At 33.4% G+C, this 72,089-nt stretch overlaps 1 protein-coding gene across 3 annotated transcripts; it reads left to right on the forward strand.

Moving 5' to 3' along the window:
- Positions 1 to 32,259: 32,259 nt before the first annotated feature.
- On the forward strand, positions 32,260 to 40,355 carry LOC141720672 (calmodulin-binding receptor-like cytoplasmic kinase 3). 3 transcript variants are annotated; one of them, XM_074523216.1, is made up of 7 exons: positions 32,260 to 32,408; positions 32,721 to 32,806; positions 34,015 to 34,271; positions 35,280 to 35,445; positions 35,564 to 35,653; positions 38,094 to 38,392; positions 39,779 to 40,355. In XM_074523216.1, the coding sequence occupies exons 1-7, from the start codon at positions 32,260 to 32,262 to the stop codon at positions 39,986 to 39,988; spliced, it is 1,257 nt and encodes a 418-aa protein (XP_074379317.1). In that variant the 3' UTR covers positions 39,989 to 40,355. The 3 variants fall into 3 exon arrangements, with proteins under 3 accessions (XP_074379317.1, XP_074379318.1, XP_074379319.1); XM_074523217.1 differs by having other exon boundaries at positions 32,266 to 32,459; XM_074523218.1 differs by having other exon boundaries at positions 32,266 to 32,435.
- Positions 40,356 to 72,089: the final 31,734 nt, after the last annotated feature.

Below are 72,089 nucleotides of genomic sequence, written 5' to 3' on the forward strand. Positions count from 1 at the left end.
ATAATCAATTCCCTCCTGTTGAGAATATCCTTTTGCAACCAGCCTTGCCTTATTCCTTGTAATTATGCCATCACTGTCAGTTTTGTTTCTGAATACCCACTTTGTACCAACAACAGATCTATTCTTTGGTCTTGGCACAAGGGTCCAGACTTTGTTTCTTTCAAATTCATTTAACTCTTCTTGCATTGCTTGCACCCAATCAGCATCTTGAAGAGCTTCTTCCACTTTCTTTGGCTCAGTCTGAGAGAGAAAAGAATTGTAAAGACATTCGTTTGAAGTACCTGTTCTAGTTCTGACACCTGCATCAGGATTTCCAATTATCAAATCTGGTGTATGTGATTTAGTCCACTTCCTTGTAGATGGAAGGTTTTCTCTAGAACTGGATGCTCCCCCATGATCAATGTTGTCTTCATTTTCATTTTCTGATGCTCCCCCTGAAATTATGCTCTCTGAGTTGGATTCTTCAGAATTTAGATTTTCAGAACTATCAGAACTTGGTTTATCAGAACTTGATGGATCAGAACTTGAAGAGCCAGATGTATGTTCTGATGCTTCTTGAGATGTGGTAAGATCTTGAGTATGCTCCCCCTGCATAGGTGCATCTTCCTTTGGCGTAGTCACCACAGTTTCAATAACATCAGAGTTTAATCCATCAGAGTTTACAGTATCAGAACTTAGACTGTCAGGATTTTCAGTATCAGAATTTGAGTCTTCATTTTCAAATCTCAGCTGATCATGATCAATAAAATCTTCAAGTCCAGTAATCTTCTTGTCATCAAAAGAGACATTGATAGATTCCATGACCACTTTTGTTCTCAGATTATAGACTCTGAAGGCTTTTGTGGAAAGTAGATATCCAACAAAGATTCCTTCATCATCTTTTAGATCAAATTTGGATAGCTGTTCAGGATGAGTCTTGAGAACAAAACACTTGCATCCAAATACATGAAAATACTTCAGATTTGGCTTCTTTTTCTTCACCATCTCATATGGTGTCTTTCCTTGCTTGTTAATGAGTGTTGCATTTTGAGTAAAACAAGCAGTCTGCACAGCTTCAGCCCAGAAATAGGTTGGAAGCTTTGCTTCTTCAAGCATTGTACGTGCAGCTTCAATGAGAGTTCTATTCTTTCTTTCAACAACTCCATTTTGCTGTGGAGTTCCAGGAGCAGAGAATTCCTGCTTAATTCCATGGTTTTTGCAGAACTCTTCCATTATCAAATTCTTGAACTCAGTGCCATTATCACTCCTTATGGTTTTTACAGAGTCTTTGACCAATTTATCCAGTTGTTTGACATGATCAATCAAGATAGATGCAGTTTCACTTTTTGTATGCAAGAAATACACCCATGTGTATCTAGTGAACTCATCTACTATGACCAAGGCATATTTCTTTTTTATAATAGACATGACATTCACTGGACCAAATAGATCAACATGTAGTACATGATAAGGCTCAAAAATTGATGATTCAGTCTTGCTCTTGAATGAAGATTTTCTTTGTTTGGCCTTCTGACAAGAATCACAAAAGCCATCTCCATAAGAAACACTTGGGCCAGCTTTCTCCACAAAGTCTGATAGCAGGGCTTTATTTCCAGTCATATGTCCTGAACATCCACTGTCCAGAACTAGGATATTTTTCCTGTTGCCCTGTAATCACAAAGACCACTAATGATTAGTTTTAAGGATCCAGACTTGCTTGGATCCTTTGGCCTTATCAAGTTTGTTAACATTTGCAGCGGATTTAGCATCAGAATTTATGTTAACATTTTTCTTATCAGAATTTACACTATCAGACTTTGTATCAGAATTTACACTAGAAGGAACAATGGAAACTTTCTTTAAAGAAGGTTTTATTTGATAATAATCATAGTACAAACTATGATATTCCTTACAAGTATAAATGAAATGCCATAAACTACCACAATGAAAACAAGGATTTTGTGGCTTATATCTAACAGACTGACTCTTAACTCCTGACTTTGAAGGTAAGGAGTTTATGTTCTTATTCTTCCTGCAAAAAGAAGCCAGATGGTTAGAACTTCCACAATTATGACACGTTTTCCTAAGAGCTTCAGGAACAGGCTTATACTCATTGCTTTTATTCACACCTTCCTTTCCATTCCTATTTTTCCTAGGTGATTTTACCTTGTTTGCATTCTTAACATCTTTCAGCTTATGCTTAAGCTACTTCTTAGTCATTAAGCCTATGTTTACTTCAGCTGTCTTTTCCTGTTTTAGTTTGTCAGAAGTTAATCCCTCTTTAACTTCTGATTTCTCATTATCAGATTTTATAGTTACAAACTTAACAGGTTTTAACTTTGGCTTTTGCTTAACAACAGGCTTAATTTCTACAGTTCCTTTATCATTCTTATCCTCTCCATAACCTAAGCCCTCTTTCCAATTTTCACTACTTAGCAAATTTTGAGTTGTTCTGCCAGAGTTAGTCCAAGTCCTGATAATCTCTCTTTCCTTTTCTAACTCAGTTTTTAGAGATTCATTCATTTTTAGCACTTCATCCCTAACATAAAAAGCATCATCTCTATCCTTCTGAGTTTGATGGAACATAACTAACTCTTTTTCTAAGAAATCATTTCTTTTCTTAAAAACAAGATTTTCAGAAGTTAATCTTTCACATGTTAAAGTTTGATCTCTATAACTAACAAACATGGTTTTAAGATATCTTCTCAACTCATTAATATCATCAGTATGAAAAGCATAAGTAGTCTGAGGTACCTTTATTGCAGTAGCTTCAGAACTGCTCTCGGCACTTTCTTTATCAGCATTTGCCATCAAAGCATAGTTCTCCTCACTTTCAGAGTCTGAGGTGTCTGTCCAGCTTTTCTTCTTTGTGATAAGAGCCTTGCCTTTGTCACCCTTCACTTTCTTGCAATCAGAAGATATATGGCCTTTCTCATTACAGTTATAGTATTTGACATTGGTATAATCTCCTCTATCAGACTTTCCTCCTCTTCCCTCAGATCTTCTGAAATTCTTCTTATCAGAACTTGTGCCTTTCCTGGAAAACTTCTTTCCCTTCCTGAACTTCCTGTATGCAATCTTTGTGATCCCCTTCAGCATAAGAGCACACAGCTTCATCATCTCCTCATCAGCATCAGTCTCAGGCAAGCTTTCAGAATCTGAGTCATCATCACTTTCAGAACTTGATGATTCAGTATCAGACTTTGTGAAAAGAGCTTTACCCTTGTGTTCCCTTGAGGTAGCTGCCTTGGGGGATTCTTCTTCAGTTTTAAGAGCAACTGTCCTTGACTTTCCTTCTTTCCTCTTGCTTCTTTGTTCCATCTCAAGTTCATGAGTGTTGAGCATTCCATAAATTTCATCAAGAGTTGTTTCATCAAGACTGTAGTTGTCTCTTATTGTTGTTGCCTTCAAATCCCAACATTCAGGAAGAGCTAACAGGAATTTAAGGTTTGAATCCTCAAGATCATACTCCTTATTAACCAGTGACAGATCATTCAAGAGTTTGACAAATCTATCATATAAATCAGTAAATGACTCATTAGCCTTTGAGTCAAAGTGTTCATACTCTTGAGTGAGTATTGTCTTCCTGTTCTTCTTAATTGTATCAGTTCCCTGACACCTTATTTCCAGAGCATCCCATATCTCCTTTGCAGTCTTGCAGTTAATTACCCTGTTTGACATTACATTATCAATGGCACTATGCAGTAAGTGTCGTACCTTAGCTTCCTTAGCAATTGATGCGATATCTTTAGCAGTATAATCACTCTTCTCCTTTGGTACAGTCTTTGCTGCTTCACCTGCAACTGCAACAGCAAGCTTGGTTGGTTTGTGAGGTCCTTCCTTGATTCTATCAAGATATTCTGGATCTGTAGCTTCCAGAAACATGGTCATCCTCACCTTCCATATGGCATATTCAGATGGTCTTAGTATAGGAACTCTGATGGTCTCATACCAACTTTGAATTTGTGTCTTTGGAGGTTCTTCAGTTTTGGTAGGCTTAGTTGGAGTTTCTGTGTCAGACATGATTGTGTTTGGATCTTAAACTGTATGTGTGTTAACAGATAGGCTCTGATACCACTTGTTAGGTCACACACACTGTAGAGGGCGTGAATATAGTGTAAAGTACAATTAAATTGATCTCTAATAACTCAAATAACAGAAAACAAACTTTATTAAAACAATAAACTCTGTTACAGTATGGAACTGTTACCTCTCAGTGATGAACAAATAACACGAGAGCTGATAGGGTTATATGAATAATCTTCTCAAATATGATAACACTTATAGTGTAAACCCTATGTCTGTGTTTATATACTACACAGTTACAAGATAATCGCTAATTGATATGGAATATAATTCTGCTTCCTAAAATATATCAATCAGATATCTTTTCTTCCAAGTATTCTATTCTTCATAGAATTCCTTCTTCATGCATATCTCTTCTTATGTTTATCTCGATCTTCTTTCCTTTAATCAACTACTATCCTTATCTGAACGTCCTTCAGCACTTAAGTTCTGATATCCATCTTCTGATGATTATCTCCTGATAATATAAGTACTGATATCCTTAAGTCCTGACCTCCAGTAACTACTGATTTATCCTGTTTTAAGTAAGATCTGAAAACTAAACATAAATCATATTAGCCATGATATTATCAAATATATCTAACATTTCAAGTAATCCCTATATTATCTATATTGTAACGCCCCCAAATCTGGGTCAGAGGATTTGGTCGTCACTATGAAATCTCAATAAAAAATAACTTGTTTAACTAATAAATAAATGCCAGCCATTGAAATATATCATCTGTGACCCCAAACTATACTAAAGATCTTTTAAGGTTACAGTTCTAGAAACAAGAAATCCAAATTCCACAAATAAATTTTTCACTTTCTTTTAAAACTCTTTTTAACAAATTCCAACTCAATACTAAACCCGCTAGTATAACTTCGAAAAGAAGTATACTAGGCCCAAATACAATACACAACTATAGTATAATATAATATAAATAACTTTACACAATATAACTTACACTAATTCGCAAATCCTGGACGAACCACTAAAGATGTTAGAAGGGATTAAAACTTTACTTCGTAATATTTTATATGCACGAATAATGTTAGCCAAGATCCAATAATAAAAATAATTGGCTAACTCATGAACTTGGGTCAAATATAATCTCCCCTTTGGAGATATAGTACTTTTGTTTATAGATCTTCTTTTTGAGATGATTTATGTGAAGATCAAGTACTTATTCGAATTCCGAGTTCGAATCTTAGTTCTCTTGAGAACTTTGTTTGTAAGAGATCTTGTATTAGAGCTTAAGATGAAGTAGAGAAATTAAGTACAAAGCTCAAATAAAAAGAACTCAAATAAGAAGCTAAAAGTTATTACATTTGAAAAATGGTCGGAAAAGTTCGCCGAAAAAATTCGCCGGAGGTTCGGCCGGATTTTGGCTCTTTGATCATACTTGGGCAGCCCTTCGGGAGGCCAAAAAGTGGTAGTGGATGAGCTCACTTGGTGGGATAAAGCTTGGTTGGGTGAAGCTAAGCTTGGGTTTCAAAAACCTTGTATATATGTAAATATATAGAAGAGAGAGTGGGTTTTTGAGAAGAAGTGTGTGTATAGAATTTGAAAGAGATGAAGAGAAGCACTTCTTAAAAAAAATCCCAGCAACTTTGTGGCTCTTTAGCTTCAAGAAAATGGGTTGGGTAGGGGGTTTATTTATAGGAGAAGTTGGGTGGATTGAATGGTTGAGATTTGAGAAGGAATGAATGGTGGATGGAGTGTATCACATGGATTGATGACATGGCAAGTAGGTTGTGTTTCTTTGCAAGTGGGAAGGAAGAACAAGCTAGTATTAATTCAAATCTCAGTTGATATATATATATATATATATATTAAATATATATTTTCCTTTTCTTTTAATCATTATTTAATCACTTTAATTAAGGATTAAACACCATTAATTATGACCACCTTAAAAACTCCTAAATAAATACCATAAAAATTATAATAAATACTTAAATAATATAAAATGATGTCCTGAAAGTTTTGGTCAACTTTATTCAATGGTAACTAGGTCAAACTTGGTCAACTGTGGGACCAACTGCCTCGATTTTTGTGCCCGGACAAAAATTCTCTGAATGCTACGAAATTTTTACCATACTTAAAAATACCATTTAAATGATCCATACCAAATTTCAAGTCATTCTAGAATGTGGAAGTATTTAATCTAAAATAAAACTGTTATGTCAGTCTTTCTTCCGAATAAAAATATCATTGGTCATGAAATAAAGGAGATGGATCTTTTGACCAAAGTTTTGACTTGTATAAATACTTAAAATATATTTCCTAATATATAAAATATATTTGGAGGATAGGAAATGTGTTTGAGTATTTTTGAATAATTTTCTCCAAGAAATGTTGATTTTACGAAACGGGAGAAAATTACTGTAAGTATTCATAAATGAGTTGCAGAACTGGATATTAATATTCCAATCTTAAATATTAATAATATTTGAATAAAAACTCTTTTAATATATGTAGAGATATATTTTGGAGTGAAGAGTTAAATATTTTTGATATAGCACGAGACCTCTAAACAATATTTCTACAATATTCCTTATTCGAGCTTGTTGCTATATTCCTGTTGCAACACAGATCTAAGAAATATCATATCTTAATGTTTATTCTTTGATCATATTACCTTAGAGATATATTCCATAAAGATAAAGTTTTGATATTTTGCAAATATGGAATATCTCTTTTATCTGTTTAAAAATACCTGATTTTGCTAGTTTGACTTTTTGACTCTGATTTGGATCAATTAAATTCATGTCCTAATGGAGAGGATCTACGCGTTCTTAATTTTATATTTAATCGTACAAATACCAAAATAAATAATATATCGAAGATATCCTTTCAATCTTCCTTTTTTTGGTATTTTCCAAACAAATATAAAATTAATAGTGTGTGCTTCCCCTTGGTGTATGCATGAATTTTTGAAAAATATTTTGCATATAAAGCATTTATGTACTTAGATTTTAAATCTCTTTCTTGAGATCCTGCGAAATACTTTGTTAGATGTATCATACAATAATAGAAGCACGAATAGATCCTTGTATATCAAAAAGATAGCAATTTTCTAAATTTTGAAAAAGAGGGGTCTAATTCTCTTATCCTTGTTAAAATTTATCATAATATGATCATAATTTCTCTTCCCCTTTTATTTGGTATATGCCAAAAAGAGTGTATATATATTTATGAGGAAGAGTTTTATCTAAAAGTATTGACTAAGTAAGCATGACAATTGGATCATAGATCTAGTCAAGTACATTTATTTTGATCAAGTAGGAATTATATGCATGATATTGTTGATCTGTTTTTGCATGTATTGAAAGAAAACAGTTAATGTAATATTGTTGAGATATAGTCAGATTAGCAGATCAAAAATAGAAGAATTGTTTTAAGCATGCATGGTTTGATTTTAAAAGATAGGATGTAATGTTTAATAGCCAATACTAATTATATCTATTAGTAGTTGATCCCTTTTCAATTTGATTACCAAAGATTGTAGTCAAAACAATTTTTATAAGAATAATTTCATGATCGTGTGATTTAGCCGCCTGTTTGAACTTATATTTAAAGATCAGTTAATTAAGATTTAGCAAGTTCATTTTATTTTGACAGATTGCATGTAACTTTAGACGACTTGTACTAAGCCAATTTTATTCTTTTTCAGTCTGAAGTATATCTTGATGCATAAGAACAAGGCCTTAGTGTTTTACAATCTAGAATACATAATTCTGCAATCTCAAATTACAAGAACTGTCACTAATACAATCTAGTCTTTTTGGTACAAAATCTAATACTAATACAATCTTTGTCTATTCTAGGTCTAAGTAACAGACTACACAGTTTAAGATCTAATACAGTCTAGTTGATGACATTACATTTAACAAGGTCTAATACAAACTAAAATTATGTCTTGAATGGATCCAATTTAACAACAACAGCTAAGCACGGATTTTACAAAGATGACCAACTAATACAACCTAGTATGACTGATTGACTAACCAGAGACTATACTTAACACATCGGACTAATAGTGAAATTGAGAACAAGGTGCACATACCTTTAGAATGGTAATTGGGATGGTTTGTGCATTGAGTAGTGTGAATAATATAGATAAAATATATAAAGGAAAATGTTCTTCTCACATTTTATACCTTTAAAATGAGCTTTCCAGGAATGCATTGAACTGGACTTTTTCAAATTCTATATATATTGGTAGATTCTCAGAGATGTGCATTTCCTACAAATTAGTTTCACATAGAAAGCAATTGCCAACAATTTACATAACTGTTAGCTGTATCAGAATAAAGTACCGGAGTATCTACAAGAACATAAATGTTCTTTTCAATTAATATGGTTTACTGTTTGAATACAAGTGATTATATATCAGATCTAAATCCTTCACGAAAAATATATTTCACTAACTTATATTTTTATACCAGAAAACATAGAAATGTTTAAAGTCGGATTTGACTTTGATCCTGCATAAAATGGTTAGTGAGTTTAAGAGGAAACTTGTAGTATAATAATGATAGAGTATGCAACACCAGAAGTAACAGAATGCAGAGTATATTACATAGAACAAAAGTGTTCATATCAATCTGTGTGGTTCACTGATTAAATAGAACAAAGTTCTGCACCTGTGTTAAGAGATGACAAAGCCTAAGGAGTGCATACACTCCATCAAATCCAAACACATTTAAACAACAATTCAAGATTACAACCAACACAAAGTCTGATAAGTTACAAATACATCAGATAATAGCAAAATAGTTACATAACAGCAAGTACTAGCACAACATCACAGAGCAGACTTCATCACATAGCAGAATTAGGTAAGTTAACCAATCATATTTCCAGCAGCATCACAGATATGAACCAAATCAGGCAAATTATCAATCAGTTGACCCTTAGCACCCACATTAACCTCTTCTAACTCATGAATCATAGCAGTGTTATCATGCATAGGGACTTGAAAGGAAGAGACAATGTCATGATCATTCATGCAAGGAGTTCCTAGAGTAGATGTCGCCAAATGCTCTCAATATGCAATCCTATGTTTGCAAGAGGCAGTGAGACTCTCTAATTCTCCTAATTTTTCTTTAATCTCATTATTTTCTTCCTTAACCCTCTTAAGTTGAAGTTTTAGTTCATGAAACATGATTTTGACAGACTTAAACTTAGACAGAAACACATCTTCCTCTCTAATGAATTGAGGAATAACTGTGGGAGTTGCCTCTTGAGGCTCACAGTGCATCAGGGGCACTTGTGTCCTAATGTGTTCATTAGTGATTTGAGAATCAACAAGATTAGAAAATGCTTCAGGCATGTTAATGTTGCAAAGTGCAAAGAAGGATGAGATTAGCATACCATAAGGCATATAATCTACAAGATGTGCATTGATCATGTTTAGAAGAATAACATAAGATATACTGAAGTGAATTTTGTTTGTGCATAAAAGATACATGATTTTCATATCAAAGAAATCAAAGTACTTACTTTGATTTGGTTTTGGCATAACATTTGCCCTAATGATTAGAGAAAGATGTTGAAAAGTGCCAGTGAAGTGTTTGAAATGAATACCACAATTAACATCACAGAGACCATCAGGAATGTCAGATTTACAAAAAGTGCCAAGCATTAGTTCAAATTCAGATTTGTTAAAAACAAATAGAGAGAAGATATCCTCACAAGGCAACTAACACATATGCAAAGGTAAATGCAGTGCCCTATTAATGCTTTTGTTATCAACACAAATGACCTTTTTGTTGACTGATGTAGTGAAATGCAGTATGCCATCTACCCCTTTTATGATATTCATGTTACAATATAACTCTCCCATGAGGTGTGTGCAGTAGTGCTTACCTAAGTTATACATGAGACCATCCCACCTAGCCCTTCTAATTATGAACTCTACTTCACCCTTCACATCAACACAAGTGCCAGGTTAGACATTTTTGACAAGTTCAAGAAACTTTTTGGAGTTTAAAGGGTTTGACAGTTTTGGTGGAGGGGGTTTTGGTGTGTTCATAGAGGTGTTTGAATTTTGTCTTAGATTGGCCTTTCTGGTGTAAACTTTAGCTTACAAAGGTTTAGGAGGTCTAGTATTAGGGGATTTAGGGTTTTGATATTTTCTGCTTTGATAGAAAGGGATGGTATGGTTCTTGTATCCCTTTCTGAATTGTCTTGGAGGGAAGTGTCTGTTGTGATAGTGTTTAGGTTGTGAGGTTTGAAAAGTTTTGAAAGCAGAGGTTTTGTGGTGATGAAACTGATTTTTCTCCATATCTTCAAGAAGATATGGGTTTTCAATCAGTGGTCTTGGTTTAGGGTAAAAAGGGTTAGCATTTGGGTTCATGTTACAAGTGGAGTGGAGTTTATGCAACTAGTGTGTGTGTGAATGCAGCATACAAGATATGCATATATATAATCATTTAACACAAATGCAGAGAGAAAAGATTTTTTAAATTAAGATTTTTAGAAATTGTTTACTGTTCATGAACAGTGAAAAACATTTAATGCATGCATGGCTGTGTTACATAAAAGTCTAAGTTCTTATGAATAGATACTAGGATGATGCATATGAATGAGTGATGTAATGCAGCACATATACACAGATGCATGGATTAGTACAGCAGAGAATAAAGAATGTATAATTTCTTTGTCTTTGGGTCAACTTTAGAAAACAGAATAGTACATAAGTACAAGTTTTGGAAACTGTGTGACATAAAGTTGATATCATAGCTTACTCTATTACACAAGGACTGTACTTTCAGTGCAGGAGCATTTAAGGATGAGCTGTGTGTGAAGTGAGTTTGAAAGAAGAACAGATTTTTAATGCAAATAAAATCTGTTACATTTATTTCTCAATAAACTATGTTATTAATGAGATGCAACCAAGGGAATGTCATGCACATTAAACACAGAACATGGCATACATAATCAGTTTTCATTTAATTCATCAAGCATTAAAGGCAATACAACATTCAGATCATTTATATCAGATATAACACTTTAAATGCAGTAAGTTAAAAAAAATGTCACATAATTGTTCTAAGTGGCCATTAATCACAACAGTGATCCAGATACAGGGATGCTCAAGGCTCCCCTGCTAGGTCTTACTGTGAGGGCTGGTGTGTGAGTGTATTATTTTATTTTTATTACACAAACCAGTCTTCAATATACCTTATTTGATTTCTTATAACTACTTAAGCACAAACAAACACAGAATAGTATACAGTGTTGCACTATAAGTCCACAGATTATATATATTCAAGCAAACATGATGCACAGACTCAGTACACTTATCAAATAGACAAGTAGAGATTGGAGACAACAAGACATTTCTTATCCAGATTCAATGTATTCAGCTTAAGACTGCAATCAGGACAGCTTGCATATATTTGGTCACACATTTAAACAGACTTAACATTTCAATAATCTTAGATCAAAAGAAAATAGCCTAATGCTAAGTAGTATGATCACATATAATTATAATTATCATGTAAGTAGTTCAATATAACCAAGTAACCAAGAGAATCAAGTGTTAGCATGTTCAGGGTCTAATTTACACAGATTTTATCACTTAAAGAGATAACAGAGCAGGTTCAATGTTTTAATCTTGATTATACATTTGGTTCTTGACAGAGAATGAAGGCAAGAGTCTGTTTTCTTTTTAAAGGAAAGTGATAGTAGAGAACTGTTAAGACAGGCCTATGATTTATCAATCCAAGACAGATTACTTTTAAAGTACTATTTGAAAAATAATGTATATAAGTTGTGTCAAGAACTCAAGTAATATTCTTTAATAACACACAGATCACAAGCATATATACTTATAGTTCTGCAAAGGTTAATCAGGTACTCAGAGCACAGGTATATATAATTATTGTTTTGCAAAGCTCAATCAGATAATTAGATCACAAGTATAAATAGCTGGGTTAAAAACTTAATCCAACAAGATTTATATCTAGGTAACTTCATCATTAGACATATAAGAATTCACGAAATACACTAATTTATTACTTTAAACAACCAGCTAACAGGTAATCTTCAAACCAACAGACAATCATAAATTCAAAGTTAATCACAAATCTACCATATAAACATTAATCCAACTGAATAATCACAATTTCACCAGATTAACATAAATCCACCAGATAATCACAATTTCACCAGATTAACATTAATCCAACAAATAATCACAATTTCACCAGATTAACATTAATCCACCAGATAATCCAAACTATATACCTTTAATTCGATTAAACACATAATAGAATCAATTCACAGTTTCATCAAAAACATATCACAAGACATTCATCTCACAAATATACAAATTAATCAGATAATAATCGATTTAACTTTCAGTCAAGTCTCTTAACAAACAAAATCAATCAAATTAGACTGAAAGGATTACATAATTCTTACCTGAGCCTAGAGTCTGGCCTGACTCATAGGTCTTACCTGGTTGACTCGGTCGCGGACTGAGTCAACTTCCTAGTTACTCTTCTCCGTCGCATGCAGCCATCGAATCTTCTTTTCCGAGAAGATATTGAACTTACTCGTCTTCTCCTGTAATATAACTTGAAATCGAGTTAGATTTTTGCTGAATCAAAGACTCAAAAACAAAACAAATGTATATATATATATATACAAATCAATCGATTTAATGTCTGATTTGATGATTCTCGTTCGATTTATGTATAAATCCTCAATTTTTATCATCAAAATCGAATTAATTTACCAACCCAATCAACTGTTTTCATTATATCTTTTAGAGATATAATGATTATATATATAAGCATGGTAACTATAAGAATTCATCGAAGATTTGAAGGAAAAATGAAGAATTCGATCTAGGGTTCTTCGAAAGAGGCGGAGAGAAAAAGAGAGGCGAGAGAGAGTTTAGAGATTAGGGTTATGAACTAAACTGAGAGCGTGCACTGTACAACCAGTGTTTCACTTATATTTTTTATGAGATGGACGACTAAGATTCATTAGGGTTAGGGATGAATGTCCAAGATTATATGGTGTTAATAAAAATTGGGTTTGAAAATAAATGGGACGGGCTTTGTTATTTAGAAAATCTGGGCTGATTGAGAGAATAAATAGATAATCTTTTAAAACATATATGGGCCAGATATATATTTGATTTGGGCCGGATAAAAGGAAATGAATATAGATGGATTATTATATATTCATCTTAATATAATTTGTTTAAAAATATTTAAATATATATAAAAATCACAGAAATACATATATAAACTTAAGTAACATATATTTATATATATAAAAAAAATGAGACTAGATATATATATATATATATATATATATTTAAGAACAAAATAGATATATATAAATATATATAAAAAACTGAAAATAATATTCCGTTTATATAAGAAGGACTTCTAAATATTTATAAATCTCATGGAATAATAAATATTCACTCGATTAAGTTTATTTTCTCGGTTAATATGGGCTATTTAAGTTATCTTAACCCGATCAATAAATTTCTTTATTGACAAATCTGAGTTTTAGATAAACTTAATAACTTGATAGGGAGAATATCCTTATCGTTGAGACTTCTTTATAATTCTAACTGTTCTTTATATAAACCATTATTTCACAAATTCCAACATTCCTAAATCCAAGCGGAGTTTAGTAAATCTTTCGGAATTTAATGGTTTTGTGAATATGTCAGCGAGATTGATCTCAGTATCAATATGAGTCATTTTTATATCGCCTTTATTGACATGATCACGTAAAAAATGATGTCTCACATCTATATGTTTAGATCTAGAATGTAATACGGGATTCTTGCTAAGATCAATAACACTCGTATTATCACATAAGATTGAGATCATGTCAAATTTTATATTATAGTCAACTAGTGTTTGCTTCATCCGCAGTATTTGAGCACAATACTTCGCATCTGCTATATACTCAGCCTCGGTTGTTGAGATGGATATAGAATTTTGTTTGAAAACCAAGAAACTAAACATCCACCGAGAAACTGACAAGTACCACTAGTACTTTTTCTGTCGACTAAATGCCAGGCATAGTCCGAATCAGAAAAACATACTAAGTCAAATGGTATTCCTTTTGGATACCAAAGACCAACATCAGTGGTTCCTTTAAGATATCTCAATATCCTTTTTACCGCGGATAAATGAGATTCTTTCGGTGCTACTTGAAACCTAGCACACTTACAAACACTATATTGAATATCGGGATGACTTGCAGTTATATAGAGCAAGCTACCGATCATTCCTCGATATTTCTTTGTGTCTACGGGAATTCCTTTTGGATCTTCCGTTAATTTATCGGATGTAGACATAGTAGAGATGGGTTTGGCATTATCCATTTTGAATTTTTTCAACATCTCTTTACAATACTTGGATTGAGAGATATGGATGCCTTTATCAGATTGCCTTATTTGCAATCCCAAAAAGAAGTTTAATTCTCCCATCATACTCATCTCGAATTCTTTACTCATATTTTCAGAGAATTCTTTACATAGTGCATCATTCATTGATCCAAAAATGATGTCATCTACATATATTTGTACGAGCAATATATCATCTTTTTCTTGCCTCATAAATAAGGTTTTTTTCGGTCATTCCCATCATAAATTATTGTCTAGTAGGAACTTGCTCAACCTTTCGTACCATGCTCTTGGGGCTTGTTTTAAGCCATATAGAGCTTTATATAATTTATAGACATAATCGGGATGTGTTGCATCTTCAAACCCGGGAGGTTGTTTCACATATACTTCCTCTTCCAAGATCCCGTCTAAGAATACAGATTTCACATCCATTTGATAGACATAAAAAATTTTATGACAAGCATAAGCCAATAGCATTCGAATTGATTCAATTCTTGCTACCAGTGCATATGTTTCATCAAAGTCTATTCCTTCCATTTGGGTATATCCTTGTGCAACTATTCTTGCTTTATTTCGAACTACCGTTCCATTCTCGTCTAATTTATTTCAAAATACCCGTTTTGTACCAATTATGGAAGTATCATGAGGCTTAGGGACAAGTTCCCACACTTTAATACAAGTAAATTGGAGCAATTCATCTTGCATTGCAGAAATCCAATCCTCGTCTAATAAAGCTTCTTTCACGGTCTTAGATTCTATTTGAGATAGAAAATTAAGATGATTCACAACGTTTTGAACTTGTGACCGCGTTTGAACTCCCTTCCTTAAGTCTCCAAGCACATTATCTAATGGATGACTTTTTATAGTGGGAATTGCTTGAGGAAGTTCATCTTCCTTTTCGTCCAATTCTAATGGATTTTTATGTACGGGTGTCCCGAGATCCATATTTTCGAATTGTCGAATAACCTTTTCAATATCATCTTGTTAGATCTTTATATTTTGCATGTGGTTTACTTTCATCAAAAGCGACATTCATAGATTCTTCCACCACAAGCGATTTGAGGTTAAACACTCGGTAAGCTTTACTATTGTTCGAGTATCCAAGAAATATACCTTCGTTTGATTTAGGATCAAACTTCGTAAGGTACTCTTTTGAATTTAATATGAAGCACTTGCTTCCGAATACTCGAAAGTAGCTTAGTTTCGGAGTTTTGCCAAAATATAACTCGTAAGGAGTCTTTTGTTTTATAGGTCGTAGAAAAACCCGATTAAGAATATGGCAAGCGGTTGACATAGCCTCGGCCCAAAAATATTTAGGTCGACGATATTCATTTAGCATTGTGCTAGCCATTTCTGGGAGTGTTCTATTTTTGCGTTCAAGTACTCCGTTGGATTGAAGAGTGTATAGAGCGGAAAAATTATGTGTGATGCCATGTTCATCATAAAAGTTGGTGAAACTTGAATTCTCAAATTCTTTACCATGATCAGTCCTTATATAGACTACGGTTTTATTTTGTTGATTTTGAATCCTTTTACATAAAGATGAGAAGGATTCAAAAGTATCACTTTTGACTTTGAGAAATTCAGTCCATGTGAATCGTGAGTAATCATCCACAACTACCAACGTATATGAGCAACCTTCGAGACTTTTTATTGGAACCGAACCAATAAGATCCATATGTAGTAGCTCGAGAGGTCTCGAGGTAGATACCATAAACTTTGCTTTATGAGAAGCTCTAATTTGTTTACCAACTTCGCAAGCTTCACAAGTATGATCTTTATGATAATTTAGTTTTGGTATACCTCGAACATGGTCTTTAGTTGATATATCCTTAATCAACTTCATGTTGGCATGTCCTAATCTTCGATGCCATAGCCATGGATCATCATTTATAGTGATTAGGAACACGTTCACTTGCTTACTTATGTCACATGTATAAATATTTTATTTCTAGGGCAAGTGAGAACCAACTTTCCAAATTTATCTAATATAGAACAATGAGTAGTGTAGAAAATTACCTTGTAATCATTGTCGCATAATTGACTGATGGAGAGAAGATTGTACCTTAACCCGGTGACCAATTGAACGTCGGAAATTTTAACTTTCCCATTTCCGATATCTCCGATGCCGATAATGTTTCCTTTACTACTATCACCAAATGTTACGCTCCCCCGGTAACCTTTTTAATGTTGTTCAAGAGTGACTTATTACCGGTCATATATCTTGAACATCCACTATCAAGGTACTATATGTCTTGTTTGGCAGCAAGACAAACCAACATACATGATTAGTTAAATTTATAGGTACCCCTTTGTCTTAGGGTCCTGGGGTTAGTACATCATATATAACATTTGATTTATGAAAGAATCTAGGCATGGTATAATCATCATTAGGCATATAAATATTTCTAGATGCATAAGGCCTAGTTTGAGGTTGATAATACCTAGAGCTATCATGAAATCTTGGTGGAGCATGATAACCATTATATCTATTATTAGCATGGTAAGTAGTATAACAATTTCTACTAAAAGGTTGTTGCCTTCTAAATGCATTACCATTTTCATGATATTGTATGTTTCTAGTTTGAAACATAGCTGGTTGATGAGACCATTGTTGCCTTGGATTCTTATATTCCATATTTTTACGAGGCACACGTTTATCATCTTTCTTGTATGATTCCTTGCGAATCCATGCATGCTTCCCCTTGATTTCACCATTCTTGAATTTGCAATATTGAATGGTATGTCCCATTTTATTGCAATAAGAACATTTATAAGATGGTGATTCGGATGAAGTCTTTATTGGTGATACAAATCTCCGAGTATTTCCTTTAGGAGGAGAATTCTTATTATATCCCAAACCTTCATGATTATATGAGGTTTTTGTATGCAACATTTGATCCAACATCTTATTGCCTTTTGTAAATCTTTGAATGACTTCTTCAAGATTTTCATTTTCATTCTTTAAGGCATCAATCTTGTTGTTAAGGATTCTTTCTTGATCCTTAATTTGAGCTATGAGTTTATAATTTTCTTCTTTTAGCCTTAGAGCTTCACCTTTAAGCTCATTGGTTTCTAATAGCTCATTTTCTTTATCAAAATTGTTTTTATAAGATGTTTCTATATCTTGAACATTTATTTCATTTAGAATCTTTAAGTTCAATAGATCAACGTGAAGTTTACAAATATTATCATTCAATTGTATCTTTTCACGTTCCATCTCTTCGTCTTTGAGAATTAATGATATATTCTCTGTTTCAAGGTTGATTATATTTTCTTGAAGTTTATTTACTTCAGCCTTGATGAGATGGTTTTGATCTTTTAGAGATGCAATCTCTTTTTCATCTTGGACTCTTGAGTCCATCATCCGAGTATACTCTTTATTTTGAGTATGATGTATTTCTTCTATTTTCATTTTCTCGGACCATACTAAGTGAAGCCTTTGATCAGCATCTTTGTATTTACTTTAATATTCTACCATAAGTCCAATTAAATCATGCTTATTCATGTCCATAAGTGATAAATTAGATTCATCCAATAATGATTTAATTGAGACGTAGTGAGATGTTACCTCTTCATTTGTAGAGGAGACTTTCCTAGATGTAGTTTCTTCTCCGAGAGCCATCAAGCATAAATTCACCACTTCTTCACTAGCTTCCAGAGCTTCTTCATCTTCACTTAGATCCCAACCATTTTCGGCCACGAGACTTCGTCCCTTTGAAAGTTTAGGACATTCTCTTTTATAATGATCGGGTTGTTTACACTCGAAACACACATCTTATGTTTCCTTAGGAGATGGATCTTTAGGTTTTGGAGGAGTGTAAACCGGATGGTTTGTGGAGGCATTGGCATTGCTATAAGTATTTATATTTTAATTGCCTTTTCCTTTATTGTAGCTCATTGACGGATAATTACTTTTACAGTTGAAAGAATAATTTTGAGAGTAATTTGGCCTTCCGTTAGAGTTATAAACTCTTTGTTGATTATTTGATTTTAGGAAGCCTTTTCCGTATCTTTGAGCTTTGCTTTGAAGCACACGACGAAGTTGTTTCGTGAGTAGAGCAATTTCACTCTCATCGAGATTTTGGAGTTCCTTGTTTAACTCCTCGTCGTTTTCATCTTTATCAATTAATATGGTCTTTAGAGCCATATTTTTCTTTTTATCCTCCACTTTTGGAGCAACCTTTTCTGGAATATTATCTTCTTCGTAAGCACGAAGATTTCCGAATAGGTTATCAATCTCATACTCATTTAAGTTGTGCATCTCTTTTATAGTAGTGACTTTAACCTTCCAAGTAGGAGGTAGAGATTTGAGCACTCTTCTATTCTTTTCATTTTGAGTATAATTTTTTCCAAGTTGATATAACTCATCGATAATACGAGTAAATCTTGTTTCCATATCGATGATATTTTCTCCTTCTTGGAGTTTAAAGTTCTCGTATTCTTGGATCAATGTATCCATCCAAGAATCTTTTATATCAGTGGTTCCTTCATAGGTTACCACTAATTTGTTCCACATTTCTTGTGCCGACTTACAATTATTTACTATTTTATATTCTTTTTCTGCAAGTGCACTTGTGAGAACCATTTCCGCCTTTGCGGCTATATTCATTGTGGCTTCTTCCTCTAAGTTGTATTCACTAACCTTCTTTTCGATGATGATGTCATCGATAGCCATCCAAACTATGACTCCTTGAGATCTAGCATAAATGCGAAACCTCATTTTCCATGTTGCAAAGTTGGTGCCATCAAATAAAGGAGGTCGTGAGCTAGATAGACCTTCACCACATCCAACGGGATTAATATACCCCATTCCGGATCACTTTTTGTTATGCATGTAAATCTGCAAATCACTTAACAAACACGTCAAAAAGCACTGCTCTGATACCAATTGTAAGGTCCCGTAAGAGGGCTATTTTAAGCTAGAAGGGGGGTTGAATAGCTTAATTACCAATTTAAAAATTGTTGTGACGTTTTAAAAATATTTTATCCCTTTTTAAAACTATCGATGACATCATCGTCGAAAAGAAGGTTAGTGAATACAACTTAGAGGAAGAAGCCACAATGAATATAGCCGCAAAGGCGGAAATGGTTCTCACAAGTGCACTTGCAGAAAAAGAATATAAAATAGTAAATAATTGCAAGTCGGTACAAGAAATGTGAAACAAATTAGTGGTAACCTATGAAGGAACCACTGATATAAAAGATTCTTGGATGGATACATTGATCCAAGAATACGAGAACTTTAAACTCCAAGAAGGAGAAAATATCATCGATATGGAAACAAGATTTACTCGTATTATCGATGAGTTATCTCAACTTGGAAAAAATTATACTCAAAATGAAAAGAATAGAAGAGTGCTCAAATCTCTACCTCCTACTTGGAAGGTTAAAGTCACTACTATAAAAGAGATGCACAACTTAAATGAGTATGAGATTGATAACCTATTCGGAAATCTTCGTGCTTACGAAGAAGATAATATTCCGGAAAAGGTTGCTCCAAAAGTGGAGGATAAAAAGAAAAATATGGCTCTAAAGACCATATTAATTGATAAAGATGAAAACGACGAGGAGTTCAACAAGGAACTCCAAAATCTCGATGAGAGTGAAATTGCTCTACTCACGAAACAACTTCGTCGTGTGCTTCAAAGCAAAGCTCAAAGATACGGAAAAGGCTTCCTAAAATCAAATAATCAACAAAGAGTTTATAACTCTAACGGAAGGCCAAATTACTCTCAAAATTATTCTTTCAACTGTAAGAGTAATTATCCGTCAACGAGCTACAATAAAGGCAAAGGCAATTAAAATATAAATACCTATAGCAATGTCAATGCCTCCACAAACCAACCATCCGGTTTACACTCCTCCAAAACCGAAAGATCCATCTCCTAAGGAAACATAAGATGTGTGTTTCGAGTGTAAACAACCCGATCATTATAAAAGAGAATGTCCTAAACTTTCAAAGGGACGAAGTCTCATGGCCGAAAATGGTTGGGATCTAAGTGAAGATGAAGAAGCTCTGGAAGCTAGTGAAGAAGTGGTGAATTTATGCTTGATGGCTCTCGGAGAAGAAACTACATCTAGGAAAGTCTCCTCTACAAATGAAGAGGTAACATCTCACTACGTCTAAATTAAATCATTATTGGATGAATCTAATTTATCACTTATGGACATGAATAAGCATGATTTAATTGGACTTGTGGTAGAATATTAAAGTAAATACAAATATGTTGATCAAAGGCTTCACTTAGTATGGTCCGAGAAAATGAAAATATAAGAAATACATCATACTCAAAATAAAGAGTATACTCGGATGATGGACTCAAGAGTCCAAGATGAAAAAGAGATTGCATCTCTAAAAGATCAAAACCATCTCATCAAGGTTGAAGTAAATAAACTTCAAGAAAATATAATCAACCTTGAAACAGAGAATATATCATTAATTCTCAAAGACGAAGAGATGAAACGTGAAAAGATACAATTGAATGATAATATTTGTAAACTTCACGTTGATCTATTGAACTTAAAGATTCTAAATGAAATAAATGTTCAAGATATAGAAACATCTTATAAAAACAATTTTGATAAAGAAAATGAGCTATTAGAAACCAATGATCTTAAAGGTGAAGCTCTAAGGCTAAAAGAAGAAAATTATAAACTCATAGCTCAAATTAAGAATCAAGAAAGAATCCTTAACAACAAGATTGATGCCTTAAAGAATGAAAATGAAAATCTTGAAGAAGTCATTCAAAGATTTACAAAAGGCAATAAGATGTTGGATCAAATGTTGCATACAAAAACCTCATATAATCATGAAGGTTTGGGATATAATAAGAATTCTCCTCCTAAAGGAAATACTCGGAGATTTGTATCACCAATAAAGACTTCATCCGAATCACCATCTTATAAATGTTCTTATTGCAATAAAATGGGACATACCATTCAATATTGCAAATTCAAGAATGGTGAAATCAAGGGGAAGCATGCATGGATTCGCAAGGAATCATACAAGAAAGATGATAAACGTGTGCCTCGTAAAAATATGGAATATAAGAATCGAAGGCAACAATGGTCTCATCAACCAGCTATGTTTCAAACTAGAAACATACAATATCATGAAAATGGTAATGCATTTAGAAGGCAACAACCTTTTAGTAGAAATTCTTATGCTACTTACCATGCTAATAATAGATATAATGGTTATCATGTTCCACCAAGATTTCATGATAGCTCTAGGTATTATCAACCTCAAACTAGGCCTTATGCATCTAGAAATATTTATATGCCTAATGATGATTATACCATGCCTAGATTCTTTTATAAATCAAATGTTATATATGATGTACTAACCCCAGGACCCTAAGACAAAGGGGTACCTATAAATTTAACTAATCATGTATGTTGGTTTGTCTTGCCGCCAAACAAGACATATAGTACCTTGATAGTGGATGTTCAAGACATATGACCGGTAATAAGTCACTCTTGAACAACATTAAAAAGGTTACCGCGGGGAGCGTAACATTTGGTGATAGTAGTAAAGGAAACATTATCGGCATCGGAGATATCGGAAATGGGAAAGTTAAAATTTCCGACGTTCAATTGGTCACCGGGTTAAGGTACAATCTTCTCTCCATCAGTCAATTATGCGACAATGATTACAAGGTAATTTTCTACACTACTCATTGTTCTATATTAGATAAATTTGGAAAGTTGGTTCTCACTTGCCCTAGAAATAAAATATTTATACATGTGACATAAGTAAGCAAGTGAACATGTTCCTAATCACTATAAATGATGATCCATGGCTATGGCATCGAAGATTAGGACATGCCAACATGAAGTTGATTAAGGATATATCAACTAAAGACCATGTCCGAGGTATACCAAAACTAAATTATCATAAAGATCATACTTGTGAAGCACAGACCTTCAAAGAATAGAGGAGTTTACAGACCTTCACCACATCCAACGGGATTAATATACCCCATTCCGGATCACTTTTTGTTGTGCCTGTAAATCTGCAAATCACTTAACAAACACGTCAAAAAGCACTGCTCTGATACCAATTGTAAGGTCCCGTAAGAGGGCTATTTTAAGCTAGAAGGGGGGTTGAATAGCTTAATTACCAATTTAAAAATTGTTGTGACGTTTTAAAAATATTTTATCCCTTTTTAAAACTTTACCGAGTGGTTATGCAGTTTATATGTGCGGAAAATAAAGTGCAATGAAAGAAAATACCACACGGTGATTTTATCTTGGTTCACGATGGCGCAACCTCTAATTGATTAGCTCACCCCTACTCCAGTCCCCGAGCTCCTCTCCCAGACTCGGGATTTTCCCTTATAATAAACTCGCTCCTTTAGTAGGCGGAGAAGTCTTTACACCCTTTACAAGTATTTGTCTTGGTGCGTAACACAAGGGTCGCCACCTCAAAATAAATGTATTACCTACACAATTTATCTTAGACAATAACTCCCCTATATTTCTTCAAAGTTGTTGTAGAGCCTTTGTGTGGACTTGGCTTCCTTAGCTTTTGCCGGTCTTGGATCTTAGTGATCCGGTCTTGGGTTTTTCCTCTTCTTTACGGTGCGAAGACTACTAACTCCCCGTTAGTACGTCTAGGACTTGGGTCTTAGAACGAGAATCTCCTCACGTCACTTCACCTCACTACAAAACTAATAAGACAATCCACGAAACAAAACAAGTAGGAAAAGATTTGTTTTGAACTAGTATGTTACTGTACTAGCCCACAAGTAGTATAATATCCAAATAAGAATATTAAAACTAATTAGTTATACTTGACTTAGAATAATACAAGATGGTCAAGTATATTTATAATTACTCATTTATAGATTTAATAAAGTTGTTGAGTAATATGAGAAGTCGCTTTTTATATTAAGCACTTATGGCTTATGACTTCTTGAGTATTCTTCTTCTTTCGATTAAGTATTTATGGATCGAAGAATACTTTATTTACAACCTCGGAGTTGTAATTTTACCTTTAAGTATATCAACTTAAGGTTTTAAGGTATACTTGTATATTGATGATTATAAGGTCAAAGTATACTCTTTTAACTTCAAGCACGTTTATAAGATTTATGAGTCTTAGCCAAGATCCAATTAAATAAGTGCAAGTAATTGGCTTAAGATTGTGCTTTCGAAGTTTGGACGAATAATTACGAGTATTTTATAGTATTCGTAGTATAACCCCATGGAACACTAAAAGATGTTAGAAGGGGCTTATACGATATGACTCGTAATTGTTTATATACACGATATGTGTTAGCAAAGATCCAATTAAATAGCGTAAATTAATTGGCTAACTCGTGGATTTGATTCGTCCTTAATTTTAACGGATGATTACGAAGTGTTTATAGATCGAGTTATAATCCCCCGGAACACTAAAGATGTTAGAAGGGATTAAAACTTTGTTTCTTAATAATTTATGTGCACGAAATGGTCAGCCCAGATCCAATTAAATAAAGTGCAAGTAATTGGCTAACTCGTGAGCTTAATCCGTTTTGATATTTGACAAATTACGAAGTGTTTATAGATCGAGTTATAATCCCCCGGAACACTAAAGATGTTAGAATGGATTGAAACTTTACTTCGTAATATTTTACGTGCACGAATAATGTTAGCCAAGATCCAATAATAAAAATAATTGGCTAACTCGTGAACTTGGGTCAAATATAATTTTCCCCTTGGAGATAAAGTACTTTTGTTTATAGATCTTCTTTTTTAGATGATTTATGTGAAGATCAAGTACTTATTCGAATTCCGAGTTCGAATCTTAGTTCTCTTGAGAACTTTGTTTATAAGAGATCTTATATTAGAGCTTAAGATGAAGTAGAGAAATTAAGTACAAAGCTCAAATAAAAAGAACTCAAATAAGAAGTTAAAAGTTACCACTTTTGAAGAATGGTCGGAAAAGTTCACTGGAAAAATTCGCCGGAGGTTCGGCCGGATTTTGGCTCTTTGGTCGAACTTGGGCAGCCCTTCGGGAGGCCGGAAAGTGGTAGTGGATGAACTTACTTGGTGGGATAAAGCTTGGTTGGGTGAAGTTAAGCTTGGGTTTCAAAAACCTTGTATATATGTAAGTATATAGAAGAGAGAGTAGGTTTTTGAGAAGAAGTGTGTGTATAGAATTTGAAAGAGATGAAGAGAAGCACTTCTTAAAAAAAAAATCCAGCAACTTTGTGGCTCTTTAGCTTCAAGAAAATGGGTGGGGGTGGGTGTTTATTTATAGGAGAAGTTGGGCGGATTGAATGGTTGAGATTTGAGAAGGAATGAATGGTGGATGAAGTGTATCACATGAATTGATGACATGACAAGTAGGTTGTGTTTCTTTGCAAGTGGGAAGGAATCACAAGCTAGTATTCATTCATATCTCAGCTGATATATATATATTAAATATATATTTTCCTTTTCTTTTACTCATTATTTAATCACTTTAATTAAGGATTAAACACCATTAATTATGACCACCTTAAAAACTCCTAAATAAATACCATAAAAAATATGATAAATACTTAAATAATATAAAATTATATCCTGCAAGTTTTAGTCAACTTTAGTCAATGGTAACTAGGTCAAACTTGGTCAACTGTGGGACCAACTGCCTCGATTTTTGTGCCCGGACAAAAATTCTCTGAATGCTACGAAATTTTTACCACACTTATAAAATACCATTTAAATGATACATACAAAATTTCAAGTCATTCTAGCATGTGGAAGTATTTTATCTAAAAATGAAACTGTTATGTCAGCCTTTCTTCCGAATAAAAATATCGTTGGTCATGAAATAAAGGAGATGGATCTTTTGACCAAAGTTTTGACTTGTATAAATACTTAAAATATATTTTCTAATATATAAAATATATTTGGATGATAGGAAATGTGTTTGAGTATTTTTGAATAATTTTATCCGAGAAATGTTGATTTTACGAAACGGGAGAAAATTACTATAAGTATTCATAAATAAGTTGCAGAACTGGATATTAATATTCCAACCTTGAATATTAATAATCTTTGAATAAAAACTCTTTTAATATATGTAGAGATATATTTTGCAGTGAAGAGTTAAATATTTTTGATATAGCACGAGACCTCTAAAAAATATTTCTGCAAAATTCCTTATTCGAGCTTGTTGTTATATTCCTGTTGCAACACAGATCTAAAAAATATCATATCTTGATATTTCTTTTTTGATCATATTGCCTTAGAGATATATTCGATAAAGATATAGTTTTAATATTTTGCAAAAATGGAATATCTTTTTTATCTGTTTAAAATACATGATTTTGCTAGTTTGACTTTTTGACTCTGATTTAGATCAATTAAATTCATGTCCTAATGGAGAGGATCTACGTGTTCTTAATTTTATGTTTAATCGTACAAATACCAGAATAAATAATATATCGAAGATATCCTTTCAAAATTATTTGAAAAAAGGTTAAAACTATAATGTGTTGTACCATTTGATTTAATTCATGTTATGCTATCTAAAAAAAATAATAGCATTTGATAATTTGAAAGGATTAACAAGTTCAACTAATATTTAATTTTTTTATTAAATTAAAAAATATTTACATACACACACGTGCACACGACTTTATCTTTACTAATATTAAAAAGGTTCAATACTAATACAGGATTTAGATGTATTGATACACTATAATAGAATAACAAAAATCTTATATGTTGTAAAAATGAGAACGATCAATTAAATTTGAGTTTTTTCAATGTGTTAAAAACTATGTGGATTGTGTCAATTTTAATTGATGAATTATGATATTGACAATTATCTAACATTTTATAAAATTAACTCTGTACAATAGATTTAAAACTAAAGACACTAGGTCAACTTTAGTTTTTGAATTAATACATTAACAATGACATAACATCAACGCAAACGTCGAATTTTAAAAAACTAATATTTTTCATCAAAAATTAACTTATATTAACGGTAGTGTAAATTCTATTTTGTTGAATATTACGATTGCAGGTCTTGACGAATTTAATTATGCATTACTAAACTTTTAAATTAAGCAAGATAATTGTAAATTAGTAGTGACTTTAGTAATAAAATAGCTCATTACTTATGGTTTATTTATCAAATCTCAAAAATTTTGCTCGACTATGTATTAAACATATTTGTTAATTTTTAGTTTACTTTTTATGAATATACTAACAACATTCTATAAATTAACTTCATTTTTTCTTTTAAACATGCAGTGAATACCCTTCTTATATTCCTTTGGTAAATATAAATTACACGAGGCAAATAAAAAAAATATGTAATTTGATTAATGAGCTATATTTGAAACTTTGTGTACGTTGTTAATGTCTTATATAAAAATCATACACATCGATAAATAGTCAACTTGTATTGAATATATCTTAGACGTTATACAATATTTACTAATAAAAAACATCAAGAATGTTAATAATATAATTATATGATATACCAAAAAATCTAAAAAATTACCCGTGCCTCGCACGGGTTAGTATGCTAGTTAGTCAATAATCAATAACCAATATTTATGCTTGATCTGGGAACATGCACTTTGTTTAAATGATAAATTTCAAATGACATAATTTGAGTTGTCATTTTAAATTTTCATATTTGTATTAAAATTTTAAATTTCAAATGAAATTTAAATCTAATTTTTTTGATTATCCAATCTTATTTGATCAAATTCAGATTTTTAAATAAAATTTAGGTTCCCAAATGAGCATTTACCGTATTTTATGGCCCGTCTAAAATAAATCATGGACTTGCTTAAGTTTTTCAAATAATGGAAGGGTAAATATGAAATGGTCTTGTCATATTTCATTTTATTTTCTAATAAAAATATATGTGACTTAATAATTTATTATTGAAATAACAATCAAAACCATCTTAAAAAGGGATATTCTCGATGATATCACCGTACAATTAGCTTCTCCCGTTGGTACCATCGATTTATTACCCGTGATACCCCGTAGATTTAGTTTTTTTTTTTTCAAATATCTTGTGTTAAGTAAATGTAATATAATTGTTTTTAGACTGAAAAATAAATCGTATATTTGAAATCTTTGCAAAAAAATATATGAAATGTACCTTTAAATCATGTGAAACGGAGTTAAAATAAGTAAGATATATTTAAAATTCATAGTCAAACTTTGATCATTAATATATCACTTATATTGACTCCATGTTACATGATTGAAAAATATATTCTATATATTTTTTTCACAAAATATTTCAATACTTAAATTATTTTCCAAACAGAAATCAATTCTATTATACTGTGCTTAACACAGGTATCTAAAATGAAAGACTAAATCTACAAGCCAAAAAATTGAAGTTACTAACGAGAAAAGCCAATTTTATGATAATATCATCTATAATGTCCTCCAAAAATATAATAAGAAAATAACAGTTAGAACTTGAACTAATAAGGACGACACTCCGAATATACAAAAGTCATACTGCCCCTGTTTTACATTATACTTTAGCTTTTATATATATTTCAATTTTTTTCGACCGAATAATTAAAAACATTATTTATAAAATTTTCTTTTCAAAAATAAAAATAAATAACAAATATTTTAATTCATAAAATATATAAAATATTATATTTTTAAATGTTTAAGTGCGTCTTTGGCACACCACATTTCGTCATGTATGGACGAAAAGCTCGTTATAAAGTTGGTCATAAAGTTGGTCAGACCATCTGGCAATTTGTGCAGAATAATCATTTAGCTACATATACTATGAAAACGTGAAAATTAGAAAAACTAATTTTAATTTTCTTTATTTGCCCATTCTTCTTTTCCTTTATCTTGTCTTAACTTTGTATCTTTTTATTTTTTTAGTTTATTTTAGTAGTCATTATTTATCTAAAATACTTGTAATTTGCATTAAATTAATGCACATGATTTTTAAACCCTCACTTTATTCATTTATTTTGACCTTATTATCTTATATATATCTATTTTGATTTATTTTTTCCGCTCATATTATGTCAAGATTGTAGTTTTCACTTAATTTTTTTATTTTTAGTAATTTTTATTTTAATATTTTTGTTTTAAATTTTATATAACCAAACCAAAATAAACATATATATTCAGTATATACTATTTAAAGCACTATGGGTATGATAAGACGTACGCACAGGATGCCCTTATTCTCTTAACATTTTTATTTTAAATATTATATACAGGTATTAATTATCATATTAAAAATGTTTAGATTTTTTTTTAAAAAATTATAAGTTATAAGCTATCATTTACAAAACAAATCAACAACTTATAAGTAAATTTTACGTAAAATTATCCAAACGACTAAATAACTTATAAATTACGATATTCATATCACTTATATCACACTTTTCAACTTTAAGTCAACTTTAAGTGACAAGATACATTTTTTTTATCGTAGATAACCCGCAGTTATCACCGTATAAATAGTAGACAAATGGAGGGGGTAAGTTAATGTCTGTTTGTAAAAATTTAAAATAAGCAATTTATGATTTAAAACAAATAAGTAAATTATAGGTAATAAGTACCTGAATATTATTATAAATTATATAAGTATTTGAATAATTTTATTTATAAATCATAATTTTTTTACTTAAATTAATCAAAATAAAAAAATTTAGATTAATTCACAAAAATATAATTTTTAAAATTTAAGTTAATAAAAAGATAAAAAATTAAAATAAATTAAAAAATAGTATTTAACTAATGAACTTATAAATTAAAAATCTGATTTATAAATCGACAAACACTTCGATAAATAATTTTTGATCCGGGCCCTTAATCTCCGGTCCCGTCTCGCCAAAGCACAGTACAATTTAAGATTTTATTTCAAAATCACTTTTTTTAAGTCCCAACAACAAACAACCCCCCTACTTTTAGTAAAGTTCCTGAAAAAGAAGCATACTGATTGCAATCCGTGCAAGCATATTTTCCTATTTTATTTCCAACTTCTTAATATAGTATATATTTCAAACCATAAAATGCAAAAATTATGTATATATATGTAGTCACAAAATTTATGCAATATTAAATTTTACATAACTACATCATCCCATGTCTTAAAATTACACTGATAGAAAAATATTCAAAATCTAATAATTTACAATAATTAAAAAAGCACAAGTGTACATCAAAAATAGACAAAAAAAATAAGAAGAATAATACAAGGATAATATACCATATCAACTAGCATAATAACCCGTGTTAGGCACGAGTTATTTTCTATAATTTTTTATGCATCATACAATTATAATATTCTTAATTATTTTTTTATTCGTAAATGTTGTATAATGTCTAACGTATATCAAATACAAGTCGATTGTTTATCAATATGTATTATTTTCATAAAAAATAATATCAAATTACACAACATTTTAAATATAACTAATTAAGCAATATATATATATTCTTGTATAATTTATATTTAATCAATGAATATAAATAGGGTAGTCAGTGTACGTTTAAAACAAAATGATTATACTTAATCTGTAAAATGACGTTAGTATATTTACAAATGAAAAGTTAAAAAATAACATTTATGTTCAATACATAGTTAACCAACATTTTTGAATTTTATTCAAATAAACTATATATACTGGTCTATATTATTACTCAGTTCACTACTAACTTACAATTAACTTACTTAATTTAAAAAGAAAAAATGCATAATTGAAGTCAGGATGACTTACAGTCATAATATACAATAATGTAAAATTTACACTATTGATAATATAAAAGTTGATTTTAATAAAAAATGTTAGTTTTTTGAAATTTAACGCATATATGCATGGAAAAATGTTAGTTTTTATTTACACTGCGGTTACCAAAGTAACATTAAGTTATATGTATGTTTGTCATCATATAAATTATCGTATGTTACATTTTTTAGTAAATTATGATGGTTTCGATTATTTTATAAGCTAAATATCTGATTTTTGTACATTTTTAATCACTATTAACATCTAGTGAGACAAATGATTACTTAAATAACATACATTTATAATTATTCAAAAATTAAAATAATGTAATAAATAAATTGCAATAATTTATATATCGTATTCATATTATAGTGACAAATAATCTATATCTAGTTTTTACGCAACTGAGTATCAATCATCATGCTTGTAACATAAAAATAAATTATATATTATAAAAACCTATTATTGATATTCATGATTTTTTTTTCAAGGATTCGAAGGAAAAATTATAATTATATCGTTATTTAAACTGTTTTTTAGTTCCTTTCATTACTACTCTTATATTTCTTCATATAATAATTTGATAACATTGTATGCTATTCTCCTAAAATTAAATATTTTTCAATTTGATAAAGTTTTATAAATATTAGTTGAACTGATTAATTCATTCAAATTATTAAACTATTTATATATTTTCTTTAAATAGTAAAAAACAGGTTGAATCAAATGTTACAATACAGTATAAATATAACTTTTATTTGAATAATTCTAAATATAAAAATAATTCAAAATATTTGTACAATATTATCCTGATCAATGAATATTATTTATCTATAAGATTTTTTTTTTTAAAAAACTAGTTTTTTTGAAGTGAAAAATAAAAAATAAATCGATTTAATATATAATCGTAGTTTTAAAAAATCTCGTGAGATCTCATATCAAATTTTGAATATTTTTAAAATCGGGACTAGTTCCATAAATAATAATGCGCTACTAGTGAAGTTAGTAATTTTAATATAAATAATCAATTGACTTATCTTTTAAACACCTCAAACACATTAATTTATATTAACATAAGATATTAAAAAAATTCACATTATTCGTAAGATATTCTCGCCGAACTTGTAATTTAAATTTACAAAATGTAGAATGTGACGATATTTTTCGGCCGGATCATGTAGTCAAATTTCGAGTATTTTTTAAAAAATGGGCCAAGTTCTAATTTCAAATTGGAATAAAATAAAATGCTCCGACTCATTATAATTCGTGCTTATCTAAATATGTAATATCATTATAAATTATTTATATAAGCGATTCTATTTTCAATATTTTCTTTAAAAATTATATATGTATATTTTAATACTTCTTATATTAATAAAATATGTTAAAAATTTATGAGATACATTTTCAAACTAAAAAAAAGATTAATGAATAAGACAATAATTCATTACTGTACTATGTCTAATTTTGTATCTGGAATTTAATTCTTCAAAATTAACTGTACAAATATTAAGGTAACTTTTTTTCTGCCGAATTCAATAACTATCTTTAAAGTTAAATAAAATAGTTATTTAACACACTTATATATATATATTATGTGTATGCACATGAGACTATGATAACTGAATGAAATATTTGAACTTCAATTATCACAAAACACATCTTTTATATAAAAATATTCTATCCTTTTCAATCACAGTAATAATTGTGAAAAAATGACAAAAATAACCGATTTTTGAAAAAATTTAACAAAAATAGCCATTGTGAAAAAAGTGGCCAATTTTGGCCGATTGAATACTCCACTGTCAATTGGGTATCCCAATTTGTATAAGATACTCCACTGGTAGTTGGGTATTTCATATATGGGATACTCCACTGCGAGTTGGGTATCTTGTATAAAATGGATATCCACTGACAGTTGGGTATCCCATCGGCTAAAATTGACCAACTTTTCAGAAATTGGTTATTTTTATCAATTTTGTGTAAAAATAGGCTAAATTTGTCCATCACCCAATAATTGTCCCCTCGTCCAATAATTGTCCCCTCGTTCTCTTATAATAGAAGAGATCTCGTTCTCTTATAATAGAAGAGATATGGACCATAAAATTGAAAATTTGGAGTCATTTTTGGTTTTGTTTTATACGTGTAGGCGACTCGACAGTCGGACACCTATTTGTGTAATACATCCAATCATCGTCCGGCCTCTCTCTCTCTCCGCTCTCTCTCTCTCATTCAATCAATAGTTAGCCGTCTTCCCATCATGAACTGAGTTTTGTTTCTTTTGATCACCTGAGTAATTTCATTTTGCTTTTGCTAAGTATACATACATATGTTTAACTTGCTTCCAAGATTGGCACATGAAATGAACATGTTTTTTTAATGTTGAGTTATTCAGTTTATTGTCGTTTCATCTGGGTTTGCCATTTATTGCTCTTCTAGGATTTGTATAACTGTAACCAAGTTTATAAAGTCAACTTAAAATCTGAGCATTGTTTGTTACTTGAATAAATGACTTATTTTAGATCTCTTATTTACTCATGTTGTCTTGTTGCAGTGCTGGAAATACTTGTTTGTTGTGTTGCTTTTATGTGACAAGAAAAAGATCATCCCTTATTGCTGTTGCTGAGGCCCCTGTTTCAAGTAAGTGAATTCATATTCATTTATGCTCCTGTCGATATTAATTTGCCTATGTTTTGAAGAGATGCTATGCATGGTTGATTTTTTTTTTTTTATTATAGTCTAAATTTCGATTTTATGCTACATAGAACAAAGGAAATTAAAGATGACTTTACGCTGGTTGTCAAAAGCGAACTTGATATTTGCTCGCCATAAATCAGTCTCTACACCTTAGAAACATGTGTGTGCCAGTGGTGATAGATTAAAGTGTGTTAGTAAACAACTCATCTAAAACCTTAAGGTATTAAGGTTTTAGATGAGCTGGTTACTCAACATGGTATCCGAGCTTATGCTGGCGGGAAAAAACTAAGGTTCGATTCCCAGCCACCCCCAACATTCTCACAATTTATTGTGGACACTAAAGGCAAATAATGCCCCAAAGATGGGCGCCAATGTTCCACTCTTCGACCCATAAATGGGCTTTCGAGTGAGGGGAGTGTTAAATATATGATCCTATTGGGGTCTTCCTCTACCACCTTAAGGTTTTAGATGAGTTGGTTACTCAACAAAGTGTCAACGAAACTGTTCCAGAGATTAATTTGTAAATTATGTTTTATTGTTATAAATTATGTTATAGATAAATGTCGGGAATTCTTGACTAGTTGACAACTGATCTACTTGTCAAAAATTGAGATTGGTTTAACCGGATGATATCACCCAATGGGTCATAACTCATAAACAGGCTCATATTTGAATTAAGATTGAAACAAAAGGCTATAGGTGAATTCGTTAAAGCCTATTGAGGAGGTTTGGGAGATAAGAGAATAAGTCAGAGGTAGAGAGAGAGAAACAAATAAATTCAATAACCAGGACTCTTAACGTTTCCCTCACTCGAACTCCAGTTCTGCGAAGAGTGGATCACTAGTAGCGCATCTTTAAGGCAATGCAAACGTAAATGTACAAATTGAATATATGGGATTGTTGGGTGTATGAGGCCCGGACTTGAGACTTTTCTTAAGCTCAGCTTTGATACTATATTAAGTTACCAATGTTTTAGGAGAGCATATAGGTAAGGAGTCACCGGATTCCTATAATATCTTAAACACTTAAGAGACAATCCAAGGTAATTATCTCTAATTTTATCAAGTATTCAAACCCTGGTATCTCTTGTTTTTTTATTGTGTGTCAGCATTTCTTTTTTTATGAATTTACAGTTCATTTTGTTATTGCAGTGGATTCTTTTTCGGATTCGAATTCTGTTTCCGAAAGGATCATTGCTAGTCCAATGCGAGTGCCGCCAAGTCCTTCTAGATTCTCCATGTCTCCAAGATTAGACAGAGTCGGATCAGTTCATCTCAATATGAATGATGCTGCAAGAGCTACACAAAATTTCTCACCATCACTAAGATTAGGTGAGGGGGGATTTGGGACTGTCTACAAAGCTCACTTACAAGATGGTCAGATAGTTGCAATAAAACTTGCAAAGAAGGTAAGTGAAATCTGTAAAATATTGTCATCTAATACTTGAAGCTGCAATTTTATTATTCCTCGTGTAACGGATAATAAATTGTCCATTACCAAAGGGTTCGGAAGAATATGTAGTTTTTTAAGAATAAATGTGTACCATTGGGCAAGGATTTGGGAATGAGATGCACTTAGCTTTCTGCAGATTTTTGTTCCAGTAGCTGGATGTAATTTACCATTTACAAGGGTGGCATTTAAACTACATCAATATTTAATTTATTGAACGATTAAGTCTTAGTTGTGGCCTTGTTGCAATGACTTTCTAATTAGTCCAAAGTTTCCAGTGAGCCTAGATGCCTGATCATAGTGAAGTAAACGCCTGAAATGTACTCATAGAATTGAGAGAAATTTGATGAGTAGAATGCATTGGTTATGAATTGTATACTGATGAAAAAACGAAAAATTACTACCCTTTGGTAATGCAGAATCAAACATGTAGAACCAACCTTAAAAAAATATCTTACAGTTACCCACTTATGACATTAAAATGAGTTACCCGTGCAATGAATTTGTATAATATGTAACAAGTGAGGTATACGAGTGAGGCTAAATTAATTCTTATGTAGAGGAGGTTAAGTGCAGTGCAGTTTCTGAAGCTTCTTGAAAATTAAGCAATTGTGTAACAATAATTTTTTTTGCTTGAAATTTTCACTATGTACGGAATCCGGTCTTCCTTGTTCAATTCATGCAATATGATTTAATAAAAATTATTTAATATTCTTTTAACTAAATTATTATTATTATTTTTTTATTTGCTTATACAGCTGAACATTAAACTAGTTCTGGACAATGTTAAGAATACTATACAAAAAGTATCTTAATTGAAGTTCTATGACAATTTCAGATATTTGTGCTTGACGTAGCCAAAGTTGATTCTAGCACGTTATAGTATGCCACTTGGCCATGTTTCCTGTATCATTTTCTTTTGCTTGCTAGTTTCATGATGTTAACATATTTAAGAAAAAGTACACAGGCACACTATGAAGCCTTGCGATCTGAATTTGAAAGTGAAGTTGAACTTCTTGCCACGATTAATCACCGGAATTTAGTTAAACTGCTTGGATTCGTCGATAAAGGAGATGATTGTCTTATAATCACCGAGTACGTGGCAAATGGTACTCTAAGAGAACATTTAGATGGTATAGACTCTATCAATTTACTAGATAACTTAATTCAGAAATCGAATTGAGAACAATAAAAGTTAGAAATAATATTATTAAATTATGTAGCCTAAACTTTGGTTTTTGCTTATGTCAGGTAGGCGAGGAGAATCTCTGGATTTTAATCAGCGGCTCGAAATATCAATTGATGTTGCTCATGGACTAACTTATCTCCATCTGTATGCAGGTGATAAGAATCTTTCTTCACTTCAGTTTGTATAGTTATTGCATTACAGTGCAAAGTAACATTTAGTAATCACCCGACACCTATCTCACTTTCTTATGTACTTCCTCGCATACACAGACAACATATGATCCACAACCATGCATAGGGCTGAGCATTCGGTCGGTTCGGTCCAAAACCGGACCGAACCGAATAGACCGAAAAAGCGAATTACCATTTTTTCTTGGACCGGACCGAACCGAAATTGTAATATGGACCGGACCGAACCGAACCGAACCTAAATAATTCGGTTCGGTCCGGTTTTGGACCAAACGGACCAAACTTTTTAAAAAAATAAAATTTTATTGAAATTTTAAACCAAAAATTATAAAATATAATTAAATTAAGGTGATATATAGAGTAATAAGAGTGTATAAATACAATTACAAATTAAAAATTATGATTATAGTTATTAAGATGTATATACAATGAATATAATATAAATTATTATATTTATAATTTGGTCTATTCGATCTATTCGATCTGGACCGAAATATTTTTTAAAAGAATCGGATCGACCCGAATTTTATTCGGTCTATTCGGTCCGGACCGAATTTCTGAAAAATCAGGACCGAACCGAACCGAACCGAATTAGCACGGTTCGGTTCGGTTTTTCGGTTTCGGTTCCGGTTCGGTTTTGTTCACCCCTAACCATGCACTTCCGCCACCCCTGACAACATATGATCCACCACCATGCACTTCCGCAACCCTTGTCAAAATTAAGAGTAGAGTTGTAATATTTGAGAAGATGTAGCCTAGTAAAGTTGTTACTTTTTGGTTCGTTTAGGGTTTTACCGTTTCCTGCTAAACAATAGTACATAGAGATTAATCAGCTAAAAAGACCATATATGAATATTGTTAACATGTTTGAGGCGGTTGAATGGTGGACTACATAAGTTTATATGCTATGAGAATATTTTATCCGTGAATATGTTTTTTTTTCCAGTAAGTGATTAATATATTATGTAATGTCAAAGGCTGAGGGAGGTAGATTTGTTTGATTTTTAAATTTACAACCTTAAACTGTATAAATATATGATACGTGGACTCTTAAATTTTGCCCTCATACCCGTATCGACCAAACATGACATGGGCGTGGATATGGTGGGATTTGAGTCGAATCCTTCAAATTTGAATCGAACACTTCAACTTCAAGTAGTCTAGTTCAAAATGATTTACAAGGTCTCACAACTTGTTTCTAGTAAGGGATGTTTATAGATTACTACTTTCATGTTATCCGTTTTATGCTATGAATTTGACATGAACGTTTATGTATATGTTCTTTTATTGGTGAAAGACACTAATTTAATAAGTAGTTATAATTTCAAGGTTATATGCCAAACCATGCACCCATGCCCAATTTCGGATCCATGTCCGGTGATTCTAATTTTTTAAAAACTAAGACCATTTTTTGGCAAAATAAAAAACTAAGACCATCTCCAATGCAGGCCTAACTCCTGCATTGGAAGTTGAGAAACAGATTCTGCCTAAAAGTTGAGGTTGGAGCACAACTTTATTTTTTATACCTAGTTACTTACCTGAGTACGGATTTTACTTATTTTTTATGTTATTGGGACACAAATAAAAAAATATGGGCGCTCCACTTGGACTTGCACCATATCCTACACCAGATTTTTTTTTGTCGGGCATAAAATTTTCTTTTTGTATATACATTGAACTAATGTATCTAGTAAGTTTTAATTATATATGTTAATATTCAATATGGAGACTATAAATACACTTGTCGGAAATTTTTAATTTTTAATATTTGATTCAATCCATTGTAGAGTGTCGCATCAATTTCCGGGCTTTCTCTTTATATTTTATATAACATATATATATATATATATATATATATATAGGTTTTTGTTCAAATGAGAACTTCTTAAATTGAGAACAGCGAGAATTGGTAATTTTTGTATTTAAAATTGGTGACTGTATAAAATTTAAAATTTTTGGTTTGCACAAATTTACCAATTTACCGAATTCGAAATTCCAACTTTTCAAAAAAAAAACAAACCAATTTTAACTACAAAAATCACCGGAAGTTCTCACTGAAGCGTGATCCTTGGAAACGTGAGAAGTGGTGATTTCTGTAGTTGAAACTACTGATTTTTTGAAATTTTGAATTCAGTAAATGGGTGATTTTGTGCGAACCAAATATTTTAAATTTTGTAAAATCACCAATTTTAACTACGAAAATCACCGGTTCTCATTTTAGGAAGTTCTCGTTTGAGCATAAAGCATATATATATATAGGTTGATATATATATATATATATAGATAGATTGATTGATACTAATTCCAGGTTTGTAAAGTCTATAGGAGAACTTGACCCTGTATATAGTGTTGTTGCTTGGTCCTTGGCTCCTTGCTTTGCTTACTAATATTAATTTTGCAACAGAGAAGCAAATTATTCACCGAGATGTCAAGTCATCAAATATCCTTTTGACAGAGCGAATGAGAGCAAAACTTACTGATTTTGGATTTGCCAGGCTTGGTAATATGAATTTAGATAAAACACATGCTTCAGCCAAAGTGAAAGGAACAATGGGTTACCTTGACCCCGAGTATATGAAGACTTATCATCTCACACCCAAGGTCGATGTATATTCGTTTGGTGTTTTGCTATTAGAAATTCTGACAGGCCGTCGTCCTCTAGAGCCAAAGAGACCAGCTAATGAGATGGTGACAGTTAGATGGGTAAGTTCCTTGAAACGTCCTGCTTGAAATGCATTCTAGCATGTAACTGTAGAAAATGTTTTGTGGGTTTTCGTTGGAAACAACCCATCGGTGAAGCTCTTTTAATGACGAATTAGATACGTATAGGTTGCAGATATACGCATGATTAAATGGCCGTTGCCCGTCCTGAATTTTATTGATTTGAGTCTGAACAAAGCTATTATTAAAATATATTCCAGTTTACTTAACCCTGACTGATCTGCTGCAAATAATACAATAATACCTATCACAATGACTTAGAGTCCTTATGGCTTCTCTCAAAAAACTTACTTTTCAGTTGAAATTACTCTCCTCAGATTTTAGTAAAAGGTAAATTTTGTCTAATAAGTTACAATTAGTTTGGATAATTTTATTAGCAAATATAACTTCTAATATATAGAAAATAACAAAAGAACCTTGCTTGAGATTGTGTCTTATATACACTGTACATTAATGCTAAATTCTTCAAGAACTGAAACTAAATTATAAAAAAACAGAATGTCATGATACTAAAAGATACTTGCCGCAAAACAAACTGCTGAGCGTCATTGTTGGCCTTTCTTATCTTAAAATTATTTGTCTGTGGATTATTTTTAAACTATCGCAGGGTCATTGTAATAGGTGAATTAACTTCCTCTGGCTTAGGATTATTAAAATCAATAGACTGAAGAAACCATAAGATATTGGTGGCATGTACACGATGGAAGATGAAACAAATGAGTGATTAATATTATTATATCATATTACTTGCTGGCATGTATAGGCTCATCACTGGTCAAGGTTATCAAATGTCAGAAGTCCAGGCCTAACATCTAATACAAGCTTCCCTGAGTTAGTCCATGTATGCGTAGACCAAGAAGACAATATCAGCATGTTTCACTACCGCAGACTACATTCAAAGCAAGGCTCGAAATATTTTTAGGTGGATCTAGGTGGCTAAGCATCCTTCTAAACATTAATCATATACTTGAACAATGAGTTTTGTACTTTTAAGTTCATTTGTTTTTCAAAATATACATATCAAATATATGTATGACATTAATTTACTAAACGTATATTAATTCTAATCTTTCATAACATTTAGAAATATTTAGCATTTAGGAGAAATCTAGAGTCTAGGTGAAATTTAAACATAATTACTTGAGGACCTTCTGTGGAGTTATCAGACTAATCGAGGAGTTTTAAAACACTTATAGAAAGTTCTGACGATTGCTATGCTTGTATGTGCAATTGTTGGTTAGTGCATTATAGTAGAACATAATGCAGAATATGACTCTGTGGTTGTTAGGTTATGTAACTATGGACTTGTGTCTGTCAAATTAATAACTTGTTTTATGCAAATATTCATATTTCAGTTATCTTGTGTAGGCTTTTGCAAAGTTCACCGAAGGAAGCATTAAGGAGATGGTAGACCCTTTGATGAATGAGGTGGTAGATACATCAGTCCTTGAAAAAATGTTTGATTTGGCAATCCAATGTGTGGCACCTACAGGAGCTGATCGTCCGGACATGAATTTAGTAGTGGAGCACCTGTGGGGGATAAGATCAGAATATATAAGAAGCCGAACCAAAGATTAATAAAAATGATATCGGAGTTATTTAGTAGTCATGTAGGGTCATTTTTATCTGTAGATCAGAGATTCCAACCCCCCTCCCCCCCCACCCTCAACCCCCTTCCTTCCCTCCAAAGTGGCTTGTGGGAAATTTGTTCATTTGATTACACGGAAGTTACATTCACTTCTGTTTTTCTTTTCTCGTCTTATTTTATCTCTGGTTATCTAATTCATGTGTACTCCTACATTGAGTTCTAGTGTTATATCCTTGTTAAGATCCATGCTCAATCCTGTCTGATGGGATCCAAGTCTGTTTAGGTGGATGTACATTGAACAGAAACAAGCCTGAATAACATTGAATTATATATGCATATATAATTTTATTTAGTTTCCATTAACATACAAGTCTCTTATATTATGTAACCAAGTTTTATTAGTCTTGAATAAATTCAAAATTCAGCTTAACTAAGGTAAAAATCTTCGGCTTTGTTAAACATGTAAAAGGATAATGTGAGTCTCAAGAATAAATATGCTAAGAGTTATGTGACCTTCTGATGTCAAGACTCAAGAGGGCTTGTAATATGATGATGACTCCACGACATTAACTTCTGCAGCACACAAGTTATAAACAACACATGTAAACTTGACTTGGGAGGATTCTTGAAGGTATCCAGTGTTGGTTCTTCTTTCAAAATGAAAAGAGAGCGGTTAGTAAGATGACTAATCTTTATGACCAAGGAAATCAGTCTTTTTTATGACAAAACAGTTCGTGCAAACTAGAGTTGAGAACAATTCTTTGGAATTACAGTTGTTTCGTTTCGAGTGAATTTTGAATCAGTTAAGTGAGCGTCATGAAGCACCATGAGCTTCAAAAGCTTTATCCTGATTTTGAATCAGTTAATCTAAAGTGAGCGTGGTGATATTATATTATTAGATAATTTCATTATTATTATAATAGTTTTCTTATCGAAATATTTTTCTTTATTATTATTATTTAAAAAATTATTTAAAATTATTTTAAAAAAATTATTTATTCTCATATTATAATTTTAATATATATATATATATAATAATTATAAATTTATAATAAAAATAATGGGATAAGTAGACTATGTCAAGAGAAATTAGTAGTTTAGTGAATGTAAATCCCTATTTATTTATTTTTTAATAATAGGATAAATTGTGGTCGTAGTTTAGTATTATAAGTATTCTAAGTCTAATAGTTTAACAATTTACTAATTTAGCCGATATATAACACTATTTATTTATTTTTTTAATAACTAAAATTAGGGAATAATCGTTAAAACAAATTATAACTCATTACGGTTATTATAGTATAATATATATTTGGTTGTTGGCTATATAACCCATTTTCTATTTTAATCGAAAATAACTCATATTATAACAAAATCCTACTTTTCCCTCTTCTCTTCCCATCTGTACTTTATCATGTTATCAAAAGTTGTTGGGTGAGAATGCTTTAAATAAACATCAGGATTTGCTGGGAAGATACCGGGCATCAGGATTTGCATGAAATCAGGATATGGCGTCACGCTGAAGACAGTCATCATGATATGACTAGTTGTCATCAGGATCTACTAATTTATACAGTCCCGGTAATTGAGGAGATTTTTAGTTGTTGGTTCCTGATTTATAGGAATGTCGGTGTTAATTGAGATATGTATAAAAACAAGATAAATATTTTTTTTGACATATCTTGTAATTAATAAAGCAGTTGTGTATTATATAAATAAAGAATGTGTTATCATTGTTGATTAGCTTTTACACGAGAATTATTGTAACTTAGCAGCTCTCAAGAATATCAGATTTTTTTGAGAGAGTTTGGTAATAGTTTATATCAGAATCAATAAACTGTTATTGATCTTACATCCTGATTTCGATGTATTGATATTATTGTATCCAACCCCCTTAAACAATTATATCTTTACTGGGTAACAAATGGTATCAAAGGAGTCTAATTTAATTTTAATTAGAAAAGATCAAAGATGTCAGGAAGTAAGTATGAAAGCGTGAAGATCCCGATTCTGAGAATTATATAAACAAAGAATATGTTATCAGTGTTGATGAGCTTTTACACGAGAATTATTGTAACTTAGCAGCTCTCAAGAATATCAGAATTTTTTGAGAGAGTTTGGTAATAGTTTATATAAGAATCAATAAACTGTTATTGATCTACATCCTGATTTCGATTTATTGATATTATTGTATCCAACCCCCTTAAACAATTATATCTTTACTGGGTAACAAATGGTATCAAAGCAGTCTAATTTAATTTTAATTAGAAAAGATCAAAGATGTCAGGAAGTAAGTATGAAAGCGTGAAGATCCCGATTCTTAGAAAGGATGACTACTCAACATGGAAAGTGAAGATGCTAATGTTTCTTGAATCTGTTGATGCTAATTATATTGACATAATAAATATTGGACCACCCTATCTTGAGAAGGTTGTTCCAATGAAACAAACTGTTCCTGGACACTATATAAGAAAAGAAAAATTAAAATGGTCAGATGTTGAAAAAGCTGCAATGCTTAAATATGCCTAGGTCAGGAACATCCTTCATAACAGTTTGGACAATGTTATGTCAAACAGGGTGATTGCCTGCAAAACTGCCAAAACTATATGGGATGCACTGGAAACTCAATGTCAAGGAAACAATCAAGAAGAATAGAAGAGCTGTCCTCATTCAAGAGTATGAACAGTTTGAAGCAAAGTGTGATGAAACTATTACTGACACTTATGACAGATTACCGACATTGTTAAATGATTTGTCATTAGTTGGAAAGTAATATGATAGGGAATAAAATAAGGTCTGAGTATGTAATTGATATGACATTAATTATATCAGAATTAGGCCAACAACCAGGCCCATTTGAGAGGGCCCAAAACCCTGAATATTAATTAATTTCGTAATTAATTAATAAGGGATAAGTCAGATGATAAGATGAGTCCTAGAGGGGAAATAAATCCTTGTAGATTGGCCTCCAAGGGACCTCGTGGGATAAGGAATCAGCTTCATACCTCTTGGGACTCCAAAGTCCATTCTAATTCTGAGACTTGCCCACCAAGTCTCCTAACCCAAGTCCAATTCAAGGACTCCCAAAATATATATAAGGGGCCTCACCCCACAAATCAGAACTATATTTTTTGACTTGATCCTTGGCATAAAGCAAGGTACATAGGCATCTTGTTAAGACAGATCGAGTTGCGAAACACAAGAGCAGTCAAATCGAGCCTCGAAGCTCACGTTCCCTAGTAATCAACACAACAATTATTATACCTTAGTTTTTGATCCATAACATTTGGTGCCGTCTGTGGGAAAGCACAACAACCATGGCGAGAAAACGGAGATGAAGCAGCGCCCTTGAAGGAGGAATACCAGCGGGGACAACCCAAACGATTTTGTCAACCGTGGAGGTACCTCCGCATTCAACCTATGTCGTCACCCAAGGAGGAGCCCAGGTAGAGGCAACTGAACCTCAACCCCAAGGGACGATTCCCCCAGCTCCTCAAGGGACGAATCCCCAACTTCAACAATTACATACACTTGTGAATTCTCGACATGTTAGGTATGAGTATTCAACTATTGTGACCACTAACCCCTATTAGGAACAGTTGTGTACTTGATGATAAGCTAAACAAAACACCTTAGTAGACTTAACTTAGTGAATTTTGTAGCACCCGACGGATGATCAATTATAGTCCCGACGGATGATTCAATATAGTCCCGGCGGATGACTAATTGATATCCATCGGGTGAGTAGCTTATGTAACAATAAGTCATGTAGCACATTTCGGAAAACAACTTTGTATAGTTTCTGTAGTAGCTTATGAATCATTGAGACTACTAGTAGATGTGCTGAATAGGTTGATTAAATGAAAATATTAGATGTCTTGTAATTCTGCACAAATGAAATGGAGTCAAGTGATAAATGGCTACCCGACGGATGATTAACAAAGCTACTCGACGGATGATCAACAAGGCAACCCGACCGATAACAAGCATGTACCCGACAGATAATCAATTCAAACATTTGTTGACAGTGACAACACAGTCACATGCGTTGGGTGTTTGCAAAAGGGATGTGGCAGCCTGTTTAGCAGGAAAATGAGAATAAAGAAGCATTACCATTTTCATACAAGCTATGAAGATTTTCAAAGATGCCGGAATAGAGTAATGAAGTAGCATAGAGTTAGACTTGATAGTTTTGTTTTATTATCTCGTCTTTTTGCTATGTAAACTTGGTGATATATAAACCAAGTGCAGCAAGTAGAACAACAACTAACTAGACTAAGAAAATACATTCTCAGAGAAATATTTGTAAGCTGTATCCTTTAGCATTTCTCTGCAAGTTTTAGTTATTGATACTTGTAAGCAGCTGTGAGCTTATTTGAGCTACACGGAGTTATCTCGATATATATATATATATATATATCTGGTGGATACATTCAAATCACTATATATATATATATCTCTGGTGGATACATTCAAATTCACCAGAAAGTTTTAAAGACTTGCGTTTTTATTACTTGTGCTTTGATTTATATAATTCTTTCATTCCGCACTTTGCAAATCAAACACATATATATTATTGAGTTAAAACCAATTTTCGTAAATCTTGAAAAGAAGCCAGAATTACATTCAACCCCCCTTCTGTAATTCTTTTTATATTGTTAGGGAATAATAATTGGTATCAGAGCAAGCTCTTGAAGTACAAAGAGTTTAAAGATCACAAAAAAAATAGCAAGATGAACAAGAAGGATGTTAGAGTGAAGATTCCATTTCTAGACAAAGACAATTATCACAACTGGAAGGTGAAAATGCACCTACATCTTCTTTCTAAAGATGAGGCCTATGTGGATTGCATAGAAAGAGGTCCTCATGTACCAATGATAGCTGCAACAGGGAATGAACCATCTGTTCCCAATCCTAGGCATGAATGGTCAGATCCTGATATTGAGCAAGTCAGAAAAGACAAGAAGGCCATGAATATATTGTTCAGTGGAGTTGATGGTGATATGTTTGATAACATCATTAACTGCAAAACTGCCAAGGAGGTTTGAGATACAATTCAGATTATCTGTGATGGTACTGAGCAAGTAAGGGAAAATAAGATGCAGCTGCTAATTCAGCAATATGAGCACTTTCATTGTGAAGATAGTGAGTCTTTCACTGACATTTTTAGTAGGTTTCAAAAACTACTAAATGCTCTGAAGTTGCATGGAAGAGTCTATCAGCCAAAAGACTCCAATCTCAAGTTCCTTAGATCTCTTCCAAAGGAATGGAAACCAATGCCAGTCTCACTGAGAAATTCACAGGATTACAAGGAGTTTACCTTGGAGAGACTGTATGGCATCCTGAAAACTTATGAGCTTGAAATAGAGCAAGATGAGAGGATGGAGAAAGGAAAGAAGAAAGGAGGGTCCATAACACTGGTTGCTGAGTTGGAGAAAGAGAAATAGGTGAAGGTAGAAGCTGTTGAGTCTACTTCAAAGGTCTGTGAAAACAAGGGCAAGGGGCTGGTAGCAGAAAATGAAGATTCTTTGAGCCAAGATGATATGGATGATATTGATGAACATCTTGTATTTCTTTCCAGAAGATTTTCCAAGCTCAAGTTCAAGAAGAACTTTGGAGCATCTAAGCCAAATAGAAACATGGTGGATAAATCAAAATTCAAATGTTTCAAATGTGGCTTGGCAGGGCACTTTGCTAGTGAATGTAGAAAGTCAGATTCCAGCAAGAAGAAGTTTGAGCCTGTGGATTATAAACAGAAGTATTTTGAGTTTCTCAAACAAAAGGAAAGGGCTCTTATTACACAAGAAAATGACCGGGCAGCAGATGGTTTGGATGGGGATGAAGATGTCAGCTATGTCAAACTAGCCCTAATGGGCATGTCTGATGAAACAGAGACAAATTCTTCAAGTAATCAAGTAATCACCACTAACCTTGCACATTTATCTAAAGATGAGTGTAATGATGCAATTAATGACATGTCTACAGAATTATATCATTTGCGTGTTACACTTAAGTCCCTTACTAAGGAAAATGCTAAAATCAAAGAAAACAATTTGTTTTTAAGTGAGAGCAATAATGTGCTAAAGTCTCAGTTTATTGAATTTGAAAAATTGAGAATAAAATATAAGATTGCTAAGAAAGAAGAGATTTTGAAGAAGCAGCTTGAACGAGAACATGAGGTGATTAAGGCATGAAAATCATCTAGAGATGTCCATGCTCAAATCACCAAAGTTCAAGGAATTGACTCCTTCTGTGATGCAACCTGGAAAAAGAGTAAAGAGAAGCTGGAATCCAACTTGGTTGAAAGATTGCTAACAGATGTAGACTCGACGGATGATGAGAGTCATCCGTCAGATAATCAAAAAGATTATCCGTCGAGTGACATAAATCCTCATCCGTCGGCTGAGAGCAAACCTGTGAGTAAAGCCAAACTTGCCAAGTTAAATGAAAAATATGGATCAATTTCCAAAAACTTTATTTCAGGAGAATCAAGTCAAGCGAAGAAGGAGAAGAAAGTGAATGTTGGTCATCTGTCCATCAAGCAATTGAATGACAGATTAGAAAAGACTGAGGTTAAAACATAGGCTAAAAAGAAAAATAACAGAAATAGGAAAGTAGGAATTAACAAACATAACAACTACACACCTGACAAGTATGCTCCAAGAAAAATCTGTGTTAAGTGTGGTAGTGCTAATCATTTGTCTGTTAATTGCAAACTTGCCATGCCTACTCCCATATCTGTACCACCTTCTTTTCCCAACATGAGTGCTATGACTTCTATACCTATGAATGTTATGTCTGCACAGAATATGAATGCACAATTTGCTAATATGCCATTTGCACCCAATCCTTATTATGCTGTATTTAGTATGCCTCAAATGCCATTTAGCATGCCCTACTGGAATAACATATTTGCAAATAGCATGCCATTTTCTGTTAATCAAAATGTGCATGATAATTCTGTTTTAATGGCTGGTTTCAAAGGTCCAACTCAGATGTGAAAGTGTTTGTCCTAAATCCAATCATGTATGATAAGTTAGGAAGAACTTTCTTGTATTTCTATTTGATTCATTGAAATTAATAAAAGACTTATTTTGGTTTTATTATGGGCTTTATCTATTTAAAGTATTTTAAATAAGATGCTCCATAGTTTAGAGTAAAGCTTCTAGAATTATAATGAGATTATAATAGTGAGATCTAGAAGATGATAACTCTAGACTTAAACAGTTCCTGATCATAGGATAACTAATTGGATGTTAGTGGATCCGCAAAGATTGGTACATACTATGCTTGCTCCCTTCAGGAGGATGTCTGTTCTCATAGGCATTTGTGTGGTGACACTATAGCTAGTATGTAGGTGCTTATTAGGGAATAAGTTCACTGAACACGACTCGATAAGTTGAACAACTAATGGAGATTACTCACGTGTCAATAGTTATTCACTGAGTGATAGTTGTACAAGTGTCCTTAGACTTGAGATCGTTAAAGTTATCTTGTATATAATGAACTGTGCTTTGGTTTAGTCCTTAGTCTCAAGGACATCCATTAGGTCTATTCTGGGCATAGGGATTTGTGTATAGAGATAGTTAACGTCAATAGAGGATCTACCCCTTCCAGTATAGGAAGAGAATATCCTATGTTATTCTTAGTATGCGGGATCTGGAATCTCTGGCCAGAGTGTATGAAATTAGAAAGGAGTTTCTAATTTGCATTAATATGAACTTTGCATTATGAATAAGAAATCATATGATTAAATTTGATAGGCCTGACACGAGATCCATGCCTTGTATTTAATTGGGATATTGTAAGGGTAAAAGGAATTCATTGTACGGTAACTAGTCACTGACAGGTTCTTGGTATTCTAAGCAGTGAATTCATATTATCCGGATAGTCACGATATGTTGAGAAGCATCACTCACGATGTAGAATAAATATAATTAATAAGTTAATTATATTTAGTGAATTTTAGTATTCATGTAAATAATTAATAAAAGTTTATTATTATTTATTTCTACTACCGACATAATATTGAACTTACAGGGTCACACCATAAAAGAATATTTTCTTTGATGAAATAATGAGAGAGAGAATTATTTTCTAAATAGTTTAGAAAAAGAAATAATGATTAAAATAGTTTTAATTATTATTAAAGCATTTTTATAAAGATAAAATGTGGGGCTAATATACATATATATTATAAAAAACCCTAGGAGAGCCTTATAAATAGAATGAGATGGCTCATTCTAAACACACACTTGTTTTTGTGAAAAACCTAAGAAGAAGTTAGCCTCCATCTTCTTCCTCTCTCTCTCTCTCTCTCTCCCAAAACTCTATTTTTATAAAAGCTTGGTTTTATAAAAGCTTCATCGAAGAGGATTATTCTTGGTGGATACCGGTAGAGTGCTTCACACACTGAGAAGCAACTGCTAGCAACCATTTTATAAAGCTTTGATTTTTAAGGTATGGTTACGATTCCTCCGCTCTTTTTTTTTGATTTATACGTTTTTCTATATGTGTGATACATGATTTTTTACGGAATAATTGTTATATCACGCTTCCGCTCATCCGTAAATTCCTTCACTGACCTGGTATCTAATACCCATCTTCTCTTTATGACGATCAAAGTGAATCTGAGACAATGACTTTGTGAGTGGGTCTGCTACGTTGTTATGTGTGTCAACTCTCTCAATCTTGACATCTCCTCTTTCAATGATTTCCCTAATCAAATGAAAGCGTCGCAAAACATGTTTGGAATTTTTATGAGACCTAGGTTCCCTGGCTTGTGCTATTGCTGCTTTGTTATCACAATACAACACAATAGGCTCCTCAATGCTAGGAACAACTCCCAACTCAGAAACAAATTTCCTCATCCAAACGGCTTCTTTTGCAGCCTCACTTGCAGCTATATATTCTGCTTCCGCTGTGGAGTCAGCCGTTGTAGACTGCTTGGAACTCTTCCAACTAATCGCAGCACCATTCAGAGTAAACACGTACCCTGACATGGATTTGCTATCATCACTTTCTGATTGAAAACTAGAGTCAGTATAACCCTCTATTTTCAACTCAGATCCACCACCAAAAACAAGAAAAATATCCTTAGTCCTTCGCAAGTACTTAAGGATATTCTTCACTGCTTTCCAGTAGTCTTCACCTGGATCGGACTGATATCTGCTCGTCACACTAATTGAATAAGCAACTTCAGGCCTAGTACATAACATTGCGTACATGATAGATCCTATTACTGAAGCATAAGGAATCTTACTCATACGCTCTCTTTCCTCGGGTGTCTTAGGAGACATCTTTTTGGAAAGGGATACTCCATGGCTCATCGGTATGAGACCTCTTTTGGAGTTTTCCATGCTAAACCTTTTAAGCACTTTCTGGATGTATGTACCCTTGGTAAGACCTATCATTCTTCTAGATCTATCTCTATATATCTTCATACCGAGAATGTAGGATGCTTCTCCCAAGTCCTTCATAGTGAAGTTCTTCGATAGCCACACTTTGACTGATTGCAGCATCGGTATATCATTTCCTATAAAAGTATGTCATCCACATACAATACAAGAAATGTTACCGCGCTCCCACTAACCTTCTTGTAGACACATGGTTCATCTATGTTTTTGATAAAACCAAACTCTTTGATTTCACATCAAAACGGATGTTCCATCTACGAGAGGCTTGCTTTAAACCATATATGGTTCGTATCATCTTAAACACTAGGTGTTCATTTACCTTGGAAAGAAAACCCTCTGGCTGTGTCATATACACTTCCTCTTCAAGTTTCCCATTGAGGAAGGCCGTTTTCACGTCCATTTTCCAGATCTCATAGTCGTAGTAAGCAGCAATCGCAAGCAAAATCCGAATTGATTTTAACAGGGCTACATGCGAAAAAGTTTCATCAAAGTCAATCCCCTGCCTTTGTCTGAATCCTTTTGCCACGAGCCTAGCCTTATAGGTCTCCACCTGGCCATCTGCTCCAATCTTTCTTTTGTATACCCATTTGCACTCAATAGGCTTCACACCCTCAGGTGCTTCAACCAAAGTCCATACTTGGTTGGTATACATAGATTCCATTTTGGATTTTATGGCACTTTGCCATTTCTCTGAGTCAACACTACTCATAGCCTCATTATAGGTCATAGGGTCGTCATCATCAATGATTTACAACTCATTGTCATTCTCAATGACAAGGCCATAATACCTCTCAGATTGGCGAGACACTCTCCCTGACCTACGAATGGGCTGTTCCACAGAAGGTTGTTTAGTCTGAACAGGTGTTTCCCCTTGAACTGTAGTAGTTTGTGCTTCTTGAACTTCATCAAGTTCAATTTTTCTCCCACTGTTTCCTTCAAGGATAAACTGCTTTTCCAAGAAGGTAGCATGTCTGGAGACAAACACCCTATGATCGGTGTAAAAGTAATACCCTAAAGTCTCTTTACGATATCCCACAAAACTACATTTTACGGATCGAGATTCCAGCTTATCAGGGTCAATTTTCTTGATATAAGATGGACATCCCCAAATCTTAACGTGTTTAAGACTCAGTTTCCTTTCTTTCCATATCTCATATCAGGTTTGAGGAACAGATTTGGAAGGCACCTTATTCAGTAAATATGCTGAGGTTTCCAATGCATAACCCCACAGGAATACTGGAAGATCCGCATAGCTCATCATGGACCGAACCATGTCTAAAAAAGTTCGATTTCTCCTTTCAGATACCCCATTCAAATGTGGAGTATATGGAGGAGTCCACTGGGAGACTATACCATTTTCTTTGAGATAATCTAGAAACTCTCCATTCAAGTATTCACCACCTCGATCTGATAGAAGAGTTTTAATACTATGTTTGGTTTGTTTCTCCACTTCATTCTTATATTCTTTGAACTTTTCAAAGGCTTCAGACTTGTGTTTCATCAAATACACATATCCGAATCTAGATCGATCATCTATGAAAGTAATGAAGTATGAAAATCGACCCATGGCTTGCGTAAACATTGGTCCACATACATCTATGTGTACCAATCCTAGCAAATCTGCAGCCCTCTCTCCATGTCCACTAAATGGAGATTTGGTCATTTTTCCCAATAGACAAGACTCGCATGTAGGATATGATTCAAAATTAAAGGGGTCAAGTAACCCTTCCTTATGCAATGTCCGCAGTCTATTTTCATTAATATGACCAAGTCTGCAGTGCCACAAAAAAGTGAGACTTTCATCATCCTTTTTTCTTTTATTAGTATATTCAATTTGTAGTAAATTATGCTCTACGTCACATACATACAGACCATTATTTAAAATACCACTTCCATAAAGAACATTATCTCTAAGAATTGAACATTTATTATTCTGAATAACAAATGAAAATCCAGCCAAGTCTAACATGGTAATAGAAATAATATTCCTCACAATCGAGGGAACAAAATAACAATTATTTAAAACAATAGTCTTGCCCGTAGGCATATGTAAATGAAATGATCCTACATCTTCAGCAACAACTCTTAATCCATTTCCCATCCGTAGAATCACCTCCTCTTCCTCAAGAGTCCTACTTCTTCTTAGTCCCTGCGATGAATTGCAAATGTGAGAACCACAAGCGGTATCTAATACCCAAGTAGAAATTTGATTTAATGACATATTCACTTCAATCATGAACATACCTGAAACAGAAGCGGTAGTCTCACTACCCTTCTTCTTCTTCAATTCTGCAAGGTAAACCTTGCAGTTCCTTTTCCAGTGCCCCACCTTGTTACAGTGGAAGCAAACAACTTTGCTCTTGGGGTCTTCAGCTTTTGGTGGAACCGGCTTTTTCTCACCTACTTTCTTCTTCTTGGAAGGGTTCTTCTTCCTTTTCTTAGGATTGGAACCTTCACCAATTAGAAGAACAGAGCTCTTCTTAGAGGGAAAATTCAATTCCGCAGTCTTCAACATGTTGTGGAGTTCAGCCAGGCCGACATCCAGCTTATTCATGTTAAAGTTCACAACAAACTGCGAAAACGAACCCGGAAGTGATTGCAAGACCAAGTCTTGAGTCAGTTCCCCATCCATGTTAAAACCAAGTTGTCCAAGACGTTCAATCAAATTGATCATCTTAAGTACATGGTCATTCATAGATGATCCCTCAGACATCCTACAACCGAACAGCTCCTTTGATATCTCATATCGAGCTGTCCTCCCTGCCACATCATACAACTCTTGTAGATGCGTAAGGATAGTGTAAGCATCTATATGCTCATGCTGCTTCTGTAGCTCAATGTTCATGGAAGCTAGCATGATACATTGAGCAACATTTGCATCATCTATCCACTTATGATACACAACATGTTCATCATTATGTGCATCGTCAACATGTTCAGCAGGCTTAGGTGAGTCAAGCACATATTCCAGCTTCTCAACCCTGAGAACAATTCTCAAGTTGCGAAGCCAGTCAGCAAAATTAGGACCAGTCAACTTGTGAGCATCTAGTATGCTCCGGAGTGATAGTGCAGAAGACATAACGTATATAGTAAATCTGTAAATGATGAACACATAACAACACTTAGCAAATATTCAATTTCATTTCAAAACACTATATGAATCGGGTCTTTATTCATAAGTGACTCCCACTAGTTTATCTAATTTATACAACCCCCTAAGTGAAAAATTAAGCATTCATAATGCTAGTGGAAATAGGGATCCTACATTCCATCACATAACCTCGGCTGTAGCACGAAACGTCATGTGATGTTCAATAGGCAGACAACTCTTGTCAATTACATCTTATGTTATTCCCTAATAAAACTTTAGCCTCTTGAATAATTGAGTCACGGTTGTAGCACGATAAACTCAATATTCTAAGTCAAGTCTAACCCAACATTTCGTACAATTGAATCAGTCTCCAACGGCCCACGACTGCATCACGTAACGACCTTTAGATTCTAATTCAATGTACACATCTCTATGTAATAGACAAGTATTTCTTATTTCAAAATCAAAGACCTCGGCTGTAGCACGAAACGACAATGATTTAAAAATAAGAACTACTTTCTACCATGTTGAAAGGCTATGACCGACACAAGCTCGTTGTGTCATTGGCCAAAAACTACTTGATATTATTTAATTTTAGAGGGATTATATTATGTTACAATCATAATCATATTATAAAGAGATTCTTCCTTTTAAATTAAATATTTCAAATCAATAATCGATAATCAGATGATTCTCAGATCGGGGGAGCATTGTCAAGAGGCGTCACTTAATACCCCTTTCTTACAGATCGATATCCGCTTTTGGCAGAATCATCCTTTCTCTCAATATTGAAAATTCATATATAATTATGTGTTTCATAAACACAAGAATCTCGTGATTGTATTCATAATATTATTGTTAAGGCAAGATGTTAGGTCACACACACACACACACTGTAGAGGGGGTGAATACAGTGTATAGTACAATCAAATCGAACTTTAATAACTCAAGCAACAGAAAACAAACTTTATTGGAATAATAAACTCTGTTACAGTATGAAACTGTCATCTCTCAGTGATGAACAAATATCACGAGAGCTGCTAGGGTTACAATAATTAATCTTCTCGATTGTGATAACACTTTTAGTGTAAATCCTATGTCTATGTTTATATACTACACAATTACAAGATAATCGATAATTGATATGGAATATAATTCTGCTTCCTAAAATATATTAATCAGATATCTTTTCTTCCAAGTATTCTATTCTTCATAGAATTCCTTTTTCATGCATATCTCTTCTTATGTTTGTCTCGATCTTCTTTCCTTTAACCAGTTGACTTCCTTATCTGAACGTCCTTCAGTACTTAAGTTCTGATATCCATCTTCTGATGATTATCTCCTGATAATATAAGTACTGATATCCTTAAGTCCTGACTTCCAGTAAGTACTGATTTATCCTGTTTTAAGTAAGATCTGAAAACTAAACATAAATCACATTAGCCATGACTTTATCAAATATATCTAAGAATCTCCCCCAACTTGTAAATTAGCATAATATACAAGTTTAACAGATATTTGATGATGTCAAAAACATTACGTACAAATGCATGAGAACTTGACTAGATAACTACAGCTTACAGTCCTTAAAGCTTTACCAATCTTTAACTTCTGATAACAACTTCAGTCTGTATTCATATCATAATTTAAGCAGTTGTAGATCTTGACTTGGCTTCATCATCTGATCTCTCTGATGTCAGGAGTTGTTCTGAGATAATTCTTCAACAAACATCTCTCAGCATATCTGAGTTCATCAATCATCCTCCTTTTAGCATCTTTAAGTTCTGCAGAATCTTCACCAATTTGAAAGATTGCAGCCCTGAGATCATTAATTTTAGCTTTCCTTATGTCCTGATCCAGTCTGATCAAATATGCTTTATCAGACTCAAGATTGAATTCCACAGCCCTGTAACCCAGAAAGGTAGTTATAATCTTGGCAGTGTTGGGCTTCATCTCAACTATATCACCCTTGTGATCTCTATACTTTGGAAGATATGTGCTGTCAGACTTAACAGAATAAAGCCTTTTTTGTCTCTGAATCTGATTCTTTAAATAGTTTACAGCACTTTCTGTTATTCTGTCATTCACTTGAAGTAAGAATAATAAATGCTCCAGTTCTTCAAAATACTTCAGTGGAATGGCATTTTCCCTTATATGATAAACCCTACCATCTGTCATGAAGTAAAACAAAATGTGTTCTTTCAAGTAGGTATGGTAAACCATTTGTACAGATTCCAGTTGATTCAATCTCTCAGGAGTTGCTCCAATACCTGGTTCATTTAAGGAAGTTGGATCATTGGTAGTGTTCTGTATTCTTCTTTCATCAGCACTTCCCAATCCAGTTTTATCTCTTGCTTCCTTTCCAGTAACCACTCTTGCTTCAAAACCACTTGTAGCAGTCTTCAAAGGTTGAGTCTGTTTGGCTTTAGTGAATCCTGGTAGGAGTGTCTTTGATTTATCAGAACTAACTATCTCTTGACTCTGAACAACTTGAGCCATGTCAGAGGTTGTCTTAGAAACTTTTCTTAAAGTCAGAGCAAGATCAGCATCTTCATTAGTAATTTCTTCATTCACAGGAGGCACATAAACCTTGATAGGTTCACCAACTTTCTCTTTGCCCTTGGACCTTGGATCTATCTGCAGTTGTGATTTAACCATGATTGCTTCAGGATTTATCTTATCCTTTTACCAGTAGCAGAAGTAATTCTTTTTCTAGCATCAGAACTTGTTATGTGACTTGTGATTTCAGCTTTTCTTGATGAGAAACCTCTACCTTGACTATGACCTCCACCCATTCCAGAGGTTCCTTGGTCATCTTTTTCATCATCCCTCCCCTTTAGTGTCTTATCAGTTTTGCATTTGGACTTAATTACTTTCTCCCCCTTTTTGGCATCAGCAGGTAACATAAGAGAGACAAGCAATTCCACTGAGGCTTGGATTTCATCAAGTTGAGATTGCTGAGAAGCTTGATTTTTCAAAATATCATCAATCTGAGATTGTTGTTTCTCTTGAGTCTTCTCAATATAAGCAACTCTGTCAAAGGTAGGTTGGAAGAATTTTTTCTTGTCAATTTTCTGAACTTGTTCTTGCTTGAGTAATTCTTCCTGAATTTTATGTATTTCTGCATGAGTAGTGGAATGAAGACCTTGCAGATGTTTAGTACTCAATGCAGTGACTCGAAGCTGTGTTTTGAAATCATCAGTAATTAACATCTCATCAGCTTTTGTCAAGTGCTCAGCAAGATTCTTTGCAGATGGAACACATGTAACTGAGTTCCATTCCTTAGTCCACTCCTGTCCTGCAGGAGTTTCACTCCAAGGCACTGGTGCTTCTATGATAACAAACTTCTTAACTAGTTCAGATTTAAGAACAGTTTGTTGAGGTGCATGTCCTGAAGGACCTGCTTCATCAGCATTAGCATTTGGAGTAGCATCACCAGTTTCATCAGTATTTACAGCATCAGAACTTACAGAATCAGCATCTTCTGATAAAACAACAGTATGAGAAGCAATTGAGGCTTCAACATCAGTCTCTAAGTGCTGATCTGGTTCTAAGTTCTGATCAACAAACCATCTTCTGATGATCACCTAGAATCTGATCATCATCATCTAGATGCAGAGAAGGTGTAGTAGATAATTCTGGAGTTTGAGTAGCATCAGAGACAGGTATTGTTGATGGATGAAGTGCTGTTGGAGCTTCTAAGTAAAGTACCTCAGGCACAACCAGGTTCTGAATATCAATTTCAGCACTTATGCCTGGATCAACAGGAGATACAGTCTTTTGAACAGGAGACACAGATGGTGTATTTGCCATTTCAGTAGCAGCTTCCTGAGGTGGAGTTAATGGAGAAGCAGTGGCTTCAGCAGATTCTGGTTCGTGTGAGATCAGAGATTCCTGATCCCCTTCCTTAGCTGCTGCTTCCTCATCATCTGAAACTGGCCTTTTAGCTCTCTGTTTCTTGTATCTCTTAGAAGGCGGGGATTCCTTGGGAGTTTTAGCAAAATTCATTCTTCTAAGCCGTTTGAGAAGCTTAGATCCCCCAATTCCAGAATCCTTCTGAGAAGGAACTTTCTCAGCTTCTTTGACAACAGGTTCTGATGTAGAAACCTATTCCTCACTATCAGATTCATCTCTCAAAACAATCCTCCTTCTCTTCTGAGGTGTTTGAGGAACAGTCTTTGTTCTCTTTGGCTTGGAAGATGAAGGCTTCACAGTAGGTGTTGAGGATGAAGGTTGAACTGTCTGTGAAGTTGAGAGATATGATTTGAGATATGTTCTGAGGGATGGTTGAGGTATAGATGGATGAGTGGTATGTGCTGATGATTGCTGTGGTGTTTGGGAGGTGGTGGTAGGTTGGACATCAGGATAAACAGATCTATAGGTTTGAGGATCAAAATTTACTAAGATCTGTTTTACAGACTGAGGAATCTGTAAAGGTCTAACCACCTTTTTCTTAAGGTCAGCATTTACCAGGTCATTAAAGGCTCGTTTTACAATTTTGAATGGTGGAATTAAGGTACTGGCTAGTTGAGGGGGATTAGTACAACAAAAGTTATATACAAGCTGACATAATCTAGCAAAATAAACTACATTTCGATCTTCTGTCATCCTATCCCCTATGAAACCTATCACAACACTTGCAAAATCAAAATGAGTTTGGTTAATGATAGCATACCTGATGTGCTGACTCATTATAGGAATGGCGTCAAAGTTGGAACACTTATTCCCAAAAGCTTTAGTGATGCAGTCTAAAAAGAAGCTCCATTCCTTTCTGATATGAGCCCGTTTCAACTGCCCAAGCTTAGCCAAACTCTGCTCATACCCCAAACTGGCCATTAACTCTTGAAGAGCTGATTCCTCCGGGGTTGAAAAAGTATATCCTTCTGGTAAATGCAGGGCCTTGCAAATTGTACCAGGAGTAACCACATGTGTAGAATCATCCACTTCGAAAACAATACTGGGAGTACCAGTTGTACCACCATTATCAAAGTGCCCAGTCCGCCAAAACGTCAGAACTTGTTGGCTTGAAAAGACTGAAGGCTGGGTCAATGCATACCCAATTTCACTGTGTGCAAGAAGATCTTGCACAAAATGCAACTCAGACGGAGCTTCAGCATGATCGAGAATTGCAGCATAGTTATTTGGAACAAACTTAGCTCCATCAATGATCAAATCCTTAGGTGCCATGAGAAAAATCGAAAATTACGAGTTGCCTGTTAGGTGTTTGAGAAAATGTCTGTATGAAAAACCAACGTCAGGAGATGAAAGAGAGTAAAAGCAAAGAAAGAGAGATAAAGTGTAAAAGTAAATAAAAGATTGGAAAATCTTCTCTCTGTCTTACTTATACTTGAAAAAAAATATAACCGTTGGACACCTGTCAGACATGCAGTAATAATGAATAGTTAATGGGCACGAGAAAACATTAATTATTACTTACCCACTTGCAGTTTTTCAAGGAAAAACCGTTCCACTTAGCCAGTAATTCCATTAATCGAGGTAAATCAGTTTTAATTCAAAATTGAAACAGTTCCCACTTATTCAATTATTTTTCACTGGAAAACCATTATTCTGAGAAGAAAAATTCAAATATGAGAATGACCAAAATTAAATCAAGTAAATTAGTACTGATATTGTAAGATCAGAACTTAATTTAAATTAAAATGAAAGGGTCATCAGAATATGGATATATCAGGATTTATTAGTGCATTTAAATTAAAAACATCTCAGAGACAATAACTTGCAAAAAGTAGAAATTCCATTAATATATTAAGAGAATACATTCATGAAATTTAAATTACATCAGAACTTTACAAGATTGTCCTAAGCTTCTAAACCTAACATCAACAGCCTTTGTCCTAGCACAAGAAGCAGGGCAAGGCTGACGATGAAGAAAAATAGGAAGAAGAAAATAAATTATTTCTTCTTCCTACTCTCTACAAAAAGAATAGCGAGTCTGATGATTCGCTCTTGCTGGCGGAGAGCTTCCAGCCTTTCCTCCTCCAATCGCTCCAGATGGCGATGGTAGTCCATGTAAAAGAACAGGAGGTGGGTGAGAACCTCCCGGGGAACCGAGTCCCAAATCTCATCAGGAATGGCAGTGACGTGCCATTCCTGCTGCCAGGCTTCACAGCTCAGCTCCATGTTGAATGTTTCATAGTTCAAAAACATGTTGTAGTTGACCATGGTTTTGTTTGTATGAATAAAATGAAGGTGAGTTTGTGAGAGAAGAATTGATGTGTAGGCTGTTGCGAAGTGTTTGTTTATATAGGCAAGAGAATGCCAGGAGACGCAAGGAATTTTAATGCTGACAGGTAGAATTAATTCTACCTCGTCTCCCTAGACTTGGAAGACGAAAAACAGTCATTGGAAAGGTAAAACTAGGTTTAATGCGCACAAGAAACAAGTAAAAATTACTGTGCAAGTACGTGTATGTAATAACCCCAAATTTTGGAATTTTTTTAAACCCTTATGAATAGTGATTTTGCTGATTATGCTGAATAAGAAAACTTTTCATACCACACTATGTAGGGGTTCTTTTATTGATCTTCTGAGATATTATTAGTACTCTATGTGGTATATAAGTGTATGTAAAGATTGTCAGAATCCAAATCCGAACACTTTGATTTTTTCCGAAAATCCACCAGATACCGAAATAATTGAGTATAAGGTAACATGATTAAAATGATTTAAATTCAAGGATTATAAGAGAGGATCATAAAAGGAATATAAAATATTGAGAAAGGTTTAGGGGAACCCAAGTAATAAGATCCCGGGTATGATCTCTCAAACGATAAACGAGAACGAAAGCTAAGCGAACCGTAAAACAGATAACGATCATTAGCCAAGTAATTAAGCACTAATCAGATGGGATTCGTGGGTTGTGACATCATCCAACCATAAGGTTTGGACAAGTGTCCTTGTGATGATGTAATGGAGGTGATGTCATCACTTTATTAAAGTTAAAGGAAGATATTTACCAAGGATTAATCCTAGCCAAGCAAATCATTTCACAAACTTTAGAATTCAAGAATCAAGCAAGCTTTCTTCTTCTCCCCACCTAAACTCTCGGTTGGTTCTTCAAAAACCAAATCTTAGCTTCTCTTGCTCTAAAATCACAAGGTAATTACCATAGCTTCCTTACCTACTAGTGAATGCATGGTAGAAGTTTGGAAGCCAAATTCCATTCTTAACCTAGGCAAAAAAAATCATCAAAAGTGATGATGAATAGTAACTTTCAAGAACTAATGTTAGTTTTCTTCATTTTTATGAAATGTTAAGGTTATACAAGCAAGGATCAAGGTTCTTTTAGGCATTCAAAGCTCTTGGGTTGTGTTAGGAAGCTTCAAGGAGGTATAAACAACTTTCACCTTTAACTTATAGTTTAAACTTTGAGTTTTGATGAGTTTATGGATGGATTAATGTATATATAGAAATATCCATGTATGTATAGCAAGATCCATGTATGTTAGATAGTTTGGTTGGATTTGTGGTGATTTTGGATATGAATCTTGGTTAATGGTTAATGAATCTTAAGTTATGGTTAGTAGATCATGTTTGTGGTTGAATGAGTTGGAAAACCTTGAGATTATGGACTGACTTTGCCTTGATCTAAATTGTGTTTGATGTATTATTGATGGTTGGGTGGTTTGTAGTGAATTGGTAAGGAATTGGAGTGGTATAAATATTGGTAATCGCGTAAACATAGCCGTCGTAATGCCCGATTTACCTTAGACTGCTTTTGTTCTTAACATCAGAACCCTTGAACTCACTGCTAGGTTTTGACCATTGCCATGATTAGATAGTTCATGTTACGAGCTTCGTTTTGATATGTGGTTCGTTGGATTCAAATGAACGGTTTAGGAGAAACGGCCGTTTTAAGTAACGACGTTTCGCGAACGAACCCTTACCCCTCGCCTTACTTTGAAACCTTGGTAAAGGACCTTAAATGACTAATTGGAGTATGAAACATTTATGATAAGTGGATTAGGTATTTGGTAAGACACTCGCGAAAGAATCGTCTTAAAACTCATAATGGTTAATTTATTAAAAATGGTGGAGCCGAGGGTACTCGAGCGACTTAAGAGAATCAGTAAGCGCAAAACGAGCGTTAGAGTCTAATTCGGTTAAAGTATAGATTTACAAGTGACTTTGGTTTAATTCCAACTTACTTGTTGTTTATAGGTTACCAGACTCGTCCCGAGCCATTGTAACCCCCAGTCGCTCAGGCAAGTTTTCTACCCGTTATACTGTTGTTGTGATGTATATATGTATATGCATGATCTTGCGATAAATGCATAATTTGTTATTAGCAAATTCTTGCGATATATTGTAGCATGTGATATGGTATATATGCATGCCTGTTTCATATTCTTGAATTATATATCTGTTGATTAAAATGCTTATAGTTGCATAATACATATGCTAGAGATAAGCGGTATTCGAGTTTACCCTTAGTATAGGGGATCAAAAGGTGAACATATTTCTAAACCGGGAGTCGATGTTCCCGAGTATAATATATATATTTTTATATATATATGGTTATAGTTTTCAAAACTATTAATCGAATAAGGTTTATTCGATAACTTTAACTTTATTCTATTTAATGAATATTTATTTAATGAATATTATTTTGAATATTCATTCGAGGGCTTATGACTCAGTTATATTATTTAATGAATATTATTTGAATATTCAATTGAGGATGTATGACTCACTTTATTTTATTTAATGAATATTACTTGAATATTCATTCGAGGACTTATGACTCACTTTATTTTATTTAATGAATATTACTTGAATATTCATTCGAGGACTTATGACTCCTTTATACTATTTAATGAATATTACTTGAATATTCATCCGAGGACTTATGACTCATTTTATTTTATTTATTGAATATTATTTTGAATATTCATTTGAGGATCTATGACTCCGATTATTTGCTGAGATATATTCTTTATTTTATTAAAGAATAAGGTGTCGATAATCAAACTTATTTTTGATTATTCAAATAAAGATAGTACTTTCGAATAAGTATATATTTGGTTATTTAATACTCGTTTCAAGTATAAAGTTTTACAACTTCTACTTCAATTATTTTTATAAGGATTATCATTATGGGAATATTATTTAAATAATAATATTCAGATATTTTCTAATATATTGGGGCTGATTTACTTCATTAAATCAGCATTACTCCAAACACTCTTTAAAGTGTTTTCGAGTCTTCAAAATGATTTTTAAAAGTTAGAGCGGATCCCAAAACTCATTTTTATAATTAAGATCTTCCTTTTAAAGGGGATTTAAATACTCGCTCAAAACCTGAGGGATCCGGCTCTATGGTGTATTTTATATTCGCAACAAGGTTGCAGTTTTGGTAAATGAATTGATTACTTACCCAACGTTCGGGAAGTAAGTCCATCTATCGAGTCGGCATAAGCAACATGGGCTCAGTGGGCGTCCATGATAGTGTAAGTGGCTCAGTGGGAGTCCATCAAATGCATAAGTGGCTGAGTGGCCGTCCAGCATAAGGTCCTATTGTGACCAGGGTGATGACCAGTGGCGAATTCGTCCATCTACTAGTAGAAAAGGTTACTTATTGGTATCTTTGCCTGATCAGCAAGATATCAGGTTTATGCCAAGGTTTTCTCCTTTCCAAATTCATTGGATATTGCAACTCTGTTTATAATTTTCATAACAGAGGTTTTCAAGGAGTGTATGAAATATATATATATAGGTGTATATATATCGGGATTTAATGAAGTATCTCGTAACTTCATTATTTATAATGATATTCAAAGATTGAATCTATTCAAATCTTGTCTTGTAGTCTCATCTATGTGATGAACTTTTGAACTGATTATAACTTGAACGGTGGTAGTTCAAGTAATATTTGAAAAAGATATAAGTATATTGGGGTATCTTGTAACTTCATATTTTCAACTTATATCTAGTTAGTGATTATCTTATGCATATCAAAGATTTTCAGAAAAACGTTGAGACAAGGGTAGATATATGAGATCACCTTGCAACGATATTTTTATACAGTTATATACTGGAACTCTGTGTATATTATGCATGGAAGAGGACTTCCAAGATTTTGAAAAGTATATATGTATATATACTGAATATTTTGCGACTTCATCGCATTAAGATATCAAACTTGGTTCATTTCTTCTGACCAAGACTTTCATGAGTACTATGAGAAGGCTCATATATTGTTAATCATTATACATATTATTTTGGTGGGCTTGCTGCTCACCCTTGCTTTCTTCTTTCATCACACAACATCAGATAGACAAGATGAACAGGACCAAGCTCCCAATTCGCGAGCGGATAGGAAACGTTCCGCAGTTTCCTATAGGCGTTGATGTCGCTGTAGCTGACGTAGGAACTACCAATAGGCTAGGCTTTCAACTTTTGATGTATCAGATTATGTATATTTATGAATTGTAATAATGGCAAAGAAATGTAAATTTATTCAGAAACCTGTTTAAGGTGTATTGGCATATAATTGTGGAATAAAATGACTTGTGATTATTTTTGGATATTCATCTCTGAGACTATAACTTATGGTGTGTGTGTTTATTGTGGGGTCACAGTACAGAGTAGATGATTATTTATTAAGATTGGGTGTTATTAAGGGAAATGGAACTCGTGACAACCCGGATCCCCGACCCCGGATTTGGGGGTGTTACAGTGTACCACTATCCCTAAGTATATGGACTGTTAATATTCCGCCCCAACATATTCTGATTTAAAATGAGATTGTTTTTTTTTGATTTTATCCACAAAAAAGTCAAGTAAAGGATTAGAATTTAATATCAGAACTTAGACTAATATCAGAACTTAACAGTTATCAGAACATGATTTCTTGACTCGAAAAATGAGTGCCTATCTTTGTAATTCTTCACACAAATTCTGATATAAATTCTTCAGAACTTAATCATCAGAACGTTCAAGAGAACTTGTCCTCAGAGATTATGTAATGTGACACATAAACTGTTCATCTAAAATAACATAGATCACAACAGTAATTTTCATCATTTATATGGAGTGTTGAGTGTGTGCATTAAGCTAAATATCAGACAAAGAGTAAAGTCTGATTCACTTCAGTACATCTTAGAAATAAGGCATCACTAAAACTTTACTAAAAATCTGTCATTATTCTGAAGTCTACTATTGAATGAGTTCATGCTTGAGTCCACCTCAACTGTTTTGTGCTAATTTTGTGCATCTTTTAAAATTCCATTTGACAGTGGCTTCTCAGTGTAAGTGAGTCACGACTACTTATCAGAATTTATTCTATTATCAGAGTATTTCTCCAGTAATCATAGAGTGTGAAAAGTCACCAAGAAAATATGTATTTGCTTTTCTAATGCATATTACTTAATACCAGCAATGCACTTGGGTCTTCCCTTCCACATTTTTGCTCTAGATCTCAAAGGAGTACCTGATTTTAATTCCTTGATTCTTTTTCTTTTTCTTTTGATAAGTAAGGTTTATCGGCACTTAGTACATTCAACAGATTTACTAGCATCAGAACTTAACAGATGAGAAGAATACACAGAATACACAAATAAAGTAATTTCTGTAAATACTGATCATAAAGTTTGATGCATCAGAATAAAACTAAGCAGATTTAAAGAAAGAACCTGAAACCATTCCAAGTTCGTTTACCAATCTTGTAAAAGTAGTTTCACACAGTGGTTTTGTGAAGATATCTGCTAGTTGTTGATCTGTTGGAACAAAGTGCAATTCCACTGTACCTTCATCCACATGTTCCCTTATGAAGTGGTACCTGATGCTGATGTGCTTTGTCATTGAGTGTTGAACTGGATTGCCTGTCATAGCAATAGCACTTTAATTATCACAGTAAATAGGGATTTTGAAATATGTTAACCCATAATCCATTAACTGATTCTTCATCCAAAAAATCTGTGCACAACAGCTTCCTGCAGCAATATACTCTGCAGTTGATGTGGAAATTGACTTTTGTTTCTTGGTAAACCAAGAAACCAATCTGCCTCCAAGAAATTGGCAGATTCCACTTGTGCTTTTCCTTTCAATTTTGCAACCTGCAAAATATGCATCTGAGTAACCTATTAGTTTAAAATCTGATTCTCGGGGATACCATAATTCCAGATCAGCTGTTCCCTTAAGATACTTGAAAATTCTTTTCACAGATGTTAAGTGAGGTTCTCTTGGATCTGCTTGAAATCTTGCACAAAGATAGGTAGCATACATGATATTAGGTCTACTAGCAGTTAGATAGAGTAGTGAGCCAATCATACCTCTGTAATCAGTAATATCTACTGATTTACCAGTATCCTTGTCCAGTTTGTTGCAGTGGCCATGGGAGTGGATGCACTTGAACAATCTTGCATTCCAAATTTCTTCAGCAAATTTCTGGTGTACTTAGTTTGAAAAATAAAAGTGCCTTCTTCATTCTGCTTGACTTGAAGGCCCAGAAAATAGCTAAGTTCCCCCATCATACTCATTTGATACCTTGACTGCATTAGTTTGGCAAACTTCTTGCAGAGTCTGTCATTTGTAGAACCAAAGATGATATCATCAACATAAATCTGGACCAAAAGTAAGTCCTTTCTATGGTAGAGGTAGAACAGTGTTTTTTCTATAGTTCCTCTGTTAAATCCACTTTCCAGAAGAAACTGAGCTAAAGTCTCATACCATGCTCTTGGAGCTTGCTTAAGTCCATAGAGTGCTTTATCAAGCCTGTAGACATAATCTGGATATTTGGAATTGACAAAGCCTGGAGGTTGTTCGACATATACTTCTTCCTCCAATTCTCCATTGAGAAAAGCACTTTTCACATCCATTTGAAAGATAGTAAACTTTTTGTGAGCAGCATACGCCAAAAATATCCTTATGGCTTCCAATCTAGCAACTGGTGCAAATGTTTCATCATAATCGATTCCCTCCTGTTGAGAATATCCTTTTACAACCAGCCTTGCCTTATTCCTTGTAATTATGCCATCACTATCAGTTTTGTTTCTGAATACCCATTTTGTACCAACAACAGATCTGTTCTTTGGTCTTGGTACTAGGGTCCAGACTTTGTTTCTTTCAAATTCATTTAACTCTTCCTGCATTGCTTGCACCCAATCAGCATCTTGAAGAGCTTCTTCCACTTTTTTTGGCTCAGTCTGAGAAAGAAAAGAATTGTAAAGACATTCACTTGAAGTAGTTGTTCTAGTTCTGACACCTGCATCAGGATTTCCAATTATCAAATCAGGTGTATGTGATTTAGCTCACTTCCTTGCAGATGGACGATTTTCTCTAGAACTGGATGCTCCCCCATGATCCATGCTGTCTTCATTAACATTTTCTGATGCTCCCCCTGAAACTATGCTCTCTGAGTTGGATTCTTCAGAATTTAGATTTTCAGAACTATCAGAACTTGGCTTATTAGAACTTGACGAATCAGAACTTGACGAATCAGAACTTGAAGAGCCAGATTTATGTTCTGATGCTTCTTGAGATGTGGTTATATCTTGAGTATGCTCCCCCTGCATAGGTGCATCTTCCTTTGGCGTAGTCACCACAGTTTCAATAACATCAGAGTTTAATCCATCAGAGTTTGCAGTATCAGGATTTAGATTGTCAGGATTTTCAGTATCAGAATTTGAGTCTTCATTTTCAAATCTCAGCTGATCATGATCAATAAAATCTTCAAGTCCAGTAATCATCTTATCATCAAAAGAGACATTGATAGATTCCATGACCACTCTTGTTCTCAAGTTATAGACTCTGAAGGCTTTTGTGGAAAGTGGATATCCAATAAAGATTCCTTCATCAGCTTTTAGATCAAATTTGGATAGCTGTTCAGGATGAGTCTTAAGAACAAAACACTTGCATCCAAATACATGAAAATACTTCAGATTTGGCTTCTTTTTCTTCACCATCTCATATGGTGTCTTTCCTTGCTTGTTAATGAGTGTTGCATTCTGAGTAAAACAAGCAGTCTGCACAACTTCAGCCCAGAAATAGGTTGGAAGCTTTGCTTCATCAAGCATTGTACGTGCAGCTTCAATGAGGGTTCTATTCTTCCTTTCAATAACTCCATTTTGCTGTGGAGTTCGAGGAGCAGAAAATTCCTTCTTGATTCCATGGTTTTTGCAGAACTCTTCCATTATCAAATTCTTGAACTCGATACCATTATCACTCCTTATTATTTTCACTGAGTCCTTGATCAATTTATCCAGTTGCTTGACATGATCAATCAAGATAGATGCAGTTTCAGTTTTTGTGTGCAAGAAATACACCCATGTGTATCTGGTGAACTCATCCACTATGACCATAGCATATTTCTTCTTTGCAATAGACATGACATTTACTGGACCAAATAGATCAACATGTAGTAGGTGATAAGGCTCAAAAATTGATGACTCAGTCTTGCTCTTGAATGAAGATTTCCTTTGTTTGGCCTTCTGACAAGAATCACAAAGACCATCTGAATATGCCATATGGAAGGTGAGGATGACCATGTTTCTGGAAGCTACAGATCCAGAATATCTTGATAGAATCAAGGAAGGGCCTCACAAACCAACCAAGCTCGCTGTTGCAGTTGCAGGTGAAGCAGTAAAGTCTGTACCAAAGGAGAAGAGTGACTACACTGCTGAAGATATCGCATCAATTGCTAAGGATGCTAAGGTACGACACTTACTGTATAGTGCTATTGATAATGTAATGTCAAACAGGGTAATAAACTGCAAGATTGCAAAGGAGATATGGGATGCTTTGGAAACAAGATGTCAAGGAACGGATACGATCAAGAAAAATAGGAAGACAATACTCACTCAAGAGTATGAACACTTTGACTCAAAGGCTAGTGAGTCATTGACTGATTTATATGATAGATTTGTCAAACTCTTGAATGATTTGTCACTGGTTAATAAGGAGTATGATCTTGAAGATTCAAACCTTAAATTCCTGTTAGCTCTTCCTGAATGCTGGGATTTGAAGGCAACAAAAATAAGAGACAACTATAATCTTGATGAAACAACTCTTGATGAAATCTATGGAATGCTCAAGACTCATGAACTTGAGATGGAACAAAGAAGCAAGAGGAAAGGAGAAAAGTCAAGGATAGTTTCTCTTAAGGCTGAAGAAGAATCCCCCAAGGCAACTACCTCAAGGAAAGACAAGGGTAAAGCTCTCTTCACAAAGTCTGATACTGAGTCATCAAGTTCTGAAAGTGATGATGATTCAGAATCTGAAAGCTTGCCTGAGACGGATGCTGATGAAGAAATGATGAAGCTGTGTGCTCTTATGGTGAAAGGGATCACATAGATTGCATACAGGAAGTTCAAGAAGGGAAAGAAGTTTTCCAGTAAAGGCACAAGTTCTGATAAGAAGAATTTCAGAAAATCTGAAGGAATAGGAGGAAAGTCTGACAGAGGAGATTATACAAATGTCAAATGCTACAACTATGGTGAGAAAGGCCACATATCTCCTGATTGCAAGAAAGTGAAGAGTGACAAAGGCAAGGCTCTTGCCACAAAGAAGAAAAGCTGGACAGACACCTCAGAATTTGAAAGTGAGGAGAATTATGCCTTGATGGCAAATGCTGATAAGGCAAGTGCTGAAAGCAGTTCTGAAGCTGCTGAATTAAAGGTACCTCAAACTACTTATGCCTTTCATACTGATGATATTAATGAGTTGAGAAGATATCTTAAAACCATCTTGTTAGGTCTCAATATGGGAACTCTAATAGTCTCATATCGACTTTGAACTTGTGTCTTTGGAGGTTCTTCAGTTCTGGTGGGCTTAGTTGGAGTTTCTGTTTCAGACATGATTGTGTTTGGATCTTAAACTGTTTGTGCGTTAACAGATAGGCTTTGATACCACTTGTTAGGTCACACACACACACTGTAGAGGGGGTGAATACAGTGTATAGTACAATCAAATCGAACTTTAATAACTTAAGTAACATAAAACAAACTTTATTGGAACAATAAACTCTGTTACAGTATGAAACTGTCCTCTCTCAGTGATTAATAAATATCATGAGAGCTGCTAGGGTTACAATAATTAATCTTCTCGATTGTGATAACACTTCTAGTGTAAACCGTATGTCTGTGTTTATATACTACACCGTTACAAGATAATCACTAATTGATATGGAATATAATTCTGCTTCCTAAAATATATCAATCAGATATCTTTTCTTTCAAGTATTCTATTCTTCATAAAATTCCTTCTTCATGCATATCTCTTCTTATGTTTGTCTCGATCTTCTTTCCTTTAACCAGCTGACTTCCTTATCTGAACGTCCTTCAGTACTTAAGTTATGATATCCATCTTCTGATGATTATCTCCTGATAATATAAGTACTGATATCCTTAAGTCCTGACTTCCAGTAAGTACTGATTTATCCTGTTTTAAGTAAGATCTGAAAACTAAACATAAATCACATTAGCCATGACATTATCAAATATATCTAACACAAGAAACGATTCCTATTCTAGATTTTCTAGAGCACACCTTATTTTGATTTAAGTTCACCTAAATCTATCATCACATGGTAAATATAGGCATATATCTCATATATAAAAATAAATAAATAAGTAAGCATGCAAGTAATATCATGTCACACATTGATATAATGACGTATGGATTTATTATAGCATTTAAAAGCAATTAAAACAATTAAAACATGCTTTAAAACACTTTCGGGAATATAAACAGTTCAAAACTTTTATATAAAAAAAATTTGACCACTCCATTAGATCCGTCTCGGAGAAACGAATCCAACGATATATTGCACGCCCAAAACGAAGTTACGAAACTCCCAAAAAATCAAATTTAATGTGGACAGACGGGCTGTAACGCATTACAGGAATGCGTTACAAGGGCTGTAACGCATTCCGGTAATGCGTTACAACATTGTTAAGCCATTAACGGGTGTAACGCATTCGGTAAATGCGCAACAGGAGTGTAACGCATTTCTGAAATACGCGACACCCCCCCCGGCGATTGCGCTTCACGAGCCTAGCACAACAGCCGACCGTTGTAATATTTTTTTTGTTTTCTTCTTTCCCGCCGTTATAAAATAGAGTAACCCCTCTTTCCTTTATTCCCTTAATTAATAACTCTTATTGATATTGTCATCATTTTAATTTTACTATTAATAAATTAATTAACATTTAATTAATAAATTAATAAAAATCAAAATAATTTAATTTCTTATATCAGGCAGTAGCAGAAAATTTTCAGATCAGCCAGGGGTCCTTGTGCAAATTTTGATCATATTTATTCACATGCATAATTATTTCATGAATTTTAGTTAAAACATTTTTTTTTTAAAATTCATAACAAATAATCTACACATCACAAAATTATGAAAAAAATACCTAGATGATCTACAACACTTGTAGAACCCATATCAGTAGTCAAGATCTAATGCAAAAATTATTTCGAATTAATTCATAATTAAATTTAAATAAACTTGAAAAAATCATAACAAATCCATACATGCATAAAAAAATCTGAATTTTTTATATGAATCTCTATATGCAGAACCTAGCTCTGATACCAATGAAGGAATTTACGGATGAGCGGAAGCGTGATATAATAATTATTCCGTAAAAACCATGTATCACACATATAGAAAAACGTATAAATAAAAAAAAAAGGAGCGGATGAATCGTAACCATACCTTAAAAATCGAAGTTTTATAAAATGGTTGCTAGCAGTTGCTTCTTAATGTGTGAAGCACTCTACCGGTATCCACCAAGAATAATCCTCTTCGATGAAGCTTTTATAAAACCAAGGTTTTATAAAAATGGAGTTTTGGGAGAGAGAGAGAGAGAGGAAGAAGATGGAGGCTAACTTCTTCTTAGGTTTTTCACAAAAACAAGTGTGTGTTTAGAATGAGCCATCTCATTCTATTTATAAGGCTCTCCTAGGGTTTTTTTTTATAATATATCTATATATATATATCAGCCCCACATTTTATCTTTATAAAAATGCTTTAATAATAATTAAAACTATTTTAATCATTATTTCTTTTTCTAAACTATTTAGAAAATAACCGCTCTCTCATTATTTCATTATAGAAAATATTCTTTTATGGTGTGACCCTGTAGGTTCAATATTATGTCGGTAGTAGAAATAAATAATAATAAACTTTTATTAATTATTTATATGAATACTAAAATTCACTAAATATAATTAACTGATTAATTATATTTATTTTACATCGTGAGTGATGATTCTCAACATATCGCGACTATCTGGATAATATGAATTCACTGCTTAGAATACCAAGAACCTATCAGTGACTAGTTACCGTATAATGAATTCCTTCTACCTTTACAATATCCCGATTAAATACAAGGCATGGATCTCGTGTCAGGCCTATCAAATTTAATCATATGATTTCTTATTCATAATGCAAAGTTCATATTAATGCAAATTAGAAACTCCTTTCTAATTTCATACACTCTGGCCAGAGATTCCAGAACCCGCATACTAAGAATAACATAGGATATTCTCTTCCTATACTGGAAGGGGTAGATCCTCTATTGACGTTAACTATCTCTATACACAAATCCCTATGCCCAGAATAGACCTAATGGTTGTCCTTGAGACTAAGGACTAAACCAAAGCACAGTTCATTATATACAAGATAACTTTAACGATCTCAAGTCTAAGGACACTTGTACAACTATCACTCAGTGAATAACTATTGACACGTGAGTAATCTCCATTAGTTGTTCAACTTATCGAATCATGTTCAGTGAACTTATTCCCTAATAAGCACCTACATACTATCTATAGTGTCACCACACAAATGCCTATGAGAACAGACATCCTCCTGAAGGGAGCAAGCATAACATGTACCAATCTTTGCGGATCCACTAACATCCAATTAGTTATCCTATGATCAGGAAATGTTTAAGTCTAGAGTTATCATCTTCTAGATCTCACTATTATAATCTCATAATAATTCTAGAAGCTTTACTCTAAACTATGGAGCATCTTATTTAAAACACTTTAAATAGATAAAGCCCATAATAAAACCAAAACAAGTCTTTTATTAATTTCAATGAAATCAAATAGGAATACAAGAAAGTTCTTCCTAACTCATCATACATGATTGGATTTAGGACAAACACTTTCACATCTGAGTTGGACCTTTGAAACCAGTCATTAAAACAGAATTATCATGCACATTTTGATTAACAAAAAATGGCATGTTATTTGCAAATATGTTATTCCAGTAGGGCATGCTAAATGGCATTTGAGGCATACTAAATGGAGCATAATAAGGATTGGGTGCAAATGGCATATTAGCAAATTGTGCATTCATATTCTGTGCAGACATAACATTCATAGGCATAGAAGGCATAACACTTATGTTGGGAAAAGAAGGTGATACATATATGGGAGTAGGCATGGTAAGTTTGCAATTAACAGACAAATGATTAGCACTACCACACTTAACACAGATTTTTCTTGGAGCCTACTTGTCAGGTGTGTAGTTGTGATGTTTGTTAATTCCTACTTTCCCATTTCTATTGTTTTTCTTTTTATCCTTTGTTTTAACCTCAGTCTTTT

The sequence above is a fragment of the Apium graveolens genome, chromosome 4 (assembly GCF_009905375.1).
Source record: "Apium graveolens cultivar Ventura chromosome 4, ASM990537v1, whole genome shotgun sequence".
Classification (NCBI taxonomy): domain Eukaryota; kingdom Viridiplantae; phylum Streptophyta; class Magnoliopsida; order Apiales; family Apiaceae; genus Apium; species Apium graveolens.

Excerpts from the sequence above, each read along its gene's own strand:
- LOC141720672 (XM_074523216.1), top strand. The coding sequence starts at position 32,260 with ATGGACCATAAAATTGAAAATTTGGAGTCATTTTTGGTTTTGTTTTAT. Across the intron at positions 32,807-34,014 it reads TGCTGAGGCCCCTGTTTCAA|TGGATTCTTTTTCGGATTCG; the intron begins GTAAGTGAATTC and ends TTGTTATTGCAG. Across the intron at positions 35,446-35,563 it reads TCTAAGAGAACATTTAGATG|GTAGGCGAGGAGAATCTCTG; the intron begins GTATAGACTCTA and ends TGCTTATGTCAG.